The sequence below is a fragment of the Euprymna scolopes genome, chromosome 27, assembly GCF_053919585.1.
Source record: "Euprymna scolopes isolate OS-2025 chromosome 27, ASM5391958v1, whole genome shotgun sequence".
NCBI lineage: Eukaryota > Metazoa > Mollusca > Cephalopoda > Sepiida > Sepiolidae > Euprymna > Euprymna scolopes.
Genome location: NC_136508.1, coordinates 74,184,749 through 74,256,837, shown reverse-complemented (window position 1 = coordinate 74,256,837; position 72,089 = coordinate 74,184,749). Strand labels below are relative to the sequence as shown.

The 72,089-nt window shown below is 33.3% G+C and overlaps 1 pseudogene; it reads left to right on the top strand.

Moving 5' to 3' along the window:
- The first annotated feature begins 41,152 nt into the window (after positions 1 to 41,152).
- On the top strand, positions 41,153 to 41,299 carry LOC145249233 (U2 spliceosomal RNA; annotated as a pseudogene).
- Positions 41,300 to 72,089: the final 30,790 nt, after the last annotated feature.

The following is a 72,089-nucleotide window of genomic DNA, read 5'->3' as shown; positions in this document are numbered from 1 at the left end:
ATGTATACATATATATATATATAGAAATATAAATAGACGGATATATATATATATAGATATATCCGTCTATCTATCTATATATCTATATATATATATATGTATAAATGTCTATCTATATATATACATATCTACCTATCTATATGTATATACATATCTCTCTCGCTCTCTCTCTTTCTCTTTCTATATATATATATATATATATATATATATACACACATATGTATATATCTATATAAATATATATATATAGAGAGATAGGTAGATAGGCATGTATATATATATATATATATATAGATAGATATGTATATATAGATAGATAAATAGATTGATATATATGCATAAATATATATATATATATATATATATATATATATATATATATATATATATATATATATATATATATTGTACAGGGCCCGCCAGTATATAGGATTTTTTTTAAAAATCGTACATGTAGTTGTTACGCTTCCCTTCCGAAATTTTAAAAATTAATGCGAAAGATGGGCATCGCAACACGTCGAGGCAATACTGTATTCGTGCTTGTATCGATCCATTGTCCTTGCTACACCTTTAATAACAATTGATCTAAACATAAATAGAGATATGATAGTTACTGAATCAAGGACATAATTCCAAAGCGTCCACTTTGATTCAAATTGGATGAGGGATGTGCCAGAATCATATTGGGGAAATCAAAGCAATTGAGACTTACCAGGCCTATCGATTTGCTCAGACGAATATGTCGATAGGAATTTGTAACAATTCTTAGTAATAACTCTCTTCCTAGATTTTGTATTTTGTCTATTGGCATTTTGAGAGGTGGTATTGGTTAGATGCATGGATTTACAAACATATTCCGTCAACAATAGTCGTTCAATGTGCTAATACGCAATGGTCATGTTATTTCATGATTGATTGTCTATGTAACCATATATGCTTTTAATTTTAATAGTAAATAATAATCTCAAGTTATAAATTACATAATTACAGCGAAAGATGTAATCAATAGTGATTGTCGCAAGGATTATCATATCATCACGACTAAAAAAAAAGAAAAAAGCCAATTTAATAGAGACTCATCAACGTATAGAAGAATTCATGAAAATTGCACTCGATTTTTTGTGTCGAATATAATTTATTCAATGCAAAGTGTATGTGTTTTATTTTTGTTCTCCTGATGTTAAGATGTTTATTTTCTTTGAGTGATCACCATATTTCTATTCTATATTTAGTATTCTATGCGTCTGATGTGTTTTAGACATATGTTTTACATCAAGAGACGTGTAATTTGATATGAATTAATTTGCTTAGCAATAAATTGGCAGCTCTAAAACGACATTATAAAAAAAAATGAAGGTAAAAAGTTTGTGAGAATTGGTTGACATGAAGATACGAAACGTGATAAAAATTGTGCGGATGCGAGCATTTATTCTTTTTTTTTCTTTTTCTTTTTTTAAATATTATATTTTCCTAATTTAACCAGAAGGTGCGCAGATTAAACAGACCGGTAAATTACGGTCTCCCAAATTATCTCTAATGCCAATGACAATGCATTTTTTCTAGTAGTTATATTTTTTCTTTATCTAGCATTTGATTATAATCATTTAGTATTCCAGTCTTTTGATTTTTTTTTAAATATTTTTGTTCATCCCTTTTATTCTGAAGACTGATCTTTATCAATTTATTCGCACAATTAGTATGCAAATGAGAATAACGGATTATTAACTTGCTTGTCACCACAGTGTAAAATGAAGGATAAGCAGAGAAATTGCAATATTTTCGATCAACTAAATCTATCATAGATGTTTACAATTTACATATAACATAGTGTTTAGGTACCATTTGATACAAGTGTACGCATAGGGGTCTGTTATATTTAATATTGGTACAACTAATATATCTATTTCTCTGATGGGCGCCCGACGTAATTAGGTTGTAATAAACGCTTTAATATGATATTTTGATTCTCTATTTATTATTTTATATCAAATTTTACCCAATATATAAGTGAGCTTTCAAAAGTGGAAAACATATCTTGAGTTCCATCAGCTTGAATCGAAAGCAAAACATATAGCACTCCAGCTTTAGTTGTTTCCATTAGAGCTCTCATGAGAAATAATTAAAAATTAATCGGTTATCACATAAATGTATACATTGACGAATGCGTAAAAAAATAAAAATAAAAAAATAGGCGACGTACGCCTGCCAAGCTCCATTTTTTTTAAGTTTGACTTTTTAGCAGCTATTACGTTAAGCAGCCCATAAACAACACTCGACAAAATTACAATCATGCGTCTCTCATCATGCTACTCTGCTAATTTGTGTATCGAAGGAGATACACCTCAATCATTTTCACCTCAATCAAGGCACATTGCCACTTTGATGCAGGGGCCTACTATCAGGGACCTAAGTTGCAGTTGTACTATGTAGGGAGTTTAGCAGCAAGATGTCCTTTCACATTACACTTGAACTTCTGCATGTCAGTACAGGTTGGGGAGCAGAAAGTCGGAAGAGAATTAAGAAATCTTGCAAATTTTAGGAAGAAACTGTTAGAGTAGAAGGCCTAGTTACATCTAAGGATCTCGAATTCGCTGCTTGTCGGGTTTGTCGGGGATATTTTAGTCAATGGGGGTACAAGGTCTTGTAGTTCTTCAGACCATCCACCATTAAAATACTTGTAAAACAGGCAGAGGGATGCAATGTTTCGTCGAAGTGACACGGGCTGAAGCTTAGATGACAGTTCAGGACCTATTAGGTTGGCGACTCGCATTTGCACCCTCTCCAGGAGCGAGAGACTAGTAGCAGATCCACCAGCCAAAATTTGACAGCAGTACTCTATACATGGGCAAATGGCAGCTTTGTAGAGGTACATGATAATTTCAGGCGTAAGTAACTTTCTAGAACGGTAGAGAGAGCCCACCTTCTTTGCAGCAGAATTAACAATGATCTCGTGTATCTATTCTCACTCCTGATTTCTCTGAATGTTAAGCTCATGAGCAATAATACACACACATACAAATACACACACACACACACACACACACAGAACACACACAGAGATAAATAGTGAGTTGATAATACACAACTCATACTGTACATGTATATTAATGTCATTGTGTTTGTTTGGAATAAAACATAAAATAATTGAATGCTGCTCCTAGGTAAATTATATAATATTGTATAATTGGATTTTCCTACGTATATTACGTATAATTAGCCATCATTTTTTCCATCCTATCAGTTTGCAAAGCTAGCTATTTCAATAACTTGAAACGAAAATGTTTAATACTTATCATTTGATTCACAAATTCTCTGCTTACACAAAACGAAATGTATGCGGATAAATAGGTGAACATTAAGATTTTTTTTTTAAATAAGATCGTAATGAAATTAAAAGAATACATCATTTCACATGATCGCTGGCGTAGGCACTTTTTCAATTTAGTTTAGCTAAGGCCTAGCAAGGAACATTTACGCATAAATGTTAAAACATTTCGTATATGAGATGAATACGCACTCGTTTACAAGAAATAGATAGAGTGAAAATAAGATAGAATGCAAAGCTATCAATTCACATACGCGTTTGCCAGCAACTTATGTGTTACTCTCATTTTCTATTGTCTTTTGTACCTAAAAATTGAAAAATTTCAGCTTGTGTTGTAAATTTGAAGTAAAGCATATTGAAATACCACATTGTTGATTTATTATATTTAAGTATAAGTAATGAATGTTAATATCAATGACCTATGAATTTATGAGGGTCACACCAAAAGTAAATCATTACATTTTTACATTCTGACTGTTGTAAAGCTACGAAGACCTAAATGGTACTATAAAACGAACAAATGTTTAAGTTGCAGAAAGGATTTGTTTTATATAGTTACAACCATTCTTAATGCGCTTTACCCCGCGACGAACTACCGCTCGTCATGGGCGTCAAGACGGCGTTTTTTATATATGCGAGTCCAAAAGTAAAATCTCATATTTCTTTAACTCTAATTCGAAAGGGCTACAAATACAGTTGTTCGCCATAAATACAACTAAATGTTATGCTGCAGTATTAATATTTCTATATAGTCATCTCAATTCTCAACGCACATTTGCCAGTGATTCAATGACGAACCTCTGCTTCTTACGCACGTACACACCATTGATTCTTTTCTTAGTGTCTCATCCCGTAAGTATCTGCAGCACGAAGATGACATTTTCAAGTTATGAATGTATAAGGTTAGTCACTAAAAAATTCATGTCTAGATATCTTTAGATTATCATGGATCGAAATAAAAATAGGAACGGTTTCTTTTATAAATTTCTCTTATATAAAATGCTGAAACAATGATTAAAAATCGCATAATATTAAAGATTAATTTACTATAAATAGTTTGCGAATATTTATAAATGTTTATATAAGATAAGCATTCAAATATTCAAACTCGTTATCCGCATTATACACATTTAAAATATACTATTAAATAAAAGTAATTCGTTTTTATGTTAATCTGGTTGTGATAACTCATGAGCGCTTTATCGTTTAATGATGAGGATTACTCGTATCTACATGGCACAAGAAAATATTATGACTGACATTTAAATGATGAAGAATAAACTACTGAAAATACATATCATTTTTAATATATATAAATATAAATATATATATATATTTTTAAAAATAGATTTATATGGTTATCATTATCATTTGTTATAGGATTATTATCAATCTTTAAGCTGTTTCATTAAAATAACATTTTTATTATAATGAAGTGTGTAAACCATTCACTTAACATATACATTTCAATCGTAATTATAAGTGATTTCCTTAAAATACATATCAATATAAGTCATATTTATAATAATTAACTTAAAATTACATAAAATATTTTAATCATATGTATAATGATCGACATGAAATAACATATTTATGATATGATTATAACATGTTTATGATATTAATACATGATATGATTATTACATGTTTATGATATTAATACATGATATGATTAAAACATGTCTATGATATTAATACATGATATAATTATTACATGTTTATGATATTAATACATGATATGATTAAAACATGTTTATGATAGTAATACATGATATGATTAAACAATGTGTATGATATTAATACATGATATGATTAAAACATGTTTATGATATTAATGCATGATATGATTATAATATGTTTATGATATTAATACATGGTATTATTATAACATGTTTATGATATCAATACATGATATGATTAAAACATTTTTATGATATTAATATATGATATGATTATTGCATCTTCATGATATGAATACATAATATGATTATAACATGTATATGATATTAATAAGTAATTCACTTAAAATAACATTTTTTTCCGATATTAATAAATACTCCACAAACAGTAACATCCCAATTTTATGATATTTAAACGTTCACAAGAAAAACATAAATTTTATTATATTATAAGACATAACACATAAATTGTATGATATTTATATGTAGTTCCCTTTAATGTACATACGCACTGTATGATATTAATAAATAATTCACATAAAATAACATATCAATTTTATTATAACAAGTTCGCCACTTAAAATAATATACCGATTTTATGATAATAATAAATATATCATTTAAGAAATCATATCGATTTTGCGATATAATAAATTCATCTAAAATGGCATCAATTTAATGATACGAATAAGTACGTCACTTAAAATAGCATATCAAATGTATGATATAGATAAAAAAATACTAATATAACATACCAATTTTATAATGAAACAACTTAAATTAACATATACTTCTTTATGATATTATTAAGTAATTTCCTGTCATATAACATACCAAGGTTTATGATATTAACACAAACTTCACATAATATAACACGTAAATGCTTAGAATATTTATAAGTGAAAACCTGTTTAAATATCAGGTAATTTTTTTTTAATATTTATATTAATGAAAATACAACGTCGTACGATGTTTCAAACCTTCGGGATGACGATAGTTTAATAGGTAACGAATAGCCACAGGTATATTGGTTATTATTATATTTTTATTACTAGTGCATATAAAATATCATGTCGGGGTTCAGTGTGGGCGAATACATTTCACCAAATATACACACTCACGGGAATGGCACTGCCTTAATAATTCTGCAGCAAATGTGTGTAGTTCATACAACTGATGACAGAAGAGATTTTTCTTTTTGCTATATAATTACGCAGACAATTTCTCTCATTTAAGTATACATCTTAAAGTATAACTTGTTACTCAGGGATATATGTTTATTTGCTGCGCATGGTTTTCTATTATATAATAATATAGTAAAAGATTAAAGCAAATACGATATTTACAACTCATATATTAATATGACATTCGCTCTCTCTCTCTCTCTCTCTCTCTCTCTCTCTATGCCATTTCTATCTCTCTCTCACACTTGGGGAAAGGGACTTTTCTTACCACACTAATGAGTTTTGATACAATAAAACAGTCCTGTATACAGATGACTATTAAATCGAAGCTTAATAGCCAAACAAAGCATATGACAAAAAAACAAAACAAAGCAAATTTTAGACAAACTTGCAGTTTGGGCTCTGTGAAGCTTTGAGTAAGCGCTTATTTAACAAACAGTTTATCAGGGACATTTACGGGTTCTGATTCGTAGCTCAATGGGTAGAGCTGCGGACTGGCAATTTGATGATTGTAGGTTCGATCCACGGCTGTGGAAAGTTGCTTGTATATCCACACTGATTAGCAGTGATACAATGAAAAAGTACTGTATGTGGATGGAGATATATATATATATATATATATATATATATATATATATATATATAATTTGATAAATATCCTACATTCGTTTGCTAGGGTCGATTTATATTTGTACTCTGGTTTTTCTAGTCGATTTCTATCCTTAATTTCCGTCATTTGATTAAAGTTTTTACTCATGTTCTAATTAATATTTCCCATGTTGTCTTGTGCATGCAACTTTTATTATCTTTAATGTTTAAATGATTATACTTTTCTTTTATGTACAGGAAATTAAATAATGGTAAACAATATTTACACCGTAAACATAGAGTCTAGAGAAAAGTCAGATGGTATTCAGCTTTTTTCATAATGTGATCTGTTATTCTGAAATGCTTCTATTCCGGCATCAGTATTAAAATCTTGGCTTTTTAAATAACTATATTCAACGTGTCTGATCACAAACACATGTATAATATCTCTAAATATTTCCAGTATTTATATAAGGACGCTTTCATAATAGTAGCTTATATATTTTTCAGTCGTGAGCATTAGACCTCTCAATTCCTGATTCTCATTGCTTCGTGCATTTTATACCAGGCCTCTTCCAAATGTGAGGTTGCTGATTTTTAAACTAAAATAATAAAACATTAAAGAGATTCGAAGACTGAAGTAGTACCATAAAAATGAGAGATATGCTCTAGATATTTTCTGAGTATTCATCACCATTCGCTATACACGTTTACCAGTCTCTTTTATTATCTCAGTCGTAAACGTCCTGAACGCGGTTTGTCACTTACATCGTTTGGCTTCGTAAGCGTTAAGCGGCGACTGTTAATTTTTTCAGTATTTATGCATGCAATAAATCAATTACGCAGCTCTACCTCTGACACACGTATGTGACATACATTGCTTTCTAAGACAATCAGATTGTCAATATCTGCTACTAACTGGCGAAATATTCAGGCCAACAATGCGTAACTCAGTTATCTTAACATTTCAAGTTTCAATTTTCCCTGATACATTTAAGAGAAATAAACAAATGGTAGATATTACTTTTAGACATTCCTTCGCATTTGTGAATTTTATATATATTAACGCATATTCATTCAAATAAACATGATGTTTGCATTCGTAAAGTTACCAATGAGATTTATAATTGTATACAATCTCAATACACCGTTTATACCTTATATTTTAACATCCGTAGGTTTTCTTGAATTAGACATTGTCGGTAAACGTAATCTTTAAGATTTCTTCACTAATTCAATTAAAAAAAAAACAATGTATAATATATCTAAATATAACCCGTCGTTAGAGAAGAGGAATCCGATTTACATAAGACTTCTGAAAAACTTTATAATAATAGGGTAACATGCATCCATTTCTTGATATTTTCCCCGTCTTAATTTAATGTCTGGGTTTCATAATGCTGTATCTTACTTTTTATATGACATGTGTTATATGATACTAAGTTATTTCACCATATGTTCAGAATATATTGAAACATTTTCTTTCAATAAATCTAATGTAAAGTTGGCTTATGATTGACAACACTGACTGACAAGTTACGGGCGATAAGTAGCAGAGAAACAATTTTACTCTTTTTAGAAATGATATTGGGAGCCTTTCTTTATGTAGCCTATGTTATTTTAGAAAAAAACATATATAATTGAAAATATATTGCGGAGATCAATGGCAAAATGTAAACCATGTATTTCATAAGTAATCGATAAATTGGGGCATGCATGCCAAGACTACCCGTTTGTAATCTGTCTTTATTAAACTAGTTTAAAAACAATTCCAAACAACTGGTATTCTAAACCAATAAAGGCCACATATAACCTTCATATATAAAGATATTGCTATTACTTTAAACTGATTGCAAATCGTAAATATGTTTAATAAAAATACACAACCTTACGTACACTCTTAGAAGTGTAAATCGTGAGAACATGTATATTTCTGTAAAACCCTGTTTTTGAAGCGTAATTATTTCATAACTGTGTTTTTTTTTTAAATTTTATGAGTAGTTGGTAACCCATAAATCAAAAATATTTTAACTGGTAAATAGCTCTCCAATGCGTCGTTTACGTATGGCTTGTATAAAATCCACTGCACATTTTGCATTTCTTCTTCTCTCTTAGGAATCATTATATGAAAACATAAACTTCAATTTTGGTTTATTTCTTGAAAGTCAGTTGTAATTTGTAAACCTTTTACTTAGTAATGTAATGCAAATTTATTTCTGTTTCGATAACTTTTTCCTTCGGTTTAGTTGAACTATTGCCTGTTCGTGCTTGCGTTTATTATTATGTATAAAGAAGGATAGAGAACAAAATATGCGGAAAAACAGGACTAAAAAAAGAAAAGACGAAGACGGAAAATGTATATAAAGTACAAGAGCACAATGCAAAAAAGAATGAATACGAAAGTTAAGGAGACAGTAGATATGAGAAAAGCGGCAATCGAAGAAAAATGATCAGAATAAGCGTGAGTGGAAGAAGTAAAGTAGAAACTAAGACTGTTAAGAGATGGTGGATGACGAAACAGTGATTGAGACCAGCAGCATACAAATAACAAGAAGGACAACAATAAGGATAAAAAAGAAGAAGAATATAATGATAGAAGAAGGCGAAGAAGTCAAAGTGAAAACAAATTACTGCATTATAATCTAACAGCACATGCGGGCAAGCATTATTTTTTAAGTTTTCTGGATCGAAGTGTTTTATCCCGAAACTTTTGGCTGCTTTTCTGAGGATTCAGCACTTCCGTCGAGCAATTTTTTGTTAAATCGGCTACCATTTGTTCAAGTGGACTTCAGTTCCATCCAATCCTCAGAATCCGTGTCTCACGTAATGGAACATGACATTTTTAGTTACGAATCACACCGTTAAGCGAGATCCATCATTGACGCAGCGAACATATGTATCCGGTTTGTGACTCTAATGGCATTTTCTCTATAACTATCCTCGGTACTTAAATGATAGGTATTAGATCTGTCCATCCATCTATTATAAGCCCGGTTCCTCAGCCATCTATAACGTACACGATTTTAAGATTATATAATTCGCTAAGCTTTCATTTAGTTGGCGTATCTTATGAATTTGCATTTTTGTTTTGAATAACATTTACGTTTTAGATATACATATATACATTTGCTATAAATATTTCCTTGTAAAATGAGCAAATAAATTGACATATCTTATATATACCTGTAATAATTTGATTGGCCGATCTGATAAATATTATTTACATTTTTTTATTAGGTTTATATTCATACATATCTCACGTTTAATATTGTTAATTAGTAAGCGTTTTTATTAAATAAGTTTACTAATTTAGTAAAAATACTAAACGTGACATATGTATGCTACGAAAATGTAAGTGCGTGCATATAAGTGACATCTCAAATTGGAAATAACATATTACAAGGGAAGTAATCTAATTAGAATTGGTAAATAATGCTTACTATACTCGATTTTTCTCTTTTTTTGCACTGCCCTTTACTAAAGACAGACGTGTTTACAAGGGTTTTTTTTTCTCATTACCTAGAAATTCTTCCATAGAATATTATTAATGTATAATTTTTGTCCAAAATGTAAATTAATAGAAGATATTAAAACCGAAAAGAATATATTTTTTATCGCTGTATTTAATTGCTTATAACTCTCAGTATGGTAGCGAGAAGTCAACTGCTAATGAAGGTTACTACTACTACTACTAATACTACTACTTCATAAACTTCATAAACGCAACTACCCGAAAAACTTATATCACTTATTTTACGTAGCTGTAATTCGTTCACGGTATTCACGATGTATTCTGGAGTATTGACACTTATTAACAATATTTTTAAAAAAACGTCATGTAAAACGTTTTCTTACCTAATATTGTGTATATTTCCGCTGCCATTTTGGATTCTATAGCAGATAGGTGATGTTAACTCAGCATTATCTCTCGCATATATGTGACATTCTAGTATATTCTATGCGTTCTTGTTCGGATTGCATTACTCATTTTCATCATAAGCCGGTGGATATATGGCCTCTTCATCGATCTGTCTTGCTGGAAGGAAATCAATCTCATGCACGCAAAATAAAGACAAAGTCAATTCGCTATCTGTTCTACTGATTAGATATGCAATATATATATACATATATACAATTGTCCGTAGTTCAATGTAGCTGCTGACGGACTCCACTCAGCCAAAAAATAACAATAGATTTATTTCTCTCTCGGTATGGTGGTGAAATGATGCGGGAAGAGAGGGGGTGACGACTCTTCAGCGGTGCTTGTTTCTCTCAAAGCCTCAGCTCAATTCTACCGGTTTTGCCGTGGGGATCCGTTCATATAATGAGGTTAGGTGTGGACCGGCCAGTTTCCTGAACAAATTGCAACTAGTTACGGCACCTCAGGGAGGGTCCCATCTTCCCCGGTTGCATCTGTGGATTGCAGGTGCCGTTCTCACGATCGAAAGGTTAATCCCGTTATCTCATCGGCCTAGCTACTGTACTCAAAGGCCAAACAACTCTGCGTCACCACTCATTGTCATTAGAAATTAAATTATGTTTTCTTTACGTCACTCAAAGTGACATTAAGTTCTCGCTTTCATAAAATAATGAAATTTGTAAATTCAATATTTATCTCAGCAGGGTTGGTTGCCGTCGCCCGAGCACATAACGCCACTTAAAAAATAAAACAATCATATCTGGACAGCATTCTCCAGTCTTTCGGGAGTCTCAGCCTTTCCCATTGAGGAGCCCAATCGTTCCCTGAGACGGTTACGCCACGTTAGTTTTGTTTAATCTGTTAGGTTAAACTAATTGAAATAGCAATAATAAAGTCTCCGTGTGTATACAACGTTGTACTAAGAAGTAGTAAACTATTAATGTGATTTCATCTTTTACTATTACAAAAAACTCTTTAAAATTGGGTGTACGTTGGTACAGACCAAATTAAATTATGGTTCATTTATACTTATACTCACCTCCATCAGAACACACAGTCGTTAAACCGTTATGGGATATTTCTTATTAGGAGTTAAATTAATTAGATCGGTGTGCCAAATAGTTTTTGAGATTATATGAAGATTTTTGCATGTTGATGCAATCATAAAAATATGAAGCAGTTTTAGAAGTTCCAAGGGCCGAAATTTAAGAAAAATAAGCTAGTGCACTAGGAATCTCATGAGTGAATTTTGAGGACCGTCGAGTTATTCGGATTATCGAACTTGGATAGGCACAATTGCAAGATACTCTTTGGAGCACATTCTATTGAAACACGTGACAACAAGTAATGGAGAAGAATAGAACAAAAGCTGAAAATGATTAAGATACATTGGACAACCCATATGTAGTAAAAAATATATCCCACACGCTCGAAGAGTGAACTTTAGATACTGGCAGGTAAGACACGTTTTTTATTCCCCTAGAGGGAGCCACCATTATTTTATAAGAAAACTGAACATAATATAATATATATTTGTTCAAATTCATGTTACCTTTGAATGTTAGGTCGAAAATGTGTAATGTAGTTTCTTCAGTATTCGTTGGTTGGATACGATTCATAGTATTTTTAAAAAATATATATTCACTTTATATTATTAGAAGTAAATGCGTCCATCATTTTCTTGCTCCATGACTCAACAAACTGAAAGTGAATTTTAACATAAATTATCTGTTGCTGAAATATATGCGCATTTGTTCTGCTTTTGGTTGAAAATATAGCGTTGTATCATAACTAGATGTATGAGATATATTGCAACAGCATATTGGTTTGATTGTTTTGACTCTTGAGTATATATCCGGCACAATTAGACACCGAGAAACACATCGCGCTACATAAAAACATATATGATATCAAGGGATATATACTTGGGATCAAAACGAGGAAAAGAATATGCTGTTGTCATAGTCCTAATTTAAACCAACTGTTCCCATATTCGATAATACCAGGGATTTCAATTCTGTATTTTTTAGATGAAATGTGAATGCACCTACTGTTTTGGTAACCCGGATAATTATTATCATCCTGGGTGTTATTGACACAAGGTGTTGGTCGTTGTAACCCACGGCCTTCCTCATGCGTTAAATTTATATTTCCCTATTTTTAAATTAAGCAAACGGTGTGCTATAACACTAAAGATGAGAACAGTTTCCGAGTAACCAAAACACTAGAATCACCAGGGATGCCATTAAACAACAGTAACAATAATAATAATAATAATACATTTCCATAATCAAAGGAATATCTGGTTATAAAAAATATTCGTCTAATAATAAAGTACCATATTATTTTCCTGAGAGAATATATGAATGCCTTTAATATCTCAAGTCCTCCTTATTTTACGTCACCTACCTTATTTAATTTGTACTGTTTGCGTTCAGAAATTACTTTTAACATACACACAGTTGACTTGACTTGCCTAAATATTTACTATTGGCCGGAAAAGTTGACTATCGAGTGATTTCGTAATAATTTATAAAAGTTATATAATTTCATGACAGATATCAGAAAAAATAAAATATGATTTAATGAAAGGTGTCAGAAAAATGATGTATGGATAATTTTGAAGTTATTTTTGATTACTGGTACGACATGATAAGTTTTCCAGCTATTTTGGTAAACCAGATTCGGCAAGCCATTTATTATTGTATCTGGAGAGGACGGGATACGCTGAGTAAAACATTATCCTCACTATTACAGAGCAGTACAGATCCACCTATTTTAGAAGAGTTAATATTTTCTCATAAACAATGTTTTTTATGGAAAAATTATGGTTTAAGGCAAACTGTGTGTCATAGATTTCAGTCTTATTGATTTATTGTATACATCATTAAGGCTGTTTAAGAGGATTTATTATAAATACCCATATTTCATATTATATCCATTATATATATATATATATATATATATATATATATATATATATATATATATATATACCCATATTTCATATTATACCATTATATATATAATATTTATTATTATACGCATTATTCCAACCCTACTACAGTTTTTAAGAAATTGCGAGTCAATAAAATATGTGAACCTATATGACAAGAGACTCCCTATTTTTCGAGTTCGAGATAAATAAGAGAAATGGCATCCATTGTGCTTTGCAAATGAAAAGAACAAACTGAATTCTTTTCAAGTATATGTATAAAGTTTCCTCTGTTCTACTCTGGTAGATAAAGAACTATTTTTACATGGAGGTTTTCAAGGCCCGGAAGCCACTCGGGGGTAAGGGGTATTGCGTGAACAGTAATCAATGGGATAGTATCGTAGTAATCGTTAGTATTGGAGATTTGATTACTTACTTTAGTTTGTGAAACAGACAAACGGAGGAGAGTTCCACGGGCGTGCACTTCTAAGAAAGAAGCTTTGTTCATGGAATGTACGTTTTGATTTAGACACAGATAAAGAGTCGGGAAAATTACTGACAGTGATTTCAGCTAGACGATGGGTTTTCGTGAAAGATTGGCGAGAGGGGGCCAGAGATTGGAGGTCACACGAGCACTTGTCATGGAAATAACAATAAAAAAGAACAGGCTTGCAACATCTCTTTTATGGCAGAGAGGTTGCAGGGAAGAGAAAAGGGCATCCCCCACTAAGCCAAGTAGTCTATTTTGTACTCTGTAAAGGCAGGATAGGTTGTTTTAGCAGCTTCAGCCAAGATGTAGCAGCAGTACTCCATCTTTGTACGTACTTGTCTTTTATACAGATAGAGAATTGCATCAGTAGTGAGATATCGTCTTGAGTAATAAAAGGATCCTACCATTTTCCCAGCAACCCGGGCAACAGACTTGATGAACGTGTTCCATTTCAGACCAGGAGTAAAGGTCAAACCCAGAAGCTTGTCCAAAACATGGGACCTCCCCAAGACGAGAGCCATTCATTTCAATTGATGCCAGATAGGGTTCAGAGCGTTGATGATGTAAAGATACAAGCTTGGTTTGAGATGCATTAAAAGTAACCAGCCACCTCTTCCCCAACTGTACCACGCACTCAAGATCAGAGGAGAGATAATCAGAGAGAACTTGGTCATTTACTGCCTTTGATGTATTGCCATAGATGGTCGTGTCAACAGCATAGATTAGTTCGGATAAAAAGAGAAGCAATTTTTATTTTAAGTAATTTTACACTTGGAAACTGGATATCCTCATTCGAGTTTCCGGTTACATGAATATTGCCGATGTTTCTCCAGTGGATCTGTGTTAATATGTTGTAATTCAGTACATAATTTTACACCATATTTTTCATTTTATTAGATTATTTATCCGCTAAAATCTAAGAGTCAATCTCATGGAGAGGGTTAATATCGCGTCCTGATAATACGCCAACTATTCATATGTACTCATATCGGTTAATTTTTTTTTTACTCGAAATATATTTTCATAACTTTTTTTTTAAATTGGAAGATATACTACTGTTTATAATATGGTGAAGCTGTATGAATTTAAACAGGTATTCGATGAATAATTTAATATAATAAGTTGATAAATTTTGAATTGAAAATTCTTGGTAAGTGCATTTATCATGACAATCGCTGGTTGGAAGATTTAATAATAAAGCCTATTGTTTGTAGACATAATATCGGATTCTAGAGTTGCCACTATTGCATCGGATATGTTTACATTCTTTTTCTCTCATCTCTATTGTAGAGACCTGTGGAATCACCAAATGTACAAATCTCAGATACAAGTTTGTCACCGAGTTGGTTTATGAATATCAAATACGATAAAGGTTCCAACACTGACTCAAGAAACATAATTTATTGATATCACGTTCTGTAAAAGAACAAAGATCGAGGACGGCTTTGATCTTACTTTTGTAGGACGAATATTATGTGAAGGATTCGTTCAGAAATGTTCCATTATATAATAATGCTGATAGGCTCTTCTTGCTAACTCGTTTCAAAGACTTCGGATATATCAATGGATGCAGCCGTATGTTTCCCTGTACTATTCTGTGCATGCTATATGCGTTTAGATATGACGGTCGAAATATTTACAATAGAAGGGGCTTGCCTCAACCTATTCTCTTGGTCTGAAAGAAACATAGTATTCCATGTTGGTAAGTAAACACTTGATTTATTCATAAATCAAATATTTATTTATGAAAAATATGTGCTACATTTAGAATATCTAAAAAATAACAGCTGGTTTAGGTAATTTTTCATTGCTGAATCGGGACATATCATTCGTTACTCTTCATCAGATGAAGTTGATTTGAAAATAAAACAGATCTGTCCTTAACATTTTTCTGTTATTATCAGCTGATTTTTTCAACACATATCATCCTAAATATGTTTTTAAGAAACATCTTTTGTCAACAAGCTATATAGATTTCCAGATACAAATATCGATTGCTATAAAATAAAGAGTGAGGATTCATAAATGTAAGTACACACAAATTGAATGTTGCTTAAATAAATAGTTAAAATCTGACGGCTTTAGTTCGGATTTTATCTTATTCTTCAGATTCCAACAATAGTTAATTATTATTACTTCGTTCCTTTTACTGTGATAACTAGTCTTCATTTATTACATGTCTTGGTCGGAGTTTTCCCTTACTCTTCACTCATTAAACCCATTTTCTCAGGAAACTGGTTAATATGTGAAAATTGGACGTGCATTCTGGTGCGTATATTGCAGCTAAGGTGTCTGAAAGCAGCCATCAAGTTCTTGACGATTGTTGCGTAGTTTATAGCCTTATTATTGCAAAGAATGGTCTCCACTATCAGAACTAATGATTTCCACGGTTCCAGTTCCACTCAGTCCATTGAGTTTTCGCACTGGTGAGCAGCAAGACTTGAGATGCTTGATTCTACATCTCATTGATTACTCTAGGAAAAGCCTGCCATAAATAATGAAACAATCACCCCTCCTTCTCCATAGCCTTGTTGAACATCTTGATAAAGCCCAGCTTAATATGCAGCGGCGGAAAAATTTAGCTTTTTCTGTCAGCGAGTTCAACTTACTAAGGGTGTAGGTTTGAATTCGCTTAAACAAATCCACCGTTAGTTCTTCATTTGTTATTGTAATAACTATATAATGCAATGAATACAATTAATGAAACTTTTTATTGGTTATTTTATCAATAACGAGAAAATTTCCAACGTGTCTAACATTCCAAGAATATGAGTTCCTTAAAGATCGATATGACTCTGTTGACTATGACTGGCAGGATATTTATAGAAATACTACATTTTTTTGCGTTGAGATCAATTACTGGAATTTAGACGTGCTTTAATCGAAACTTAGATTTAAATTAAAGGCATGCGTTATTTGCTCGAATACATGTTTTAGTGATCAATACTTGCCTCGTTTCTATATTAGTACAACTCAATCCGGAGTTTGCTACCTCCACTTGCACTTTACAGAATATTGGTAATATCTAATTCCAATCAAGTCAAGTAATCGTTATTTAGTCATTTTTTATTAGCACATACTTTTTTAATCATATATTTTCCTAATCTGCATCTGTATAGTTAAATAAATTATTCCGACAACCGACATTTTCTTATTAGGACGCTGTACAACAGGTATAGAAAACACTTTAGACTATGGTATTGTTTCTTAAAAGAATGTCCATGTTTTGTTTGCTGTCATATATTGTTTTTTGTATAAACATGTCGTCGCTGTAAAAGTTATTTGGGTTATTTGATATCGCTTTTTAAAAGCGGCTTTTATATTCCTGATTAGAAAGAAATGTATTTAACACTTTTTTCTACTCTGCATAATTTCTGCTTGATTCGATTCTTTTGTTTTACATGTGTCTTGAAATCATTTATTGAGGCTTGGTCTGGCGGTCGTAACTAAATTTCCAAGATATTTATAATTTAAAATAACACACCGATATTTGGATTTTGGAATTTACATACGCTGCAAAAATTGCATTTCGTTAGACTGCTACGATTATGTTTAAAATATGTAGAGTTTTGGACTGTATGTTTTATATAAATTTTCATACATAAATCCGCGAATTATAAAAGTGTATATAAGATGCATTGAAGCGTTGTTAAGACAGAGTAATTGGCATTCAAATGTCGTCTCTTACTTTAATCATTATTTTTCTTTGTTTAGTTTTTCATGCTTAGATTATGGAAAACTTCATATTTCCGTATTGTGTTAATTTAAAATCTAATTAACATTGCATGTGTAGGCTATAGTTAAAATTAGTATTTATGCTACTAACAGAATAGAAGGAAAACGCTCATCTTCATAATATCCGGTCCTCTTACTTGCCGGATGTGTATGTATGTTGCAGCATTGCCATATCGAAACAAACAAAAAAATCAACGTCCAGGAAACGTCTTATTATTCCTTGTTGACTTTCAGCATTGATTTCTGTACACGTTCGTTACATTCCATTATAGAATCCGACATTCTTTTACGAGTTTGAAAAATATTTTCTGTGTATTAATCTTAGGATACAATTATTTTGGCGACTCTTCTTCTGGCTTTTCTGCGAAGTACATTCTAGTTATTGTTGTTCGCTTTGCAATGCAGTTTCCTTTTGAATCAGACACAATATGAAACACATAGAATTGATTTGTTATTTTATTGTTTTCCTCTACATGTCAGCCCTTCTTCTTTAGTCAGCAGAGGAAAAAGAAGGACTAAATGAAATAAAAGCGGTTGAGTTTAGTTCGAATCGAAGACAAAATCTGATTTCTTTCTGAATACCAGATGCGAAATAAGCTAACAGAGACAACACAGTAATCATAACATGGGAATGTTTGTTTAAGGACGTCATTGTATTTATCCAAGAGGTTCTGGCTGTCGGTCGGTATATTATGATGAATTTAAAGTTGATATCTAAGTCGCATTATTAAATATATGATGCTTAACCCGATCAAACAGAGCAATATGGAGGTCGCTCGATTGTTAGCTTATGAAGTAAAGTTTGGAAGTAAATGTTTATGGCTAATCGCGTAAATTAAAGCAAACCTGCAGATGACAAATGTAATGTAAATATGCTGTATTTCCCACCTTTCGTATAATAATAAACTCTCCCTTTAAAATCCATGGAATAATGCTTTTATAGTCCATGGAATATTACCTAATCTGCGTTTTGCACGAGTGATGCACATCTAGGAGTTTTATTCCCCTATAAGAACGTTTTTCGTTCTAATATATTCTGTGTTCGTTAAATAATGAATTGTGTTTTTCTTTCGGACACTTACCAAACGCGAAACGGTAATAATTTACGAGATATTTCCACGCATCTGTATGGGTGGTTTCTACTTACCATCATTGTGTTGACTAAGTTGTTATTCGATCTGTCACGATTAACTTTGAAATCATATTGAAACCGATTTTTCCGTCTCCCCTTTAGTTACCGCTTTTCGGTGTCCTTCCACCCTTACTTTAAGGGGGCGGCATGTTTCACCCTTGTAAACCTTTCTGCAACTGTATGAGATGGAGTATATGCAGCTTTTGGTCATGTTCTCCTCCATGCGGGGCTTCACTCGTACCAAATGTCGTCTGAGTGTTGACTCGGTCTTGAATACCGTCCTGATGTTGTAGGGGCACATATTCTCTGAATCTTTTCGGAGATGCCCCGTAGGTATGTTAGGCAGACCGTTGGAGGTTTTTGGGTTTCATTCTCCTCTTTCATACTATTAACACGTCTGGTGGATATTATGCTATCGGGGTAGTTGTTACGACGGAGGGTATTCTTCAACCTTACAATTTCTTGGTGGTATGTAATGGTGTCGCTACTGATCGTCTCTGCTCGATGTTGTAAGCAGCGTGCGATTCCATGGTTTATACTGTATGGGTGATGGGAGTTGAATTTAGGTATTGTGCGGTGAAGGTAGGCTTGCGATATACGGATGTCTTAAACATGCCGCCCCCTTAAATTAAGGGTGGAAGGACACCGAAAAGCGGTAACTAAAGGGGAGACGGAAAAATCGGGTATAGCCAACCATGTCTGGAGGAAGACGGGGGACCATCGCCCCCTATGGGATTAAGTAAAAATAATAAACAGAGAGACCCACTGGAAAGTGAGAAAACTTAAAGAAACAGCTCACATGCTCGGACATTACAACCTAGTGAGCAAACCAAGCATAGAGCTGAATGCAATTTAGACACTTCTGATAGAGAGAGAGAACACTTTGAATAACAACATAGGTTTAACATTAACAAAAACCAACTAAGAATTGTCCTAGTGACATATGGCCGACATGTGGTCCTTGACGTTGTATGAAAGTTTACAGTTACCCAAAGGTGCTGAGTTTAATCCTGAACGAAGACAGTGAAAAAGTAACATTCAAAACAGAGAATCAGCAACTATGTCCCAAAGCCTAGCTGGAGTCCGAACACGGTACCCCCGTAATAATAATAAAGGGTTGGGTTCGAGACTCCTAACAAACGGTTCCCCAGTTCGATACAAAACACCTTCCGAAGGCCGGCTGGAAAAAAGGCCGAAACGTTGTGACAATAAAAACCAAGATGAGGAAGTCAGTCCGACAATCTCAATCAATCGTAGAAAATCATTTATCGTGAGAGAGAAGACAAATTTGTTTGTGGCGCGGAAGTAGCACCCTAGAAATGGCCAGTACCTGTATAATATCAGACACAGCTCGGCTTAGAATAAAAAAGATATAGAATGTATACAAAGGGAAAACCTGATATGTAAACCAAACTATAAAAAAAGAATCATTTGGTGTTTTTTTTTCTGTTCGTTGTTTGCTACATCAAACGACAAAGCTAGGCCTGCAAAATACGTCATCCACTAAGTGTTTTATTCGAAAAATATTTTTCACAAGATGCGTGTATAATTAAATTTAAATTCTCGGTTCCGGTATATATTTCTCTCTTTTGTACAATAGGACCTGTTTTATTAAACACTCGTAAGTACATTCTGGCAAAATTACTGTAGTCCGTTAGTCACATTATTTGGGCGTCTTTGTTTCAAGTAAATTAATTAGGCCGTAGAAAACTGTTTATCTTCATTAAACATATTAACTAGTTGGATGAAAGATGAGGCATTAATGTTAAGGGTCAGTAAGTGTGGTTTTATGAAACTGCAACTAATATTGTACAAGCATTGCGGGTGGATTTCTAATGTTTATACGAGCTCTTAAAATGCCCACCACATTTGAAACCATTTCATGAATTATTGGTTGATACGAAATAATCATAATATGATCGATTTAGAAATCTCTGATTATAATATATGTGAATACACTTATATTTTGAAAGACAACATTCAGTCGAAACCTCCGCTAATACTATAGTATTTGTGAACGCATTTATCTAATTTAAGTTTTTAGGACTTCGTTTTATAACTTTCAAAACAACAGACAAAAATTAATTTTCAAATATTCCTTAAATTTTCTTTTAGTTTCTCAGCTTTATTAGTTTTATTACTAGAATAGTAGAAATGATAGGCAAATAATTTAACTTGCATATTTTAATTCTCACAAGGCACTTATAGGTGTACCGGTGGTCTTATGATTAACGACACTAACCGACACCTTGGGGTTCCAAGTTCGAATCCAGTTCCATCTACACGAATTACCTTAAATTAGGATGTTGTTCCTTTCTTTATGAATACAGTACTTGTCTAGAAAGAATTTTGACTAGTAAAATAGCCAACGGTAGCATATTGAAGTTCGTACGATATGTTGGTGACTGTTCACTATGTTGTTTTTATTATATATGTTTTGTTTCTCTATTTTATATTATTTTTGCTTATCTTTAGTCTTTGCCCTTACGTGTAACAATTAGTCAAAGATTATGAACACACAAAGCCTAATTGAGCATAAAAAATACTAAGAATGTGAGTAGAATCGTAAAAAAACAAACACCGTGAGTATTTGGGACGAGGAAAATTTTAGCATTAAAAAAAAGATCAACATGAATTTGTTAAAATTAAACTTATAAACTACCGTGGTGCATGCTGTTGACCGCCGTATTGTATGCAAATAATATTAGTTTTTGAAAAGGATGTGTATTAAAAGAATCCCCGTCTAGTCTTATGGGGCGAATGTAAACACATCTACAATAGTAAATAGTATATCTTTACATCATCAACGCTCTGATCCCCATCTTGCATCAATTGGAATGAATGGCCCTCGTTTTCGGGAGGCCTCATGTTTTGACAAGCTTCTGGGCTTGAACTTTACTCCTGATCTTAAATGGAACACATACATTAAATCCGTTGCTAAGGCCGCTGGAAAAATGCTGGGACCCTTCTATCGATTCAGTAGGTATCTCACTGCTGATGCTATTCTCTATCTATATAAGAGCCAGGTACGTCCAAGGAGGGAGTACTGTTGCAACATCTGGGCAGGAGCTGCTAAAAAGGACTTCTCCTGCCTTGATAGAGTTTAAAATAGACTTCGTAGCTTTGTGGGGGATGTCCTTTTCTCTTCCCTGCAACCTCTTTCTCACAGAAGAGATGTTGCGAGTTTGTCTCTGCTTTATCGTTATTTTCATGGCAGGTGCCTTGCTGAGTTCCATTCTATGGTTCCCCCTCGCCAAACTTTTACAAGTAACACCCGTCTAGCAGAAAACAATATCACTAGTTTCCCCTACTCTTTATCTGTACCTAAACCTAAGCGCAGATTCCATGAGCAATGCTTCTTTCTTAGAACTGCACGCATATGGATTTATCTTCCGTTTTTCTGCTTTCCAGCTGACTACAATATGGTTGTCTTCAAGTCTAACGTAAACAAGTGTTGGATGAGCCGTTCCAATTAAAGTTAACAGATTTACCGAATCTCCATTACTAACTGCTACTATATTGTCCAATTTCTACTGTACACTCTTTAACCCTTATCCTCGAGTGACCTCTTCCCTTTATAAGTGCTGATGCCTATGTAAAAAAGAGCGAGAGGAAATTTGTTGTTAATAGTTTTCGGTTGGTATGTAGATTAAACATAAGCTGAGTCGAGAAAGTCAATTTATATAGCTACTATGAGGAATATAACAAATAAATATCACGAAGGGCAAGAGTAGTTACTCTGTTATCTACCTGGAAATGTTTCGGTGTTTAAACCTATTAAAATGTGTTTTAAGTGGGGGTGCAAATATTGCAAAGAGAAACACTCACACTAGATTTCCAGGTAGAGTTTCTACTCTGCCAAGAAATGGAAAGAATTCATTCAACACAACATCTTCAGATATTTTATATTTATAATTATATATCTCTATGCATGTAGAGGTTTGCCTCAAGGCTATGATGGTTTTGGACGTAAATATTTTCGGCTTTTCCGCATCGTAATTATTTTAGAAAGCACTTTTCACTAGGTGTTTAACTTTGGAATGTATTTTCCAGAGCCTAACGCTACTGTAAGTATTGCTAAGTGTACAGCAATACAAATGTCAGCAGCAGAACCATAGTTATGCCGAAAAGTTACAGATATAGTGGCTAAAAGTATTTATTTTCCTTTTTAAACGATGGACGCGCATATTTCGTCAAATAGACAAAATAAATTCATAAAAAATACAGATTCAATATTTTAACAAAAAGTTGTTTATGATGAACATTATCATTTTTTTTTCATTTGTTCCGGGAAGTGTAGCTGCAATGATTAGAATTGATAACAATAGCTATCTTTTTTTAAAATCTAAAATTCCTGGCAGTGTAATATCGTTAAACATCTATAACTAGTTAGTTTGTATAAGTTTAGAATCGGATAATAATGACTACAATGGTACCTAGTTCTGTCCATAGTATAATTGGAATATGTCACTTAAATAATGGCATCCGTTTTATTCGATAAATATTTTGAATATGCTTCTAAGCTTCACTTGCAAATGGAACACAAGTGAGCAACTACGTAATAAATATGTTAATCACATGCAAACTCGAGTTTACTTCCGAGGAACTTAACAAAATAGTACAAACTCTATCAGATCGGTGGGGTTTGATTAACAATAATTAAATGTACGAATACGTGGCAAATAAATGCATGTTAGCACAATTATTCCTCTACTTACCTGGACATGTCTATGAGGTTTTTACTGATTTTATAGTCGGTTTACCGTGAGAAAAAGGCGTACTACTCAGGTATGTAGTTTAAACGAGAATAAAGATGGTGTCTTGCTGTTGTTGCCGGTTTGAATTACAAAGAATCCTTAAAACCTCGACCAAAACTTTTTTAAAAAAACACTAATAGAAATCACAATTAATACCTATGACAGTAGCTTTTATTTGGCGACTTTCTATTTGCATTATTTAAGGTTTTCAGCGATTCTCGAGATTCCACAAGCAACAGAGCATCATAGCGCTTTGTTTTTGCTTTATCCGAGGCACTCACCTTTCCTCCACTTAAAACATATTTTAATAGGTTTAAACTCCGAAACATTTCCAGGTAGATAACAGAGTAATTACTTTTGCCCTTCGTGATATTTATTTGTTATATATTTGTATTTTTCTATTGTAAAACAAGCGCTATTTGTTTAATGTGAATTATATATATATATATATATATATATATATATATATAGGTTCGAAATATAGGTATATATATATAGGTTCGAAATATTTACAATTTACATTTATAAAGACTTTTATCGATAGCAAACACTCGGCGTAAATATTTCGAACCTATATATATATATATATATATATATATATATATATATATATATATATATATATATATATATATATATATATCAATATTTATTGTCTGGAACCAAAATATAAAGATTCGCATGGGCTCGAATACTCAATATATCAAGTTCCATGTCTGTAGAGAGAAGAGTTTTGTAGTCCATTTTGTAAACACACACACACACACACATATATATATATTTACGGGGGGGTTGTGTTTAACATAACATTTCTATGAAAATATTACCCAAGTGCTTACTTTGTACAATATCTGCATGATTATTATTATACATATTAAACTTAATCGAAAATACTTATGGGGAATGATTTAAAATGAATATTTTAAAGAATATGCAAATCAGCTAACTCTATTGTAGATAAATGCAATTCTACGACAGATATATAAACAAGTATTTTCTTTTAAAATAAATAGAAAAATAGGGATTTTATTACAAATATGCATAGGAAAATTATGCAAATTTATATATATATATATATATATATATATATATATATATATATATATATAGGTTCGAAATATTTACGCCGAGTGTTGGCCATCGACAAAAGTCTTTATAAATGTTGACATGCGCTGATCCTCAACACTCACGTTGTTTAGAAACATGATTTATCATTAAAAATCTTTGCGATGTGAGCAACAGAATGTCCAATGATGCGATCGACAGGCATTCTGTACAAAGATCTCTGTATAACCGGGAATTGACCGAACTAAACCTGTCATTGTGTCAAGTGGGGACAAAATTCCATCGGTGTTCGGGATTAACACATTACAATATGAAGAAAATAAAAATATGTAAAAAGAGAATTCTAATAAGAAAAAATACGAAGATGTCGTAAAAGCGCGCATCAAAGTTCAGATAAATTATATTTCACCAAGAATTTGCCTGGTGTTATGTAAGTTAAGCACGCGCTTTCATTAAATTTCAATAGATCACGGTTGGTTTATATCCCATCATGGATTGGTTGACACTTATAATTGTGGTGGACATGTTTATCACTAAATCTACTTCAGTAATTCTGTTGCATATAGCTTTTCAAAGTCATGATAATGGAATACTTAAAATATGCACAATACATACACAATTTTCACTTCGATCTAGCGAAAAATGAGAACACATAAATATGAATTGACAGCTTCAGGAGACCACATAATCCAGGTAAAAACAACAAGATGTATCCGCATACCAACTATTGTTCGTCAAAGCTCTTATTTCATTGTTATTATTTATTATAACGAAGGGAATGCCAAGCCGGATACAGGCTTGTTATTACACATGAAAAACATATGGAATATGGACGACCTAAAATTGCTTTCAAGAAACGGATAGAAAGTTAGAGACGCTAATAAACACGATCAGTTGCTTCAGCAAGATAACCGAATGGAATTTAGCATAGATACAGTTCCCTCATTGTTATAGGAAGGAAAAACTTACGGAAATTGAAGACATGAGATTACCAAAAAAATCTGTGATAATTGCACTAGGTTAACATGATGCCTACATATTACGGATGTTGAAACTCGACACAATTTATTTGATACTAATGCGACCTGGAACACGTTGTGTCTGCGTAAGAGAGGAACTGAATTAACAATGGCCTCCCGCTTTATTAAAAGATTTCTATGCGCATGCTTGAGTGCATACAAAAGTTAGATAAGGACACCGGGACGAAAGAGTCTATACAAAAGTCACCGAAACAAAAGAGCAGCGATATCATTAGATCTTCCTTTCTCTGAAAACAAAGATGACTTAGGCATGTAAAACAAAGCAAAGAAAATGGAAAAGCGGGTTTAATTTAGACTGCCTGGACAGCTGCAGCGAAGAAGGGGATTATTCTGCCTCATGAGATGCTTGCTGGGATGTTATGAGTGTGTGCTCATCATAAGTTCACATTTGGTGATGGTCGTACCACCCTACCACTAGGGGTACATTTTTTAGTGTAATTTATCACATTTGGGGCTGTACACACAAGTGGTCCACGGACTTCGTACATTTTTTAGGAGATTTGTTGGGGAGGTATTGCGACATTTGTGGGGTAGGGGTCTCTGGAATACTTTTTTATGTGTTGTCGGTTTCTTCGCAGTACATGCCCATTCACATTCTCCAGGAGATAGTAGCGGTTACCCTCTGCCTGGGATACTAAAGTCGCTGGGTCCCAGCTTCCAGGCAAAGGATTATGTACCCTTACCCGTTGACCAGTGTATAGGGGTGGTAGATCTTCCTTGAGTGCATGTCGGTCGAAATACCTCTTTTGGTTCTGCTGATGTTGTTGGAATGCACTGTATATCTGATCCTGATCATGGGTGTCGTTTCTGATTTTAGTTATCAGTGGAGATTGGATTCCTCTACCCATGAATACTTGTGCAGGGCTTGGTATGACACTTGAAATTGGAGTGCAGCGTCAGTGCAGCAGTGCGATTTAAGGAGTTGTTCCCGACTATTTGGCTTTCTTGGGAATGGTGCTGGTAATCCTTATGTGACGTTCTATGAAACTATTCCCTTGTGGTCTCCGGGGTGATGTGGTCTCATGATAGAAACCCCATTCTTTGGCGAATTCGTGGTAGAGATGACTTGAGAAGTGTGGCCCGTTATCGCTGACGATCTTGGATGGTATGCCAAACTCTGAGAAGATTTGGCGTGTGATGTTCACAATGACACTGCTCGAGTAGGTAGGCGTTTACTCATCTAGACTAAGGAACTTTGAATAATAGTCAGCTATGGTCAACCATTGAGTTCCATGGAGATCAAACAGGCCTGTGCCAACTACGTCCCATGGTTTTGTTGGGATGTCATGTTGCATAAGTGACTCTTGCATTTGGGAGGGCTGATGCTGTTGACAGATACTGCATGACTTTGTGAACTGTTCAATGCCTTTGTTTATGTGTACCCAATAAACAGTGCCCTTGGAAAGGGGTTTTCTTTTCTCCTGCCCTGAATTAGCAGAATGAACTTGTTCTAATATGTCTTTTGAAGTGTCTGGGGGATGACAATTTGATGTATTTTGAGGATAAGACCATCAACAATGGAGAGCTGATCCCTAATACCCCAGAACACTATGATTTAAGTGGGCAGCTGCTTGATTGTCTCTGGCCAAACTGTGATGAGGCTCTCGCTCTCTCAGCTGGTTGAGCAGAGGATCCTCTGTTATGCACTGTCTCAGCTGTTAGATGTGATAAGTGGAAACACGAACTGTATTAACCCGAACATCAAGCTCGATATGGTCTGCATTAACATGTGCTGGTAGGCGCGATAGCCCGTCAGCCAAGATGTTGTTAGATCCCTTGTTATATTTGAGTCTGAATTTGTATCCTTGGAGTTTTATTAACATTCTTTTTAGACGTACCGGGGTTGAGATGAGCGGTTTGTCGATGGTCATACTGAGGGGTTTGTGATCGGTGACGACTTGGAAATGGTGACCATAGAGGTATGTATGAAACCTCTGTGTGCCAAATACGATGGCCAGTAGCTCACGTTCGATACATGCGTATCTATGTTCCAGCTGTTTGAGACCCTTGCTAGCATATTTGATAGGCGATAGATGCTACCCTCATCTGGTTGTAGTAGAGCTGAACCGATTCCATGTAAACTCGCATCACAGTGCATGCATATCTTTTTTTAGGGTCGAAATAGTGAAGCAGGGACATTTCAGATACTTCAGTTTTTATCTTTTTGAAAGATTCCTGATGACGTAGTTCCCACTGGAAAGCAAAGTCCTTGCGTAATAGGTCACGCAACACTGAAGTCTTAGAACTGAAATCTTGTCAAAACGAGATAGGTATGTTAGCATACCCCAACATTGTTGTAATTATGTCTTGTTATGCGGTTCAGGCATCTTCTGTAGGTCACGTACCTTCACCGGGTCTGATACTAATCCGGCGTGTGGGTACAGGTTTCCAAAGAGGGATCTTTCTCGGCGTTTGATCTGGCACTTCGAGTTTAAGGTAAGGTTTTCTTCGGTGGCGACCTCTATGAAACATCTTAGGTTTTTGTCATGTTCCTGCTCTGTCGACCCATATATTGTGATATCGTCAGCTATACCACAAGCACCAGTGCATTTCATGAGTGTTCTGTCCATCTCAAGTTAGTAAATGTCCTGGCTGATATACAACTCGAATCACAGTCGTTCAAAACAATACCTTTCCAATGGCGTTTGGAAGGTTGTTAGTAGCTGTCTTTCAAGGTCGAGATTTATAGACCAGTACCCAGACATAGCGTGCAACTTTGAGAATAATTTTGCTCCTACAAACCGGTGGTTGTGCTCCTCGACAGTCGAAATTTGGTGGTATGGTCGTATGAGTGCTTTGTTTAGCGCTCGTGGGTCTAAGCAAACCCTAATTGTGTTGTCATGATTGGTGACATAAGTGAGAGAGCTTATCCAGTTTGTGGGTTCGTTGATGTAATGAATGACTGCTTGCGATTTCATCTTGTCGAGTTCCGATTTGATTTTTCCGCGCATGGCTATAGATGTAGTTCTCGGTGGGGCTATGTGCCATGGTACATTGGAGTTGACAACAAGCTTGTGAGTGTTCCGAAATTCACCAATATGGTCGAATCTGTCAGATTAGAGATGCATTTGCTCAGCTACACTATTGGTTAGTTGGTGATGGGCTGAGGTGGCACAGTTTATCGTCACTACCCTAAGAGCTACTGATGTTGGCATGCCCAATATAGCTGTTTCTGGTACATCAACCACATAGAATTGGGTATCCCGCCATATGGAGTTTTTTTTTATACTTGCACCTAATAGTTGTGCTGCCATACCAGTTTATCCTGGTGTTGTTGTAGGCTGTGAATATACATTGTGTTGAGGTCAATAATCCGAGCGTCGGGTTTCCAGCTTTGTCTATACTGCTAGGGTACATGTTGCGGAAGATGTGGATAGGCAAGGTATTTGCTTGTGTCCCTATATCTACCTTCAGGATTAAGGTATAAGTGCCTGCGTTGTCCTTCAGCTTGATGTTTAGACCGACACATGCCCCATTTCAAGGATCTTTCACGTTTGCTGATTTTCCGCTGTTGGTTGTTTTGGAGTTAAACTGAGGTTCTCCATGTGTCAGTCATGGCTTGGTCGTTGTCTTTGGCGACGCTGTTTATTTTACTGCCAAGCTTCCGTTGTTGGTTATGACTGTTATGTCGGGGCCTTCCTTGTTGTCCCTTGGTTTTGTGCTTCCTTGAGATGCAAACTGTAGCCAAGTGTCCTGTTTTGTCGCATGTGTGACATATGTCATTTTTCGCAGGGCAGTGTTCCTTGCGAAAACGGTGACTGCCCGCAATTTTTGCTAGTTTGTCCGTGTTTTCGGTCAGTCACTTGCGATTGGTGTGTACAATGGTTTATTGTGGCTATCTGTGATGATCCCTGTAACTTGTGGAACTGGTTGACATAGATTGCTGATATCTCGTGTGAACGGGCTAATCTAACAGCTTCCTCGATTTTGTAACCCTTCGGTGTATTTAACAGTTCCTTTTGGAGTTCGGGTATGGGTGCGCTGGCAATTAGTAACTCGACGAGGCGTTCGGTTAATTCGTCGGCACTAAAGTTACATTTCTTTGCCAACAGTCGCTATCTGTTGATAAAGATGCCCGTTGTTTCATTTCTACTGGTGTTTTCTCAGTTCCAATCTACACACGCTGAGAGTTGTTGCCGGTTCTAGTTGCTCGACTAACTGTTACACCGGCGTAATCATTCTTCGCCGGTCGCGAGAAGAATTAGAGGGGCTTTATCCTCGTGTTTCGTCGCTTTGACGGTGAAATAAAATTCCAAGCGTTGTCGAAATAGTTTGAACGATTTGGCAATGCATGTCGAACCCCAATCAAAACTAGGGACTTGCAACGAAACTGTGGTCATTACGATATGAAATTGTGAAAAAAAATACAGACAATTTGTGTGGCGTGGGAGCCTAGGAAAAAAAAAAGAGATAAAAAAATCCGAACGCCCGGTAATTCATTCAGCGTGCACGGAAAGAAAAAACATCACTTGTTTTTACTCACTATTTTACTCTTTCTTTTTTTTTTCTTTTTCTTTGTTCGTGACGTTATAAGATCATGTGCTGTATGATAATACCGCTTGCCACCATGTCATGCTGCGTTGTGAGTTGTGCATATATGTATAAAAATGAGACCTTGAACACGTGTGTCTGGTTAAGAGAGAAACTGAACTAACAATGGATTCCCGCTTTATTAAAAATAAAAATGCTATGCACATGCATGAGTTCATACAAAAGTTAGATTAGGAAACCGGGACGAAAGAGTCTATACAAAAGTCACCGAAACGAAAGAACAGCGATATCATTACATAAACAACTGCCTGACTATCGTTTTAAAAAGACGAATCCATTGTTATGAGACCATACAAACGCACGAATTTATTCTCGACTTAAAAAATCATAATAATTTTAACATTTGTTACACATCGGCAAATAACTACCTAACTAACGTGTAAAAAAGGCCAACCCATTGTTATCAGACCATACACCCGCACGGATTTATTCTCGACTAAAATAATTATAAACTTATATTTGTTTCACATATGTAAACAACAGCTTGACTACCATTTTAAAATGACCGATCTATAAAAATTAACGATCCATTATAAAAAAATGCGATCGGGAAAGAACGATATATTGAGTGGTATTTGGGAAATAAACATCGAATAAAATAAGAGGGCATGTAATTAATGTTCTGTTTATTTCCTTGCACTTCACTACATCTTGATTTGTATGTTGTGCAAAACTATATAAATGAAGCCGAGATTAAATTGCATCCTGTCTATATTTTATGTTGACACGAAAACCATTATAAAGCTAATCATCTACCACTATTAATGGCCTTAGTTGTTCCATATCTCTTTTATAATAGTGACGTTAGAATCAACTAACCTAAAATACATTATGTATGCCATAGATTGTAAATTATTTAATTAATTGGAATGTTTATTGAGATGGGTATTATTTATTAATTTATTTATTCTAACTATTCCTCAGGCAACTTAAGGACGGTCAGATGAATAGTTGGTCCAAACGTTGTGGAAACAAGAACTGAAATGATGAGGATAATAGTCCGACATAAATAAATGGCATAGATAGTGTTCTAATGGAACAGTACAAATCTGAAGATCACATGATTGCATGTTTAATTGCAAAAAAAAAAAAAAACTTTATTGTTTTATGAGGCCCGATTCGCTGTCTTTGTTTTGCTAGCAATATATTTATATGTATTGACGAACAGCAAAATTCAATTTGAATGAGGAAACCAAGAGATAAATCTATTAACCTTGAATACGTATTATTGACAGATGTTCATATAATAAATTCAAGAAATTTAAAGACTAATTAAATGTTTAAAAAAAACATAGTGAATGTGTTGTTATGATTCAATCAAATTCAAACATGGCTCATTACGTTTACTTTATCTTTGCGATCTCATAAATTGCGCTAACCTTTATATTCATGCGAATAAACTATTTATTAAGATATGAAATAATTCACGTTATGGAGGCTTAGAATATATTTTGCAATTTAGGGAGTAATAGATGCTCAAAACGTATTCAACACGTAAAAGCTTTCTTATTATCAGATGAATACGGTCAATTACTACCGAATCAGATACGTAGAGCGAAAACGCAATTGGGTCCATGATGCTCAATCATGCCCTAATATATTTGCAAAAATTGTGATTCTAAAAGATAACGTTATGAACAGAACAATATGTATTAAGCGCTCCAATAATATAAAACTATGTTATTTCCATAATACAGATTTGTGTTTTCTCTTCGGACATTCCATTCTAAATTCTGCCTTAATTAACTGTTAATTTAATTTAATGTTTACGAAAAAATGTCGTAAAAATATATAAGACAAATACATGCTATACTCTCATAAATAAATTTCGATATACATCATATAAAAGCTGTTAATGTATTGGCTGATCGACGACATATCTTATGATATCATGGTTATTTTTTGTAAAATAAAATTTAATTTCGTAAGTACCGTAAGGCGTTTGGGATAGTTTTAGAATATTTGTTTCTGAGAATTGCATAAATATTTAGACAAGTAGTAAAACAATAATATAGTAATTATTTATTATTAAGATTATCACGTTTTTATATTGTAGACATTATATTATGAATTTTTACTTTAATAATTTAATTACATCAGGCATGATGCCACTTAGTGTAATCGTTATCGCATTAAACAATTCTAGCTCATAATATGCCATGTGGAATGTTGTAAAGAACCATATCCATCATCAAGAAATATTCAAAAATATGTTTTTTAGTTATGAGAAACATACTTTAATCTTATTTTCATCATAAATTCAAAGGAAGGTTATATTAGAAAAATACACATCTTATATATGCGTATTCATATCTATTTAGTTTTTAAGAAAATATAATAAAAACAACTAAGTCGTTTACTTTATAATAATAATTCTGAAACAAATTGAAATAAGTGACTATCATCTTAATGAAGCAACAGGCTTTGACAACATTCTGGGATGTACCTTCACGCTATCCTGAAATGGAAGACTTTCATCAGATCCGGTGTCAAAACTGTTAGATTATTAAACTGCTTCAGTAATTATTTAAGTTCCTATACCTTATTTGATGTCATTTTTTTGTCTAATTCTGCATCTATTGAAATGCAATGCAGCATCTGATTTTGATATAATGTTCGGAGCAAGAATTGGCTCTCCGGATTTAGACACAGGTTTTCCCAATTACCATGATCCCTTCTCGCCGTTGCAAGCAAAGTCTGACGGAAAGACAGGCAATTATAATCGGAGCCAGTGCAACTGCAGTGTTGCCGGAAAGTATTGTAGTCTTTCTCCATCTGCCTTTCGGGACTCCAAACCGATTTTTTTGGTAGGGTTTACTCCCTTAACCTTTTACTTTCCCAAGACAACTACAAGGAAGTGGAGTTTTTTGCTTATAGCTGGTGAGAATTTGAGATTTTTCCTTTTTTTAAGGAATATAACGGCATCCTTATTGTAGTTATTGTTGTATCAATATAAAAGCGGATTATGTAAATGCTTTTGTTTAATTGGCAACCGAACTCTTACTCTGAAAATTAGTGAAAATCTGAATATATTTCAAAATTTTAAGAACATAGCTTAGATTATCAGTGTACTTATGGCTTTATCAAAATGAATAGAAATTCAATTCACGGTCGCCCCCCCCTCCTGCAACAAATATTCGTTTATCTTAAATATAGTTTATATCTGCATTTAATTACCTAGAGCTAAACTAAAATACTACGAGCAAGTGTTTTTTTTCCATAGAGATGCACCTCTCGTGTCAACAATTGCACCGGCGTGTTCCCTAACTCATCATGACGTAATCAATTAAAATCTGTAAAGTAATTGTTGTGAATAAATCCTCTTGAATAATATCCGTCTACCCAAGTTCTGCCATTACCAATCGTAAAAGATCACACATTATAACATTAACTTTTATCCCCGAGGACCCTTAAGTCTTGATAAGAGATTATCCTCTAGTAAACTCAGACTTAAAATAGATTTCCCTTAGTTTTTGGTTATCATGGCATCAGATCAACAATATATATATATTAGTCTTTTTTGTTACTAATTAAGACAATTTCAGACGCACGTATTAGAAACTTTTCGTTCGTTTATTTATCATTCAAAATTATGTTTCCATTTTTAACAGGGTAATCTGCACCTCCCCACACAATATTAAAGAGGTGACAGTGTTTTGCCAGTCTAATTCTTTCATCTACTCGTACCGCCCAAGAACTATCCGATTCCCTTCATACACATTGATATTTTGAAAAAAAAAAACAATCGAAATATTTTAATATTCTCTTTTTTTTAAAGACCGTATTATACATTAGAATTTAAATTTTAATACAACTAGCTACCTTTTAGCATTCTTCAGTTAGAGCTTGGAAAGTTGTGCTATTATTGAGTACATGACACAATAGGTGGCTATCATTACTACAAAAATAACACAAAAATAATTTGGTTGTAACCATATTCAAAGTGTTTATCATTTCATTCGTATTCATTTTCTTCGTAAGGTTATATTTTAATTGTAATGGTAATTTTCCTGTATTATGTATTTCTCTACGTAGCAATAATTTTACTTTTGATGGGTACTTTTTATTTGTCTTAACGCACAAATTTAAGAATACATCATTCAAGACATAAGAATTTCTCTTATTTTTGAAGTATTGTAAAGCTTCTCTGATCAAATCAATCCGGTCTTTTGATGGTTACCTGTGATTATTATTAAGCGCAACGGACTAATTAATTCCTTATCTTTTCTGCAAATAACGATTTTAATTTAGTCATCGTAACGGTCTCGCCCCTTCCTCGCTTTCATATTATTTTTATTTAAACTCAATCTTTTCAAAACTGCCATTTTATAAAAAGAACACTCTGATATCCACGTTCTATTCTTTAAGGTCAACTACTTTTACTTATCGAATAGGTTCTTTGATAAAACCAATCCCATCTCTAAGTCGGATTTATTATCCTTGAATGTCATCTTTTTATACCTCATTTATCGTAACGGTCTTTTTATAGAATAAATCTTGTTTCTGCATCGGAATTTTGTTCTCAAAGGTCACCTATTTTTCTCCTTAATCTATATATTTTACTTTGCTTCTTATTTTATGTTTTCGCTTTGTCTATGCTTGTGACGCTGCCAATGACTCTCAGTGTCCTCTTCCGGAAATAGAGGTTTGATTTTTACATAATGAGAGCTGTCCACTTTTAGGCTGTAAAACATGAAAGAAAACAAATCAAATAAATGAATATTCTGATCAATGTTTTGTTTTCCGTTAAATTTAGTGTAATTGGATTTTAACGGTTAAACGCATTTCAAAGTGAAAAATGCGTTTTGTTAAGCTAATTTAAGTAACAGGTCAGAGAGAGGGTTTACCTCTTTTCATACTTCTATAGTTAATATTTAGTCTTTTTATTTTGGAGCCAATATACTTTCATAGTTGACGCCGGCATACCGGGTACTTCAGTACAAAATAAAATGATTGGCGACATTTCCTAAAATTAATACTATAATTTAAATATTGTAGCGGTGTATTTTGTTTAAACAATTATCATTCAAACACTACTATTTGAATATATGGTTGGTAAACACTAATATTTGAATATATGGTTAAGTGGCAGTTTTAGTGATTTAGGTGTGTTTTAAAGCTTAAGCACTCACTCGTTTCTCGACCAAATTGCACACAATGATTACAGTTCATAAATCACCTTCTCAGCTATATTAAAATTTTTGTTCAGTACAACAAAATTATGATAAATTTGATGGTGTTCAAAATCGTAAAATAACGGGAGGAGCTGAGCGACGTTTTTTATGACTGGTTTCCATAGTAACCACGTCACTTCAGCGACTAAACTTGCTACCAATTTCCGGCTTTCGCGAAAAAAGAAGTAATAAATGAAGCAGAGAGAATGAAAAAATGAATTGTTTTTTTTTTTCTTATTGAAAGCAAACCAGTGCTGTAAATTATTATTACATATGTACATGTTATATTAATGGGGATAAAAATAAAACCGAAATTAAACATCAAAAAAAGTTAAATTACTGGAAGCCTGGAAACATCATGGATTACTATACAAAAATGCGAGCATGAAAAGTAATATGGTTAAGCTTAAACATGAAAAAAGGGGCAAGGTATTGTAGTGAAAATCATAATAAATGTATTACTTGTAATATTGCAGCATCAGGAATTTTTTAATAAATCAATTTAACATTCTATAATCAATTCTTAATGCTTACATATTTTAAGTTATAAATTTATTATATTTTTTACTAGAATATCTTGTCCTTTTCTTTTCCATGTTTAAGCTTAACCATATTACTTTAATGCTCGCATTTACCTATGGTAATAATATATGTGCATTCACATTTTTTAAATACTAATATTTATTTATCATATTTAATCTCCCCTTAATATATTTACCAAATGGCAGGAACATATATGTAGGTAAACATATACTTTCAGTACCAACTTAGTCCTATTTATTTTCTATTATGGTTAAGCCTGATCGGTTTATTTTTTAATCAGGCAGCATTTGTGTGAACACTTTTATATCCTGGAATGTTCAGTTTTTTAAAAGATTTTTAATGATGCTTTTAATCGTAATTTTATGAGAAAATCATCCTGTTAGTTGGTGAATGAGTAATCTTGCGTGGAGGTTTTCACTGTATTCCCTCTGCACTAAAATTCAGTTGATTAATCAATCACGTTTGGTATAATAAGGTTTCAGTCTTAGTGTTTATTGAAACCGACTCTACTGATTGGGGATAAAATTCTTTCATAAGAATATATAAGGTTTTCATTGCATTACCGCAGCACGAAAATTCGGCTGATTAATCAATCACATTTGGTATAATCAGGTTGCGATTCCAGTGTTTTGTGAAAACGAATCAACCGATTGTACAGGATCAAAAATGTGCATCGAAAAAACGTACAAAGTTACGTTAGTTAGATCATAATAATTAATATATATATATATATATATATTTATATATATCCTGTTTAAAGTATTAATGTTAATACGCTATAATCGGCAACAGATGTTTCGATTGGGTTGACAAACATTAGATCACTAGAGGTGAAACGATGCGATCACAATATATTTTAATGTAATAAATTATCATTACCGATTGCAAATACCTTTATGAAATTATATATATATATATATATATATATATGTATATATATATGTATATATATATATATATATATATATATATATATATATATATTATAGACCAGCCCTCTATTGAATGTTATATATTACGGGAGATAGACTAATTCGCAAAAAAAATAAATAAAAATAATAATGATAAGGTCCTTCATAAAGTTGTCTGTGTTTGATTACAATATGATGTCAACTGATATATAATCTTGACGATCTTAAAAATAGTATTTTTTGTCGTATAGATAAAAGAAGAAGTTACAAAAACAATTTACGTTACACCGGTGGAACGTAAAATATTCCCTGTGCCATTTTTTATGCCTAAAAGAATAAATACTATTTTTCAGATTTTATTGTTTTTCGATTTTCCATACTTATCGAATGACTTTCTGTGCAAAACATATCCAAGTACACTAATAGATATTATAAATTACTTTTGTGTACTATTTGCAAAGGATAGGCTCAGCCGTTTCGAAACTTATGAGGGAGGAACTCGTGTAAAATGTTCTTTTTAATATAATAGTAGAAAAAGATGAAGGTACTGTGCCGTATTTAAATTTGAAATGGTATTACTTGACACAACGTCTATCTGCATTTTGGATAAGAGTTACAGTTACTTTTAATGAAACCCTGTCAAAAGTACATAAAAGAGGTTAATAGTGCTGGAAGTTTTAGACATGTTTGTCATAAACATTAAGAGAAACATTCTCAGAGCGTCAATATCACGTTTATGAGCGACAGTTTCCGAAAATGCATGAACCTGGAACATTTCGAGAAGGGATTCACAGTGAGATTAGATGCATAATGTTTGTATGCCGTAGCATCATATGGGGTAGTTTTATGGGGTAATTTTGTGATCCCTATGTAAATTATCCATCAGTTATGACCAGTACGAGATACCAGAAATAGATGAATCTAATCGACTTCCTGATTTCGTGGTGTATTATCTTGTGTAATTTATGCAAAAAATACAAATAAATTTTCGTTACACGACTACACATTATTTAATCTACTTTTATCATTTGATCTCGCTCTCTCTCTCTCTCTCTCTCTATATATATATATATATATATATATATATACATAATTACATAATACATACATATATATGTATATATATACATGTATATATATATATATATATATATATATATATATATATATATATATATGCGTGGTGCCTTCAATTAGTTCCCAGATCTTTTTCGTACGAGCCATTTTATTATTAGCAAAACCTTGAAACGTTATTCCCTTTCTAATTAATCTTCCTACAACTGCAATGCACTTGTTGTACAGCTTCAACAATTTTGAAGGCCTCACCAAAATTCTTTACAGTGAGTGTGTCAATGATCCTCGACACAGCCTTTTTATCTCTTACATTTTCTCATAACGCCAGCCTTTCAGGTTTGCCTTGAGCGTATGAGATAATCAAAAGTTACAATTTACAATGTCTGAAAAATGAGGAGGTTGAGGAATTATTTTGATTTCCGTCTTGGTCAAAGGATCTGTGGCAAAGATGGAGTCGGTTCCTGCATTTGGGCAAACCTCACGCAAATATTAGCAAATGCAGTTCCTTGCGGATTATTGTGTGTACACTTTCCACACTGGCATCAGATTCTTCCCCTATGGTGTAATAGAAATACGACGGCCCTATTCGATGAAATTCTTTATTGACCCAATCCAATCAACTCTGGTGTTCTTATTTATTTACTCGTCCAAAACTTCCCATCATCTCTCACATACATCCTAGCATCCTTGAATCTCTTTTGCTACGCAAAACCTGATGCGAGGTTTTTCAAAAGCAGACTGAAACACTTCATACATTACGGTGGAATTTTTCAAAATTAATAGTAGAATTCTATCATTTTATCAATCAGGTAAAGTTTTTGAACTATGGCCACATATCCTCTTTAACTTTTTTGTTCAGATGCACGTATGTTTGGACAATTTTAAGAGAGGTTAATGGGGGTTTAATTCCACGGTGATTAATAGTTTGGATTCGAAATTATTTTAATTACAAGACCTTATCAGGCCCAATAGTTTGGGTGATGCTGCGAAAAAGTTATCAGTTTGAAGTCATGAAAACGTGACATTTTCAAAAATCTGGTGAGCCAAATCTAAAATTTGTTGGATCAAAACTAAAGATATTGAGGCAGGCGCGCTAGAAAATCTACAGGAAACCCTACTCACCCATGTACGGCTGCGTGTTGTAGAATGAGTTTTCTGCCGAACGTGATAGGCTGCGTTGGCGCAATTCATGATTAATCTGTACCTATATTTGATTTGCAGCTAAATGAAATGGCTGCGGCAAGAAGGTCGGGCAGGAATACGCTCGGCACATTATTCTAATTATGTTGAAAATACACAGTTAGTCCTTATAGAAAGCCAGTCATAAGTTTACAAAATCGTGCTTACCGTTCTTATTTCAATTTTAAATTTGCAAACATCAGACATGCTTTTAAAAGCATGCACCCAGGCTCTGCGTGAATGGACTAATGCAAGAGGAGTCGGAATATTACAATTCAATTGATGTGAAGGGTGCCGACAAATCTTATCATTACGTTGTTGATGGGACTGGGATTTTTGAAAAGTACTGTGACACCATTACGTGTACTAATTCCATTAAGCGCGTCATCCTGTAGTTCATTGTGATAAAATTCCAGTGCCTATCTTCGGATATTATCCTGATATTGGTGATAAAGATACCTCCAGATGTTCAGAAGTGATTCTGCAGATGATGATCCACAACCATCTTCCTCCAAAACATTGAATATAATTGGTGGGCTCAGCTTGTCAAATGACTCTGCCGCACTTGAGTAATTCAGATTGAAGAAAAAATACCTCTCTAATAGTGCTCGCATCAGCCTATTTCGACATACGCATCAATAGTAGTTCCGTGTTTTTCTCTAGAATTGTGCAGGACATGATGTACTTTGTAGATAATACGCGGATTCTGCTCAGGATTGGAGTGCCACACCAAAACCCAAACATTGTAGATTGTCGATGAAAAAAGAAAAACAATTTTTAGCCGCGTGCAAGCGACTCTATAAGTCACTCCGTCGGTCCGTCGGTCGGTCGGTCTGTCGGACGGTCTGTCCTTAACACTTTTGTGCTTGGCCTTTTTGCTTAAGATCAAAGGTCTGTTGTTAATAGATGCTGTTCTTAGCTTTTTTAGCTTTTTGGTCAAGATCAAAGTGTAGTATCTTTCCGGAAGATACTGCAAGCGAAGACCATATGTGGGGGAATCCCCACATATAGGACCTTGATAAATGTAGGGGAACCCCTTCATACCAATTGCCACTATCCATCTCCCCCACTCCCCGGGGAGTTGGTCCCTATTTCCCCTTCACTCCACTCATTCAAAATCGGCATTGTGCCTTATTTGGTCGGTGGGGGAGCAAATAAATACCATCCCCTTTTGACCAAGATCAAAGTGGTGTATCTCTTCCGGCAGATACTGCAAGTAAAGGCCATATGTGGGAAAACCCCAGATATAATACCTTGGACAATGTAGGGGCCACCCTCCATACCAATTGTCACTATACAGCTCCCCTACTCCCCCGGGGAGCTGGTCTCCATTTCCCCTTCACTCCTCACATTAAAATCGGGCTTGTGCCTAATTTGCTCGGTGGGGGAGCAAATAAATACCGCTTTTCTTGGACTTTTGACCAAGATCAAAGTGTAGAATTTGTTTCCTCAGATACTGCAAGCAAAGGCCATATGTGGGGCCAACCTTACATATGAGACACAACCCTTCATACAAATTATCACTATCCACTCCCCTACTCCCCGGGGAGTTGGCCCCCATTTCCCCTTCACTCCTCACATTAAACATCGGCCTTGTGCCTTATTTGCTCGGTGGGGGAGCAAATAAATACCAAGCCAATACCAGGCCAAGATCAAAGTGTGGTATCTGTTCCGACAGATACTGCAAGTTAAGACCATATATGAGGACAACCCCATATATAAGACCTTGGTCAATGTAGGGGCAACCCTTCATACCAATTGTTACTATCCAGCTCCCCTACTCCTCGGGGAGTTGGTCCCCATTTCCCCTTCACTCCTCACATTAAAAATTGGCCTTGTGCCTAATTAGCTCGGTGGGGGAGCAAATAAATATCCTTTTCTTTGCCTTTTGGCCAAGATCAAACTGTAGTATCTGTTCTTGCTACATACTGTACTCATTTTTGTAACTGTTATATAAAGCGGGGGATCACTCTTCTGTATTAATTTAATCTAAAATGATCACCCACATTACAACCAGTCAGTCTCAATGGCATTCACGTTATTCTCCAGATAATTCAAGTTGTTTTGGAAGGATGCCAGGTATTTTTTAAGCATTCAAGTCATTCTTAAGGCCATTCACTTCATCCTTAAATTCATTAAAGTCATTCTAAACCATTTTCTTTTAATTTATTTAAGTCATTTCAGCCCATTTTTCGGTCATTTTAGATTATCTTAAGGATTTCATGTCAATCCTTCATTCACGCATTCATTCATTACACGAGAGTACGATACTAATGGCTATAGGCCTTGTTTGATTTTCATTTCAACAAATTTGGAAAAATATTTTTTTTGTGATTTCAATTAAATTTTCCGTTTTTCGAAACAAAATTTGTTTAAATTTGAAGAAAAACAAAATTATTACACTGAAAAAGAATTACGAAGCTGTGAAATATGTACTAATGAAAATTAGATTATGATCAGTTGTTTATTAGAGTCGAACTCAAGATTGGGAACATTTTTGTTGAAGCATTAGTCCGACTTCTAAAAGTACACATTTGTTACTACGTTCGTAGCATGGTAAAGATCGAGCTCAGCATTACCCCAAAAATGATTGGGCCGTGCGGAAGTAATCGATGCATTGTAAAGAAAGATATATTACCAACGACTCGTTGGGGGGAAGATACAGAGTAGCCTTTCCTCTGCTGTACATTATAGTCGGCTTAATCAAGCAGTTCACAAATACCTTAAACAAGGATGGTGATTGCCTCATAAAATGCCGGCCTTCAGCTTCTCAATAGTCAGTCGAAGAAAGACTCGGCACAGGTAATTGAAGCACCTCCCATCCTTGTCCAGAGCGCGCGAGAACTGTGTCATTAACCAAGCTTCATGTGTAGCGGTGGGATAAATATCTTCTCCGGTCACAAAGAGGTTCGTTTATGATGTTGCTCCCCCCAGGTACTAACTGCTCTCGTGCCGACCACTCTTTCTTTACATAGTGATGGGCTCTGTCTCGACTGTCCCACATACATATAAAATATCGGTACTTCGTGAACCCGGACTGCTGATCAAGTAGAAAGTTCACCATCTTTAAGTCGACACAGATGGTCCATTTGTGCTGCTCATTGGATTTTGTCGAGCACACTGCTTCATATTTCTCTTTGAGAGTTGTGGAGTGCGTAAGAGGGATTGCGGCGAACTGGCTCCCGTTGTGGAGGAGCACACACTTCAAAGAGCGCCTGCAGCTGTCAATGAAGAGTCGCCAATCTCTCGGATCGTATTGAGGAGCGCCGAGTTTAACAAGAAGGCCGGCGATATGTCGGCAGTACACGAATCCTTCCTCCTGGCAGAAGTAGCCCATGTAGTCCTCATGGTTTCTACGAAAGTAAGTGATACGAGCGCCCTTGCCAGGTAGATTTTTTCTCTTTGAGTCTGGAGGGCAACAGCTCGGAGGAAGTATTCGACAAGCTCAGATTCCGAACCAGATCATTACCGCACATTGTAAAAAGAACTGCGGACCATCTTGTGCTTCATATTCGAACTCTTCTGTATATCCTTCCTCGTCTGTAGTAGTGACCTTATCGTCGCTGTCGGGAAGCTGTGTGGCCGCTGATACAGGAATTTCTTCGCAGTGAGCAACTGGACGGCGGACAGATGGAATGTTGCGGTACTGGAGGCTGTGCCGAATCTTTCTGTTTATGCCAGTAGCATTGATGGCACAGAAGTAACAACCCGATGCATGGTCAAACGGCTCCTCCAAACCATCGGAGTTCCAAACTTCAGTGAAATTTTCGCTCCTTTCGCCACCGCCGGAGGTATTCCACGCACGTCTTGCACACCTTATGCGGTGCCCAGGACTTATCTTGGTCACCCAGCTTGACTTTAAAGTAAGCCACGTAGGCGCGCTTCACAAATATTTTGATGTTCTGCCTGTCCCCTGACAACGTGTATTCTCCGCAGATGTAGCAGAACATCCCTACATGACTGTCGCGCTGAATGCCCCGTTTACTGCTCTTTAAATACACTCATACTGAAACATAGATAGTTAAGAAATTAGTACTAGGATCTATAGCCACTGAATATGCCATAAGTGTACTATTTTCTCAGAGAGACGAACCCGCATAACAAAACCGGCGAGCACCGATTTCGACGTCTAAACACACACTGAGCCCACAATGAGTTAATTTAAGGCAAAGGTTATGAATGTTAAGGTAATGATAATATGAGAGAATCTAAGAGGCAATTATGTCACTGCGGAGTCCTTGGGAAGAATGACTTAATTTTGCTAAAGTACACCCCTCGTTAGCCTAAATTCACACAAAAATATATTAAATATTAAATAAATTCTATGCATATTTATGCACATAAATTTACGATAAACACAAATATATAAATTATTTATGATATAATTAGTGTCTGTGCATTGTAATTCGATATATTCTTCAAGAAAAATATGATTGAACTCAAACCCCCTGATATTAGGATATGTATAGCTCGTCAGGTAGGTATATGGCTGATTCTCAAAAAGTTGACACGATAGAGCAAAATCAATGTGATATTCGGACTCAGAAAACCAAAATTATTCTCAATCAGCTAAGAAACCCCTGACGTTTTTTTGGCTGTTACCACGTGTTGGTTATACCACCTTTTTTGGCAATTTTATAAGTTTGAAATCTCAGCAACTACTGATCAGAATTAACAAATGAAGGCTCGTTTGAAAGCTAATGACGTGGATTGTGTAGGGGGCTATGTGACATTTTCCCTTAAGTCACACATTAAGGAGCTAATCCATCATCCAGAGCCTATTTTCGCACTTTTTTACAGCCTTAGACATTGGGTTTCCGTAGTTTTGCATATGAATTACAAAATATGATATTTCCCCAAATCCTCTGGCGTTGAGAGATGGGAGACTTATTTCCTATATAATATATATATATATATATATATATATATATATATATAAATTGATATATATATATATATATATATAAACTTGATATATGCATATATATATTGATTGGATATATATATATATATACATATATATATATATATATGTATATATATATATATATATATATATATATATATATATACATACAAGCAAAAGTACCCGTCGTTGATTGGGTTAAATAAACAGCCTACAGGAAATGGACACTGATTTATGAAAGTATGATAGGTTATGAAAAGGAACGGTTGTAAAGAGATAGTTTCGACTTTGGGGGTATCAAAACCGAAGCAAAATATGTTAAAAGTAAAAATAAAATAGATACACCGCATACGTTGGTATACCATACATTTTCACACTGAAAAACTTATCACAATATTCTGTGGACCTATATTAAAAGGTGTATAAAATTACTAACAAAGCAGTTTGTTTCGTCAATAAAATGGGTGGTAAAGGGGGATTAATTATTTCTAAACAGTCCTATAGTAAACAAATAGTAAAAGTTAAAACTACTCTCGAAATATCGAAAATTATAGGAAGTAACCATCAAACTGTGAAGAACTTTGTCAGGAACCCTACAAAGCTACGTAAGGGAGCTGATAACGGTACATCTACAGTTAAATCCACCATTAAAGCAACATCACATAAACAACCGATAGAGATGTGCAGAGGACAACATAAAAACGGATTTTTCCAGTTTTGTTCACGGATGATTGCGTATAACTCTTCATGACCCAGATTGCTGGAGCAAGGGATGGGTCCTAGATAGACGACATCGGCATCCGCGTTAAGGCGCCAAGAAGGTGGTGGTGGGATAATGCTTTGGGCTGGGATTATCGGAGGTAATTTAGTTTGCCATGGAGAGTCCCAGAAAGTGTACAAATGACGTCAAATGCTTACATAGCTTTTCTGAAGCAACACTTTGAACCATGGCTGAAGAAGCAAAGGTTGACATTCAGAAGAACCATTATTTTCATGCAGGATAATTCTCCTTCGCACGCAGCAAACAAAATCAAAGAGTATTTGCAACAACTGGAGTTCTCTGGTCGACGGAAGATTGAGTGGCCGGCAAATTCACCAGATTTGAACCTAATTGAGAGCAGTATCATGAAGCGACGCCACTACGCAAGTGGACGCCAATTTAAGAGCAAATATTAGTTGTGGGATGCTCTCCAAGAGGTATCGCGAGGATTAATTGTCGAGGAAATCACAAATTTGACTAATTTGTGGACCAACGTCTTTTACAAGTCATTCATAAAAAAAGGGTTCGCATATCCCCTACTAATTATCTCAACGTAGAACTTGCTATGTAGTTATTGTGTTTTAAGGATTTTTCGTAGTTCATTCCATGTTTGAATATTATTTCAATAAACAAGTGATGGGTATATTGTGTTTTTCCTCAACCTCGCTATATCTTGAAACACTGAAATCAACAGATATTCCTATATTTTTCCATTGTTTCGCTGATGCTGCTTTAAATAATTTTATTTTCGAACAGCAGTTGAATAGTATCGTAAGCACATTCTCGAAGTTTCATGGATTTTTATTCATCGATTCTTAAATATTTAAAAAATGTAAACTCGTTACTAATTTGATACGCAGTATATATATATATATATATATATATATATATATATATATATACATATGTTTATATATATGTGTGTGTGTATATATATATATCAACTTTATTTCCTTCAGCAATAATCGAAACGGAAACCAAAACATATGAATAATCATTGATAACTGGAGCGCCATCAGTTATAATTGAAACCGAAACCTAAAGTTATGAAGAATTCTTGATATATTATTATTTTTTTATTTAAAGAAATCATCTACTTGTGTGCAATTTACGACATTTACTAAAGTAGATGGCGTAGATGAAAGTTAAAAAATCATCTTAACAAAATCATCTTATTGCATTCTAAGTAGCATATTAAAGTGCCATACGCTATAACCAAAACCAAAACATGTGAAAAACCTTTGGTAAAATTATTTATGACAAGAAATGGAAGTACATAAAAATTAAGCAACCCGGATACAAGCGTGACACAGAAAATAATATATACGCTATTGTATTAATATATAGTTTATGTAAAATAATAAAATAATAATTCCAAACACTTTTCCAATCTTAAACAGACAAATGTGCAGGTTACACTCAACTTCTCCTGTCAACTTCACTTTCCCCACAAACGACCACTTCTCTGACATGTTTCTTTTTCATTCACATTTTTTAGTTTATTTTCCCTTTCTCTTTGAAAAAATAAGATGAAAAAATTTGCATAAAAAATATATTTCGCCTTGGAATAGACATTAGTCTTGATAAAGTAGTATCTCTTAAAAGAAACACTACGGACGAATGTATGGACGTATGTAGCCATTAATACAGGGTGACCCCCCCAAAAAAAAGCTAAATGGAGGCCATCTAGGACATATGCTGTAGAACGGAGAAAATAGGCCAAGTACCCTAGTGTTTTGATGTGATGTTTTTAATATAATCAACTAGTTATGACAAAAGTTCCATTTCATTCGTACAAAACACTAAGAAACGGGGCCTAATTAGAGTTGGGGACCGTTTTTTTTGTCACCCTGTATATATATATATATATATATATATATATATATATATATATATATATATATATACATTGTATATATGTATATATAAAACTATATATATATATACATACATATATAGGTATGCATATTCATCAACTTGCAGTATTATCTGCTTTATCACAGCGCAATAGTGCGGCTACACAGGCAACTACGTCCGGTCAGGATCGAAACCCGGTCCCCCACGCGACAATCAAGGCTTTCAACCATTACGTTATATCGGCAGTTGCTATGCGGGTAGTGAATTAAGTATGTTTTGTCATCGTCCGAATACCTAAGCTCGATTTGTTTACACAAAGAGTATCGCTTAATCCGCTCAACTCAAGATGTGGAGCATTATTTTCATCCACATACAGTACTGTTTCGCTGTTTCACATCTTATCAATGCGGCTAGAAAGGCAACTACCTCCAGTCAGAATCGAAAACCGACAGCCCGTATGTAAGTATGCATATATATGATGTATATATATATGTATATATATGCATACATAAATACGTATATATATATATATATATATATATATATATATATATATATATATATACATATTTATACCCATGATGTAAATTTAGCGAGTATTTATAGCACTGAAAATATACAGCAGTTATATATCTCTATGTATGTGTCTGTCTGTCTGTGTGTAAGTACATGCAATGAAATGTGAATAATGTGAAAATTCTCAGTCACATTTATCGACTGTGATATTTTACTGAAACGGAAGAAGGCAATAGTGAAGAAACGAAATTATTTTGGCATAAAACTTAATGCAGATTACTTGTTTGAGACGCTGGAAGAGCTACTTAAACATAACTGAAAAGTCAAGAGGTTTTACACGGATAGAAAAGAAAACGATTTTTGAACTTTAAACGAAAATAAAATTAATAAAAGTAATAAAATATATGGGGTGGGATAATGAATGAGACAATGTTTTTCGAAAAGCAATCCTAACATGTTTTGTATATAATACACTTTCTATTAAACACAGAGACACGCACACATCCGTACACACATACACATACATACGTATGTAGTACGTACATATATACATGATGAATGCAACGTCTTGTCAGACGAGTGCCACTCCCTCAGACACTTAAAATCCATGAGTCTACATGCCTGAGGAAGTATCTATACAAAACTGATGTCATAGAATCTTAGCTTTGTACGACAGCTAAGTCTCTCTCACGGTTCAAAATGTTGAGATCCAGCAACAAGCAAAAGCAAGATAGCCTGCAACAAGTTAAACTGCAGATCAGCTTAATGCGGGTACTGGTCACCCGCTTTATGGTTTGTTAAATAAGAGGTTTGCTTCTCCTAGAAAGATTGCCTTCACCACAGCTTACGGGAGCACTCTCCACCCCAAAGCACACATACACACACACACACACATTTACACGGTGCTAGTGTGCCGTTGATCCACAAAAAAGTGTTCATTCGCCCTTTGGAGAGTCTTGTTTTTAATCCTTCAGGAAGACTAGCCGCGCTCCTCACCAAACAAGTCTGGTGAGGGAACCAGTTTAGTCGCCGGTGACTCGATCATGAGGCAGGTAGTACTGGGTTACATGGTACCAATAGCACATGGCATGACCTGACATACATACATACATACACACATACATACATATATACATATATATATATATATATATATATATATATATATATATATACGCGTGTGTGTATATACTGATGCAAACTATATATGAAGTCTATTAAACATTTTTGCTTATATAGTGTATATTTCATATTGGAAAGTTTCAGCTGTTATTCACGTGTTTACCAACGTCTAAACAGTTTTCGCCATCGGATATTTTTTACAAATGTCGTTTGTAAAATATCTGTATTTTTTTAAAACCTCTTGTGAATAACAAGTAAGATGTATTTTAATTCCCTATACAATGTGGTTTACTGAGCTGATATAAATTGAAGAGTTACATTTCAAAATTAAATTATCGGTTACAGTGCAAAACAAGTAAACAGTTCGAGATAATTATATATATATATATATATATATATATATATATATATATATATACGTTTGAATTAACGGTAGCATTCATTGCAAAGCGTTAATTGTAAATAAAAAAATTATATGGACTTACTACAGAGTTTTATATTTATTATAAAATTAGTATCATGCTATTCACTCCATCTTAGTGCTACATCCTTTTACAAGCAGGCACAATGTCAAAAAGTAGTAGAATCTTGGAAGAGATATCTTATAGACTACTGCATCGTTTGGAAATCCACATAGAGTACAGGACGAGGTCTACATTATATTCCAAAGCTGCAGCTAAAAATCAAATTCATGCAAGAATAAAGCTATATAGAATTACCTTTTTCTACACGTACTATGTACAATTTAAAATAACAAAATGGCAGGCATTTACCGCAAAAACACGGACACTAAACAATATATCTATTCTTAAAGATATCCCCTCAAAACTATCGAAAATCAATACAATGCTTCATAGCACACTGAATCCGCTCTATAGTAACAGACAAACACTTCTAACTACAAATAACTTTGAGGAAAAGAGGATATCCAATAAAACTAATAGGTAAAGTCATTAGATTGGGAGACAACATACCATTAGACAAACTAAGAAACCACAAAAACGGAACAAAGAACACATTCTAGAATAGGCCCCTACGCACAATACAAACAATCAAGAACTACTTTCAGAGAAAACTAAAACCTCGTACTAGCCAACCAAAACGATAAACTTAACAACGTACTTAAAATAACAAAAATATAAAAAAAAACGCCAATTCAAAAACTTAAAATACATTCTAAACGTTTCCTAAATCAACCAACTCACTATAAGAGGGTTGCAAAACGCAATAAACAGCGATGTAGAGTTTGTGACTGATGAAATGGAATAACCTTAAACCCCTTCCTAGTTGAAATGCACTATGGATACATTGACTCTATCACATTACTGAGGCAGAAGAATAAAAGACAGGAAGAGAATAAGAAAATATGTCGAGTAACTCTTATGTCACACGTATACCCTTGTAAATAAACCCCTTTGTCTTTCACCCATGACCCCGTGTTTCTTGATTTATTCTCATTTAAAGTAAGGATATAACAAATGGCGAAAGGATTCGAATTCATAAAAAGGAAACTTTAAGTAAAAAAGATATTAGACAACGAATGAAGAAAAAACTGCACTGAAAAATTCACTATTAAACAAATCACAAAAACTATTCAGTGAATTTATTTAATGCTTTTGCAGGTACTGTTAACCTTTTGTTTTATTACTGTGTTTAGAAAAATCTTCAACATTGACCAATTAACCGACTTTACAAAAACTATACAGTTAGCACTGGCGGCCCAACAAGTCAGATAAAACTTTTACAAAAAAAACAGTTAAAACAAAATGAAATATTAAAACAATATAATTTAAACAAGAAGAAAAAAAATTGTCGGTCCACTCCAGAAGTAAATGCAAATTCGCTGACATAATTTTTATATGAACCAACTAATGACTTACACTTTTCCAGCATATTATCGTAGATACGAAACTTTTTTTTCCAAACGATGTCAGGCTGGCCGGATGAAGAAAAAATGATTGTACTGTTGCAAAAACTGGGTTCCCATGAAAATACCAAGTATACCAATTTTATACTCACAAGAAAACCCAAAGATATTACTTTTAAAGAGACTATAGAAATTTTATCGAACATTTTCGGGGAGCGGAATAGGTTATTTCATATTCGGTATAGGTGTTTAAAAATTTTGAAACAAGATGATGAAGACTTTATCGCCTATTCTGGGACAGTAAATGCTCAATGTGAGTTATTAAAGTTGAAAGACATAAAAGAGGACACGTTTAAATACTTGATGTATGTGCAAGTGTTAACACCCTCGAAGGATAGAAAGATTCGTTCCAGGATATTATCCATCATGAACCAAGACATAGAAATAACCTTGCAGAAAGTTACTGAAGAATGCCAGAAACTATTAAATTTAAAACAGGATTATACTAGTATCGAAGTGAAAAATGTTGACAAACTACAAAGTGTAAAATAAGGTGACAACTATGTAAAACAAATACGGTAAGACGTGTGAGGAAAGAATCATTTCACAAAAGAGTGATCCTTATAAAACAAAATATGCTATATAAGTGCGAGCGTAAGGGGCACACATCAAATGAAGAAATACTATAAGACTGAAATGAAGACCATTAATTCTATGAAAGGGTCCATGTATGGTAAACAAAGGAAATATATTGAAGTTTGAATTAATGTCCTAAAAGTAGACTGTCTTGTGGACACTGGAAATGCCATATACTTAATTGATGAAACAGCATGGAAGAAAATTGGTTCTCCAAAGCTGCAAAATACAACGAAAATTCCCAGAGGAATGTCTTGGAATAGATTAGAATTTAAAGGTGAATTTTATGCTAATGTGACCCGGAATGAAAATACGATAAAAACTAAAATGTATTTGATACCCGGAAAAATGCTTATCTATTCGGCTATTTTGATGATACTTTTCAATATATGGAAGACACCAATGAACTCCTTTTGCAAAAGAGTAAATTTAACAGGATCTGAGAGTCCAAAACTGCCAGGAATTTTTGTTGGAGATTTGAAGAAGGATTTTAAAAATGTATTTTCTGATAGTCTGGGTTTCTGTACTAAAACGGAAGCGAAATTGCAACTGAAAGATGAAGTGAAATCGGTGTGTAAACTCAAAAGAAAGATTCCCTATTCGGCATTAGAAACAATCGAGAAAGAATTAAATAGACTTGAAGAAATCGGAGTAATAAAAAAAGTGAACTACTCTGAATTGGCATCACCCACAATTTATGTGAACAAAAATCAGGGTATGTTGGTTTTTTTCGACAGGATTGAATGATTGCTTAAAGAATCATAACTATCTACTCCATATTTTCTAAGTTAAATGGAGGAAAGATTTCACACAAATTGACTTATTAGAAGAATATTTGCAGGTCAAAGTCCACGAAGATTGTTCTAAATACCTAACAATGAATACTCATAAAGGATTAATTTCTCTGAAACGATTGCTGTTTGGGTTGAAAGTAGCATCAAATTTATTCTAACAAATTATGGATGCTAGCAGGCTTGTCTTATGCAATGGCTTACGTAGAGGACATTTTGATAAGAAGCAAAAATGTTGAAGAACATAAAAACCATATTCGTAAGGTTTTCGAGAAAATAGAAGTCAACGAGTTTAAAGTAGCTCTCGAAAAATGTAATTTTGGTATGGACAAGATTGAATATTTGGGACAAATAATTGACTGGAAAGGTAGAAGACCATACCCAAATGGGGCAGAAGCAATTAGAAACATACCTAGACCAGACAATGAAGTCAAGTTATAGTAAATATTGGGTCTAGCAAACTACTATAACACTTATACCCCAAATATGCATGATCTAAGACCACCATTAAATGAATTATTGAAGAAGAATAAAACAATCGCTCTGGCAAAAGAATGTGAGGAAGCATTAAAAAAAATTAAAAGATGTTCGTTATCGGATCTAGCGTTAGCACATTACGATCCAAAAAAGGATTTAATTTTAATGGCAGATTCGAGAGAATACGGTTTAAGGGTGGTGCTTCTTAACAGAATGGAAGATGAATCTATTAAACGAATTTCTCACGCCTCGAGAGTTTCATTAACCGATGAAAGAAAACACAGTCAGATCGAAAAAGAGGATCTGGCTATTGTGTATGCAATGAGAAAGTTTCATGGATTCATTCTTGGAAGATCTTTCGACTTGGAAAGGGATCATAAACCATGATGTTTAGTTCAAAAAGGAGATTACTACTCATACGGTAAATAGATTACAGAGAGGGCGTATTATTTTGCTTGATTATGATTTCAAAATGAAACACCTAGCATCTAGTAAAATTGCACATGCAGATGGTTTGTCGAGGTTGATCCCAAGTAAAACTGAATTTGAAGAAACTGTTATAGCAGCACTAAAAAGGAAAATTTACTAACATATATATTAATAAATACTGTCAGAGTATTTCTTGTTACACGTGAAGAAATACAGAAAGCAGCAAGAACAGATAAATACATTAACAATATAAAAAAAAACAAGTGGGGCAAGACGAAAATAATAGAAAATGATTAAAAGCGTTTCCATTTTCTATGTGTGATGAAACTCTGATGTACGCAGAGTGGTTATACCGCGAGTATTCCAAAAGAAAATCCAAAGATAATTCCACATGGTACATCCTGAAATTTCCAGACTGAAGGCCCTAATGAGAGGTTTAACATACTGGCCTTAAATTGATCAGAACATTGAGAAAATGGTGAAACTAGCCGCAACATCTTCCCCCATACGGACGCAACATTAGCCTAAAACAGATGTCCCCTGGACACGCATCCATATTGATTACTCAGGACCTCTGTAGGAATATTATTACCTAGTAATCGTAGATATTATGTCAAAATAGCCAGAAATTCTCAAATACAAACACCCTTCACTTGCAAGCACAATAGAAACGCTGGACGAGGTAATTAGTCGGTTCGGACTTCCGAAAACAATTGTCTGTGATATTGGCACGATGTTTAAAGTATGAATTCAATAACTACTGTGAGGCACTGCCCATTGAACACATTACAACACCAACTTTTAAGATTTGTCGAAACTTTTTAACGAGCTTTAAAAACGAATAATAATATTCGACACGAAAGAAAAACCATTAAAAAATTCTTAGCAATATATAGGATGACACACAATACAAATACAAAAGCTAAATTATCCACAGCTGAAAGTAGGTTTGCCAGGAAAGTATTTTCGGTATTCGACTGGTTAATCCCAAGAGAAAAAGTAAAAAAAAAAAATGTATCAAGGATAATGTAAGATAAAGGCTTAAAATGACGGGGATAAAGTTTTCCTCCAAACTTATCGGCAGGGAAGAGTTTTTGGAAGGCGCGCATAATCTCAAGAAAGATTGGGAGAATGATTCACAAAAAAACAGATTAACCAACTGAGAGCCCGATACACAGAAACAGTCAGAAATCAAGAGTTACCAATGGAGGTGCTATATGACACTTTCCATATACAAACTCCAAACAAGGAAGTACCAATAACTTAGAAATCCAGTCATTGTCCATGAGTAAAACAATCGGCAAACATAAATGGTGTGGAGAAGTGAAAGGAAACGGAAAAGCATCCAATTTTTTTAACAAAGTCTAAAAAGGAAAAAATGGTAGAAGCAAAATTCTATGGAAGAATTTAGCTTGGAAAGAAGGTGATGTAATGGAATAACCTAACACCCCTTCATAGATGAGATGAACTATGGATATATTGACCCTCTCATGTGACTGAGGCAGAAGTTGAAAAGACAGGAATAGACTACGAAAATATGTCGAGTAACTCTTATGTCACATGTATTCCCTTGTGAATAAACCCCTTTGTCTTTCACCCATAACCCCGTGTTTCTTGTTGTATTCTTATTTAAAGTAAAGATATAACAGTAACATAATCATCGAGGGGCATTCGATAAACCGAACACAAATATTCAAAATAAAATGAAGTCTTAGATTGCATTTCAGAAATGTATTGCTTTATGCATAACTATGCACAACATGCAATGAATCTTAAATAGGCACAACCAAAATATTTAGTAATAAAGTTAGCTTACATTGGAATAACATAAAAATCGCAGAAAACAGACATTAATATAATTGAAACCACATACATGCATCCAGTCGAAATAACTAGAAGATAAAGCCACTCTTTTAAATCGGAAAGTACTTTTATTTACTTACGCACGAGAAGATTTTCATTAAAAAATTGATTGACAAATAGAACAAAGCTTAATATTAACACACAAATAAACAAAATACAAAAGACACTCATATATACATTCATGTGTATGTGTCCAGCCTATACATAAATAATAACTGAAACACACCCACACGCACACGTACGTTCACACACACTAGCACACAGTTTCCATCATCTCTACTGTAGCAGATTGGACAATATCAGGCAAACTTTACAATTAGATCAACAACAATAAGACGTACTTGATATTCATTTATGTATATCGCTACTTTCTTTATCAACAAATGCTATTAATTAATGTCATATAATACGAAGAAATTATTAGAATGTGCGGACCTTGTTTTGGGGATAATGCTATATATATATATATATATATATATTTCATAATGTGATAAATGGTATATTATTAATTCCACAATAGCCATGATAGTCAACGAACTGGTAGTCCAAGACTCGAGTTTAGCCCTCATTTGGGCTCATCAGTTAGACACATCTGAACTCAGGATTCGAAACCCGAGCCTTTTGCATGCGAGGCAAGCACTCTACCAACTGAACAAACCCCCCGCACACAAAACTTTCTATTAACCAACACAGGTCAAGCAAATATATATATATATATATATATATATATATATATATATATATATATATATATAGATATAGATATATATATAGATATATATAGATATTGCTTGACCTGTGTTGGTTAATAGAAATTCTTGTATATATATATATATATATATATATATATATATATATATATATATATATATATATATATATATATATATCAGAGCATGGACCAAGACCAATCAAGAGAATAGGAGAAAAATCAAAGTAGTAAAAATATAATCTAATTACTACATTATTACTAAATTATAACTATTAAACCATAAGTATTTCTAATACAAAATATTATAGGCATCTTAAAACCTGAAAACGAAAGACAGAAATCAAATTAAAATCAACCACAAAATCAAATAACAATTCTCCTGCAAAAAAGAGACATAGATTATTAACACAACGAAATGTAACTTATATTTCACAAATCAATACAAGAAAAACCACACACACTCACCGACTCTCATCCACACGCGAACGCCCGAACCAATACATCATTATGATGTCAAATAGCCCCGATTAAACATACACACATGCATCCCACACCTCTATAAATAAAAGTGAAAAATAAATAAAAGAAATATTTGAAAACAAACAACAATTACATACAGACGACTTCAAATGATACTCATTGATCCTGAATGAGCTCTAGCAAAACCAGTGGAAGTGTTAAACTAACCTGAGTTTTAAAATGTTTACTCTGTGAGAAAAGCGCTACTCCAAAAATGGCTTTTACAATATTCACCTTTTACAAAATTTCTGAAGAGTACGTTAAAAAGACTTCGTCAGAATCGCGCAAAATTATTTTTAAAAAAATGTTTTCAATAATATCAAAAATGAAAGTATCCAATAGTAATATATGTATATGAAAACAAAAAAAAATGTTGCTGACTCTACTTATTTAAATATATACCATCTGCCTTTAATTCAATCTGAATCTGACTAAATAAAGGCAGAAATAACACATTTTATGTTACATTTTCGCTTTAATTACTCTTAAAACGACGCCTGGCCACCAGTCTAAGTAATCCGGAATAGTTTCACTACTCCCCTCTATCGAATAACTTTTGTTTTCTGAGATCATAAACACGTCAATATGCACATTATATTTAAATGTATCGTTTATTTTCGTGTTAATTTTTATAGATTTATGTTTTCTACTTTTCATTCTGTTGTGGTGGCACCCATTCATTTGCATATGTGGATAGTAATTACGCATAAATAGGGAGACTCAGTTAGTCTGAGGGTGTATTCACCAGAAGCCACTGAAGGCCGCCGAGAGCAGATATGTTTCTCCAGCAAAGAATCTCTTATTTGACACCATTATGTAAATATCCTGTAAATATACCTTTTCCTAATACAATTCTTATTTGATCTACCTTTGTTTGTTGAGTCGTCATTTGTATTGCTTTCTACGTTACTTGTTTCAGCCTGCACACTGAACATATTTAAGAAGTATAAAATTTAATAGTAAAATAATGAATATAGACACAAAAGGAATATAGACCCATAAATGGTTGATTCATTTTGTTATGTTTAAACAAATAGTTGACAAATTTTTACTGCTTTTATTTGAAATGGTTCGATATGTTTACGCATTCTCTTTCCGACGCAGGTGTCTAATATGATGCATATCTTTTAAATTCTAGTAAGTCATAAGGTTACTTTCCATAACCGTACATAAATAAAGTATGGATTACAATGTAGCAAACTTTCGTTGATTTCACTCCAAAATATGTACTTGTATTTTATATTTTTAACACGGATAATGATTGTAGCTGCGACATTTCGCGGACAGTTTAAGGTTGAATATTTTTTTCCCAAAATGTAACAACCAGATCAATTACGTATTTTAGTGATCAATATATAATGTATTCATAAGTTAATTAATCAAACATTCATCAATCAAATTGTAAATAAGATGGAATATTGTAAAAGGCACTTTAATTTATCATTTAAAATTTTCATTTTTCTTTTTATTTCGCATTATATAATATTTTGTAACTCATGCAATTTCTTACATGGAGGAAACATAAACAACTAAAAACAAACTTTACTATTGCAAAGAATATCGGAACACATATAATACAACAAATGTCCTCATTTTTTTCTTTTGCACGCGTTATTTCAAAACAAGTAATTCGTTTACAAATTACATGTAACTTGTGAAAAAAAAACCCTTAAAACACAAACAAATAAATTGTTTTCAAGTTGTCCCAACAGAAACAAATTTATTCATGAAATTTCCTTTTAAAATGACGGGCACTCCGAATACAAGTCTTGTTCTTCTCGGAAAATATGCAGCATGTTATTATCAATGTTCTGAAAAGAATTGTATTTAAAAATAAAGTATAGTTTTGTCTTTAACAGCAGATGTAAAAAAATTGTCTCGTCTTTTCTCTTTCTTTCTTTCGTTCGTTCCTTCTCGCTCTCTCCCACTATATATATATATATATATATATATATATATATATATATATATATATATATATATAATTATCAATTTTCTTAATGTCTGTGTGTATGTGTTTGTGTGTGTGTGGGGGTGGGCAACGCGGTTTATCTCAGCGTAGAGACAGTCCACCCAGGCAAGATCGGTACTGAAATGAAGCTTATTAACCAGCGGATGTTTTAGTGATATTTATATCCATGTTTGGTGTATGGAAATGCAAAAGAATGCAAAAAATACAAAAAAAAATAACAGCGATTTACTAAGCAACGTTTTATTTACTAGATAGTTTTCCGGTATTTACCGGAAGTTATTACTTCCCTTAGTAAGTTCGATTTACTGTTTGTGTGTGTGTGTATGACGCGGTTTATCTCAGCATACCAACAACCCATCCAGGCAAGTAAGGTACCGGAATGAAGCTTATGACCCAGCGGATGTTTTAGTGATATTTTTATCCATGGTTGGTGTATGGAAATGCAAAAAAAATGCGATTTTCTAAAACACTTACTGAATAATTTTGTCTGGTACAAGGACTCAGCTGGGCAAGCGTAGATCCTTGCGTATATATATATATATATGTATGTATATATATATATATATATATATATATATATATATATATATATATATATATATATATATATAGTCAAAAATTGATGCCATTCTATTAAGTAATTAGTGTTATTACGATATGTTTTGTGTTGTGACATTAGGAATACAATAAATGCTCAAGCAACGGGTTTAGGTAGATGAGACAAGAACGTGAATAGAAATAAAAAAAAAGTAATCCGCATTCTTCGAGTGTTTACTAAGGTACTCTGCAGTCTCGCATCTATTCACGATTATTATTCACATAAAAATTAGTCTCGGGGTTTTACAATAATTACAAGAGTACAAAACGAGTGAATGGGCAAGTCCCAATCACAATTAGGAACTTCCAGTAAATGTTTAAACATATATAAAAGCAAGGATTAATCTTCCGCGTTACAGTACAGACAAATTAGTATTCTGTGCGTTATGATAAACTTGCTTTAATCCGTGTTAAATAGAAACATTTTTAACCGCCACGACTAACACCACTTACTCAACGACATGCTATATAGTTTCTGTCTAGGGAGATCTACAGCTCATGTAATGACTGTAATTTCATAGATTATCAATTACTGTGTCGACGAGGATTTCAACTGAAGGGCAATAGCTTCTGATATATAAAAACACATTTGGTATACTTTGCCATAAAAAAGTCTTACATATACAATTAACCTGTATGAAATAAATTAATAAGTACTAAGAAATACTAAGAAGTAATATTTTTCTACGTAGTTTTATACAAGTAATAACACACATTGGAACACCCAATCTTTAATTTACTTCCTTAGTCCAATGCCTGTTTGTAGACATTATTTTTGCCTTGTTTCGTTAAAATATCCCGTTTTAGTAACACCAATGTACTATTATAAATTACAATAACTTCCACCTTTTGTGAAAATCGGTGTAGGTCTAAATTGCTACGAGTTTTATCTCGACACAACTACAACACAACCACAAGAGTTTCGTCTCCCCTGAAGTACAATAGGGCCACAAGATTCAATCTATAAAATATCTGGAAATATCTCTTCACTATATAATGTTTTCTCTCCGATGGGTTTATACAAATCGTTGTCCATTGGAAAAAAATTAAGCTCAATGTATCAATGCTGGCATGCCTCACGTATCAATACTGGGTCGAACTCGCTTCTTTATCTTTATCAATGATTTGCTAAATAACATTCTACGTTTATTATCCGATATATATGCAGATAACTCTGCGATCTATGGCAAAACTTCAAATGCTAACAACGGGCAAAACCTCCCCGAGCCCTTTTTTACACACCTTGAGTAAATAGTACAATAGGATAAAAAGTGGCAAGTTTTTATATTTTCAGCATAAACGCTCTGACTCCCATATGGACAGAATCGATATGAACATCTCTCACCTTAAAGAGGCTCCCTGTTTTGACAAACCTCTGTGTCTAATCTTTATTCCTTATCTGAAAATGTAAGACTTACATCAAATATCTTTCGATGGTCGCAGAAAAATGGTTTCGTCATTTAACCGCTCAAGAAGGTATCTAACACATGACGCAATTCGCTACCTGGACAAGAAATCGATCAAAAAGTCGAGACGTCCTACAATAGAGTACTGTTTCTATATCTGAACGGGGGCTGCTCGGAGTTTTATAGTACTTAGAAAAATTTAAAGAAAAAAAAACAAGCTTCGACACATAGTAGGTGATTCTTTTCTTCACTGAAACCTATTTCCCAGATAAGTAACGGTGTAATAATAAACTATCATTACTTTTATGGCAAACGCTTATTTGTACTGCCAATGCATGGTCCTACTTTGCTTTGTTTTCACAAACTCTCGAGTATATATCTAATAGAGTTAGACACAGTTAATCAACCGAGAATCACTTCACTCTTTCTAAAAACATCTAAATATGAACGGATACATATTCAAGAGTCAAAAGAATGAAAAGAATATTCTCTTGTCACAGCCCTAATTATCACTTAGCTTATCCTATTTGCATATATTTATAAGGATAAAAACAGTTACACACCTATTTCACTAGTATATGTTATCTATCAAATAGCGGAACTTGTGTCTCGGCGTGGATCGTGAAGTTTTTTTTATAATTACATGAGATGATCCAGCCACAATACATAAAAAAACTCCCTTTCTCTTATGTAGCGGTGTCTATTTTCTATAGCCAAAGACAGATTGAAAGAAGAAATAATATTCAGTAAGTACGAGAATCGAATCACATTGATCAAATTCACAAAACCGACGAAAGAAAAAACAATCATATAAGGTGATATTATAATACTGTATTCATGCCATATAACGAATTACGGCGTAATTACTGAATGCCCTGAAAGGAACGTGTTGGGAAGGTATTTAAAGCTTACTTTAAATAACCAGCTACTTTATTTATGTATTGATGTAATGTAAACATATCAGCTTAGGTGTTTTAGATTAGTTAAAGAGATAAGAAAACGTTTTTTCACGTCAATCGACGCAATCATATAAACCTAAACGCGCCTGACTAACATGCAGCATATTTCCACAAGTGAAAATTTCTCTCTGTAGGAAGAGAATTTCTACTTCGCAGCATGTATTTTAAGCTAGGTAAATTGTCCCGATAAGTGGGGACACCAGCGGGAGTTCTCCTCGTCAGAGTGTGAATGTCTTGGAGTTTAGAAGTAATCACTAATGTCTTCCTCCTATTATTTAGCTTTGTTTCCTCGAATGTTTGGCCTTGATGTAGATACGAATCCTACATTGGTACATCTCATCACCAGGACATTAAATACCCTATCCACAAAGGTAACGCACACCCTGCGTGTATTAGAGGCACTGGTTAGTTTAATGACTTTTACATCTGCCTAAGTGGAACTATTGAAAGATATTTACTATTGATTTATTAATTCATTAATAATAATACGAAAACACATGTTCTCCTCCATAAGTTAAAAGCATTTTACTGGTTCAAGGAAAATCATTATCCGTAGAGCATTACGAATTTACTTGTTTCTACAACGGGGTAATTTATAACACAGGTGCGTTTTAAAAATTCCTTCAAATGATCATTCTGAATAAATATAAAATTTAAAGCTGCCTCAGTGCAGATTAATTTCTCTAGACAACAAGAAGAACGAAGAGACGCATAAGAACATATACGAAACTCCACTTCTAAAATGATGGTTAATTATCCTTCCTTTGCTACAAATGAGTTGGCTGAAATTTGAAAAGTTGTTATGTGTTTAGATATATTTATTTTATTTGCCCGTCAAGCTTATTTAGGACGAATCTGATGTGCTTAATAAAAATCACATTAGTTTGTTTTCTCAATCAGGTCTAGTTTTTAAGACTAGATGTCGACTTTTAACTTTTTGTCCTTGCCATTGCGTCAATCGCAAAACTGGAAGTGGCGAAGATATAAATTAAGGACTGTAATCGAAAAGAGATGTTGTCTTTCTAAAATATCGGCGAAAAAAGCGACTGTTCCACGTTAGAAAACTGTCCAGTTGAGGGTTAAATGAATTAATGTTTTAAGTCAATGTTTGGATATTTATCCTCCGAAAGGTCGAGCTTAAAAAGCTGCCGATCTCGTGCAAATCCGTCGCCTCTGTCGAAACTTTTCGGCAGAAATACAGACATATATACGTACATTTAAGCAGACAGTTGGGATTTACATTAAAGATGATTTTTATAATGACAATAAAATTGAGGTACGGTAGTTCATTCTGAAAATATCGAAAGTGGATCAGGTTGAAGTTAGAAAACTTGGAAATCATCCAAAACATTTTTGCCGTGTTTTTTCTAGGATTAGCTATGAAGATATTTAAAGCTGGCAGCTTTGACACCCCGCAGGTTCCGCTGCTCATCAGGGATCCAGAATGCATTAACTCAATAAACGAAGTGGAACTGGAGGCAAAAAGGATATGTGTTTGGTAGTGAACAAAGATATTGGCAACGAGAAGGTTAAAACTTACGCAGTACTAGTTAATAACATACTGACTGCTTAAAGAAATCTGGACCACAACATAATCGTCAAGATGCGCTACCTATTTACACTAGTTTCCTGACAACCTGCGTTCAATGATAACGAACAGAATTGTCATAAGTGGCTGAAATAGATATAAATGGCTGTGGAAATTTGAAGAGAAAGCTCCCGGCAGCTGAGCATTCCCGGACTTTGAAGAAATGGAAGTGCAATCCCTTAAGTTGAACAATGATGACGAAACATGCAATTAATTTTTGCTTACCTTCATCAATGCCCACTCTTTAGTAAACAGCAACCGATGTTTCTATTAATGCTATTATGTTTTTGGCAACTATATTTTAAATGTACTTAGGATGACATGTATTGAAAATATCAGCTCATAATGCCAAAAAATATACTACATTTTGTTACAAGATCTGATTGTTTTTAAATCACTTCAGCGCAAAATCTGATCTGATTTAGTGAAACAAATGCCATTTCCTGATTAAGGAGTGCAAGTATGTCCCGAATAAGTTGTACAAATCTAGACAAAAATAAAAAGGAAAAAATGTTGTCCATTGATTGACTGATAATGTCCAAGCTATTATTGTTCGACATAAAAAAAAAGAATCACATTTCCCTTCATATTTATAAGCTTTGATCTCTTTGACAGAAAAAAAAAGTTACTGAGATTATCTGCATCGTTTATGGGCAATTGATAAGGCTTTGACATGAGAATATTCTCATCATCGCTTTGACCCTCGAATATGTACCCGGCACAGTTAGACATAGTGAATCAACCGAGGAACACATCACTCTATCTAAAAACATATATGATATTAACTGATATATACTCGAGAGTAAAAATAATGAAAAAAATATTCTCTTGGCATAGTCCTAGTAATTACGTAAGATAAATAGATTGATAAGAATTGATATCTGTAGCACTCACTGGACATTTTAATCAAAAAACTGTTTATAAAACTGCACATACTGATAAAAACGAAATAAGTCAAAGTGCAGGGTGACAAAAAAAATCTAAATGGATGAAATCTAGAAGATATGCTCAAAAAATATGCCAAAGTTTCATTTCGTTCGGACGAAACACTAAGAAACTGGGCCTAATTAGAGTTGGGACCCGTTTTTATGGGTCACATAGTCTGCAATGAGACGAACATAATGAGGAAGTCACACGCTTTAGATAGTCGATTGAAATCGAATCGTAATATATCTATCTATCTATTTATCTATATATATATATGTGTGTATATATATATATATAGATAGATAGATAGATAGATAGATAAATAGAATAACAGACAAATAGATAGTATAGTATAGTCAATATATCTACTTTCTATTTCAGTTTATTGAAAAACGTGTAGCATCATATACAGTGATCTAATTGATGTGCAAGTATTCACAATAATTCCTTTTTTCAAACCCAATTACTTTTTATATATTCGAGGACACTGCTATCAATGATATAAAAAAAAAGTTACACGTGGAAATTTGTACATTTAAACGTTCACTTCGCATAATTATTTGTACAATAAAGCACATTCACTAAACACCCATTATGTAAAAGGTTTCTACTATACGAAATGAATGCATTCCGTACACCTTCGACTTAGACTTTACCCTACGCATCGTTATTTATGGACACATGTTTAGGGACACAATCGGAAAGATAATCCTGCAATATATATATATATATATATATATATATATATATATATATATATATATATATATATATATATATCTTATGACGAGGTCATCATATAATGATTAGACTACTCTGACTGACTTAAACAATATTCAAAAATAAAATGTATAAATTTCTACATTATTTCACGTGGGTAACGGTAGACAAATGGATACGGTCCTTGCTAATGAAGCCAGAGATGGCTTTTGTCGCCACGTTCGAATACATCGACTGGTGTTAATCGGGACACCCTGCACTGACAATTCCCGAAAGGATGAAAAACTTGTGTCTGTAGGTATTAAATTTTTCTCAGTAAATAATTATATATATATATATATATATATATATATGTTTGTAGGTTAATTTTTTATTTCAACATGCATAACAGTAATTCAAATATATCATCTCAAACTTAAGAGTAATCGAATAATTAACGGAGATGTTCTTCATCTATCTTTGCTTGTAACGAAAGAAATGATAGTTTGTATGCAGATCATACATATTATTATAGACTAGCTGTACCCTGCCACGACTTGCTGTGGCTCGATTTGGTGTAATGGAAAAATCCGCATATTAAGAACGCCTCTAATCTCCCTGTATTAAGAATGGTTTTGGAATGAATACTACAATTCTCCCCATTTTAAAAACTGCTTTCGGAATAAACACCACCAATCTACTCCTGTTGACAATTGTTGAAGTGCACATCATGTTAAAAGTTACTTTTTTGTTTTTTTTAATAAATTGTTAGTTGAAAGAACAGGATAGTTACCAAACATCATCCTTTCCCCATGGAAAGAATGGCTAAACAATAACGGTGTTATTGATAGAAACTTATCTGTATTTAACCTAACAATTTCTTTAATGAAGAAAGGGCACTTTTTCTTATAAAAAACAACTTCTGTTAAAAAGAAGTGTACTTTCAATTTTGTTAAAATGTTTTCTGAAAAAAAGATACATAAACTTTAACCTGACAATTTACGGTAAAAAAAGCAAAACCCCAACCATCGGCTAACGTATACATTCACATTGTTTTATTTTTATAATTTCACGATATCTTATTATTTAATAATAAATTGTTAGTTGAAAGCACAGAATCATTAGAAATACCCCTCCCCTGTGCAATGAAAAAATATAAATTAAAAAAAAAGATATTATTCAGCACGATACCAAAAATGCAGACAAAACTGTACTTTCACCTAACAATTCATAGTTTAATAATAAAAAAATGTGGGTACTTATAAATTTTTGTTACTGTGCTGCAATAAAAATGTTATTATTTTGAAAGGCATTCTTAACATGGGAAGGATGTTTTTAACTAATCTGTGCTTACACCTTACAGGTAAAAAAAAAGAAAAATATCGTGAAACTTTAATTTAATGTAAAGAAACTATTTCAAAATAGCGTGATAGCAAAAATGCATAAGCACTAAGATTTACTTTAATTTTACAGGAGATATTGTTTCTGGGTGCATACGGTGGCAGATGGTAACGGAACTATTTTTACATTTTTTTTATCATTATCTAATTGTAAGATGGAACACAAAATAGTTAGAAAGCACCCTCACCTGCTGATTAAGAATGGTTTTCCAAATAATAACCTTATATTTAAGCACGGAACCAAAACTACATAAGTACCGACATTTTCTATTTTATTGGTCAATGTTTTTCATGCTAAATAAAATAAGACACATGTAATAATTTAAAAACTTCATCTTGCAGTTTATTTTTTTTAATTTGTTAAACACATGATCACATTTTCAATAAGTATGTTATTCTGTTTTACCTATTTAAAATTTGTAAAACATGTAAACAAACTTTTGCTCGGTACGGGTGACGACTTTTAAAAGTCTCTGTTTAGGTTAGAGGCTATATGTACAAGTAAACGGCAAATCTGACACAAAAGATCGGTATTACTTTACTTTAAGTCCCGTCTCACGTTCGTATGTAACAAAGTATTTTTTGTTTAGATTTCAGTGAGCTTAGAACGAATCTGCAGGCCGGTACGTTCGAGCATAAAGGAAGGCTGGTAATTATGCACTCGTGTACCAAACTGCCTTGCCCAAAAACCTGCTAGCCAATAAACACGAAAGAAAGTGTCTCCCCTCTCAGGTGGCCAAAAAGTGGGTGCTCATGTTAATCTAAATTAACATGGAAACGTGATCACCCATTTTTCGAAAAAGTTAATTCTTCATATCATGAAAAGTATTTTTTGCGACGGAAACGGTTTTCAGATTTGTTTGTTGCACACCGAAATCTAGAAAATATATTTTGTTATATACGAACGTGATACAGACCGTTCCAAAGACAAAAAAAAAAAAAAAACGAAATATAAAATTGATTCTCAATTCCGCTTTTACGAAAAATATTTTTAATGTAATTATCCGGCGTTTGCCGGGTGTTTGTAGGTTTGTGTGTTAGGAAGGGGTAAAGTAAAGAATAAGCGAATAATAAGCGTGTTTCAATACTACTACTACTACTACTACTACTAATAATAATAATAATAATAATAATAATAATAATAATAATAATAAAAGAACCCATGTTAAACTTCCAATAGAAATAGGAAAAACGAAAACAGAGAAAAAAACATCGAAAAAAGCAAAACAAAACGGAAATGATGTAATATACGTTTATTAAATGAAAAATGGAAACGCTCCTTGTTTTTTTTTTAGTTTATAAATGTTGGGCAATAAATGGGAATAAAGCAACGTAAAAGTAAGCGTGATTAATTTCACACAAATGCAAATCCAGTTTAAAAAAAAAAACGAAGCCGGTTTCGTCATCAACTCTCCCTTTTGGACGATCACGAACAGTGTAAATGGGTGACAGTGGGAATTTATTAGAGAGAGAAGAGTTTACTATTTCCATTGATCCTAACCAGAGAAAATATAGGAATCTACGATCAGAGACGTAGTGGAGAGGTAATATGCCTATAACACACCTCAGATATTTTTGCATATTACATTTGCATAAAGTGTCTTGATATTTATCCTATTAAGGTAAAACTCGGAGGGGATAAATGAGTTAATTTTATATATAGAGATATATAGAAGAAAGAAAGATAGATAGCATAGATAAATAGAAAAGATAGAAGATAGAATAGATCAGAAGATAGAAGGTAGATATATAGATAGATAGAAAAGTAGAAGATAGAATAGAATATATATATATATATAGATAGATAGATAGATAGATAGAAGATAGATGGATAGAAGAAGAAGAATAGAAGAAGATAGATAGATAGATAAATAGATAGATAGATGGATAGAAAGTAGAATATAAGTACATAGATAGAAGATAGATAGAAAGATAGATATAATAGAATAGATAGAATAGAATATAAAAAAAAGATTACGAAGTTTATAATTACAATGAAAGCTCCAACTTAATTGAAGAAAATTAATTCTACGCAAATAAGAGAGACGGCTATTAAAATGAATACCGATACAAATTATTTATGTGTTCCTGTGTTTGGCAGAAATGGGGTAACCCATCGTTATTGAATGCAGTATAAATAAAAGGATACAAATGTAAATAAGTGGAAAATAACGGCATTTTCGCTTGATATCCCAGCGCTGTAACAACTAGTTTAATGTTTTCAAGCAAACCATGGAAATAATATTCATGTTTAGCTTGTATACTTTGATGTTATCGTTAATCTCGCGAATGAACGCCGGTCAACTTTCAGCTGATGCATATCAAAGCGCTTCTTAGAACTATTCTGAGAGCGAATAACTGGTTTCCTAGGATTACGTAAACAATCATCAAAGATGAATGCCTATCTTTCAACTCCACCATCTCAATAATAATCGTCATATAGCTGTTCTGTCGTTTCACCACTGGTTCGTATGGCAGGACAAAACATTCGGATTAAAAACAAAATCCACGATGCGGAACTTATTCAATGGAAAGTACAATGAAGTAGTTCCCATTCTTGGGAGCTGGGGTTCTGCATAAATTTCTTGCTCTGTACTTATGAAGTAAAAACGTGCCAGGCAGGTGCTTTATGATTTTGCATATATTAGAATATATCAATTAGGTGTAACTGACACGTGTTTATGAAAATTTAAGCGGTGTCAAAATTATTCGAGAAACGTCAGGCTTGCATGCGGTTAGCTCAATTTGAAAAAAACAAACAATATTCACCCATTGTGTATGCATATATCTCTTTCTCTATCTTTGAATGAAGAGAGAGAGAATTAATTATGATTGTATCCTTTTAAACAGTTGAATTTTGGATCATGCATGAGACAGACGTAGATACCAGCTTGGCTACATGCATCGGGTTAGACTGGGTATGCTCCGCCAGTGTTAAATGTAAATATATATTATATATTTTTATAAAACTAGATTTTGTTTCTATACAAGCGTTACATTTCAGCATGCGGTCCCTGCTATTAATGTCGACGATGGAAATGCTGCCTGTAACGACATAATGCATACTAAATAAGTGGGCCATGCCAGCCGGTTATAGCTGACAACATATCCGCCCGTTGATGTTTCCGTGTGCCTACCGTTTGATATCGTTTATCCCCCCCCCCGAGGAGCTGGTTGCGGTCTCAGGACGTTCCTAATCCTAGTAACTTTCCCCGGAAACGATAGTGTCATCTAATGGAAAAATGTTTAAATTTAATAGCTTCCGCGCTCAAAGTAGAATAATATATATCGTTATTAAATAAAAAAATAAATAAATAAATGCTCATAATACTTGTACCGAAAGGATTCCAAAACCAAAAACATGTCGGGATAGACTATGCGGTAACCATTACTGCTTCCTCCAACTTAAAAGAGCGTTTCAAATTTAGTTAAAGATGAGTTGTATTATAAGGTTCAAATCATCCAGTTGGTTTAAATAGTTATCACAGAACTATAAATTTAGTAAAAGTGAAAGGTACAGGGTGGATTTAATTAATCACAAATATAGACACAGAGAGACATTGGCACAGACAAACACACACTCAAACACACACACGTATATCTATCTATCTATCTATCTATCTATCTATCTATCTATCCATCTATCTCTATATATATTGATTTATATATATATATATGCATATATATATATATATATATATATATATATATATATGTATATATATATATATATATATTTAAATAGAGGGAGAGAGAGAGAGAGAAAATAAAAAGGAACACACCGTATTATGTGTTCATCAACGTTTCGTCTTTATTTCGAGACTTCCTCTGGATGAATGAGATTAAGAAACAAAAAAATACCAGTACAAAATATTCAAATACTTTGTACTGGTATTTTGTTGTTTCTTAATCTCATTCATCCAGAGGAAGTCTCGAAATAAAGACGAAACGTTGATGAACACATAATACGGTTTGTTCCTTTGTATTTTCTCTATTTTGTCGGAATCCTATTTCCATTATTTTCATCATATATATATATATATATATATATATATATATATATATATATATATATATATATATATATATATATAGGTGCTAGAACGTTTTCTATTCTACGTCCAAATAGCATAAAGACGCATTGAGAAAAGGAAAGCATTAATCATAATAAAACTTCGAGCTCTTTTATAGACAGTAATGTGCCAGAATGTCGTGAGTGTACGTTTGCAGTCATACCTCTGTTTCAAAATTAGAAATTTAGATTACATTATTGTTACGCCAAGAATTTTGAATTATAGTTACAGGTTTCTTAGCTAATATTTTTCATTGCTTTCTGTACAATGTTTATATAAATAACTTCGAGTAATTTCAACGATATATTTTTTAAAATAAATTTATGATATATCTCTTACTAACAAAAATTCTGTTTCAATCGAATGTAGGCAGTTATGTTCTTGAGATGTCGATAAATTGAGCTATAAATTCCTAACTCCACGGAAAGGTTACAGGTAAGTCAGTTGTCGTAAACGTAAAGTATCTATTAGCTTCATAATTGTTATCTACGTTGCATACTCCGAAATGGTCTTTTTACTCATAAATAATAGTAGTTATTAAAAGTGTATTTTATCATAAGAGAAACCTTGACTTGATAGTATAAGACTTTGTCTAAAATGTTCTTATAGACGGTAATAAGTCTCATTGTGATAGCATAATAAAAAGTGGCATGTATTTATCTACAGTATATTGTATGTCGTTTACTTCAAATAGAATGCTTTGTTATATTTGATTGAAAGAGTATATGCAAATGAAGCTGTGATGTTTTGTATTTTTAGATGTACGTGTTTTTAGATGTTTTGTATTTTTAGATGTACGTGTTTTTTGATGTTTTGTATTTTTAGATGTATGTGTTTTCCAAAAAAAAAAATTAGATAGTAAATTTATTTCTTAATCGACAAAATATGATGTAAAGTGGTGAACATTATTTTTGCAATGGCTCAATTGTAACGATTAAGTATTCGCCCAAGATAGTTAGAATACAAGACTGTAAAATGTTTGAGTTTTTATAAAAATGTGTGTTAAACTTATTATAAAGATTTTGTTATTTATATTTCGTTCAAATGAATTTAAGGAAATGATTCCTTGGGTAATATAAGGAAGTTTAGTTTTTATTTATTTTGGAGCATAGTTTACATAATTTGTTTTCCAAAATATTTTTACAAAGAAATAAAAATGTATCAATTTAAGCGGCAAATCTTACTTTGAATATCGTAGACTAAAAAATCAGATATGCAGGTAAAAAGTAATAGTTTAATGATTTTAATACGTTTGTGAAAATAATATTAGTTATATCTGTAACTTTTAGGATTTTAGTTCTTTTATGTTAAAGGTTTGTAGTAATTACTATGTGGATATAACACGATATTTACTAGATGTAAGATGATAAATCTATTTAATAAGGACATGGACTGTACAAGTAATGTGTAATATGATATGTAAGATAAGAGAACATATTTTTAGGTAAACTATTAGGTTAAACTCAAGGTTGCAGTCTCCAATAACTTGGACAGTTACGGATTGATGATTTTGCATAATTTGAAAATTTTTAAAAATACAGAATTTAGAAAATGATGTCTGTAATTTTTAATTTTTATCACTGTTAAAATTTAATATATATATATATATATATATACATACATATATATACATATATATACATATATATATATATATATAAATATATATATATATATATATATATATATATATATATATATATATATATATATATATATATATATATATATAAGTAACCGATGTTATCGTAGAGTGCAACTTTCGGTTGAATTAAAATTTAAATCTGTCACACACGATATATATATATATATATATATGTATATATACACACACACACATATATATATATATATATATATATATATATATATATATATATATATATATATATATATATATACATATATGCAAGTGGGGCAATTATTCTAGTTTTACCAATATTTCACCTGCGTATATGTTGATAGTTCGATTTACTAAATGAATATTATGTTTATTTTGATTGTAATCCGTTAATAGGATGCGTATATGCTATCGAGTATTTGTGATTTTCTCATATTCACACACTTTTCTTTGCATCAAGATTAAGTGTAATAACTCACCTATAACTGATAGTTACAGTTTACGTTTAAAAAAAGCTTTTGAATCATATTCGTTACAACATACTGATGATACTCTGAAATACACACTTACCGAGAAGTATATAAGTTTTTAATTGGAATCCATTTAGATGACTATTATTTATTAATTTTATTTATTGCGGACAATTATCCTCATCATTTATTAGTTTGTCTACGACGTTTCGGCCAACTATTCCTCTGGCCTTCGTCAGGTGGTAACCGCGACGGATAGGAACTCTGAATCTCCTGACGGCATTCACTGCAATTACGGACCCGACCATGAAAAGTCAAATAATACATATGAATTTTTAAGACAAAAAAATCCAACTTTGATCGCCTTCCGGGGCCCGTGGCGCACTAGATATAGACATTGATACTCTACGGTTCCAGGTGAGAATTTTCTGTAGATAGCGGCTTCAATCCTACCCAAAGCCGGACAGAGGCTTGTTTGGTCAAAACGTGGTGAGACGACAACAACTATGGAAGGCAGTACAGGAAATTCAGAGTTCCTATCCCTAGTGGGTTCCATCTGACGAAGACCAGAAGAATAGTTGGCCGAAACTTCGTGAAACAACTAATAAAATATGAGTATAATAGTCCGCAATAAATAAAGT